Genomic DNA, 72,089 nt, shown 5'->3' with positions numbered 1-72,089 from the left:
TTGTTTGAAGCCGCTTCAAACTTTCAGTTGGTCAACGTATTTATCATTACTATTCTATGACTCTTTGCGGCTACTTAGTTGACTTGTAATTAACTTGAAAATCCATTAAGCGAATTGAGAGACGAATTGCAGATTATATTGCGTGAAATAAGAATTTGGTCAGCAATATAGGATTACATATTTTTTTACATATGTTTTAAGGAAGAGTGGGTACTGTGAGACCCAAAAATTCTTTTGTTATTTAAAAATTTAATTATTATTTTCTTTATAGTTTAATTCTTTTTAGTGATTTAAAACGCAGAAAGTAAATTCTTCCAAATGATACAGTATTTGTCACAGTAATTGGTACTATAAAAGTGGATCTAGAAAAAATACTAATTCACGAAACGGGGAAAAGAATAAAAACAAAATGTAATTTTGTCTCACTATTCCCCTAGTAAGTGGGAAAATGAGTCACATATTTTTTGAATTAGCAAACGCTGAACGAATCTAAAACTAATTGGAAAAATATGAATGATTGTTGTCTTTTGATTTTGGTGTGAGCTATTGTCTTCAGCAGAAAAAAAAAATTGTCTTGACATACAGCAGTGACATCTACCACGCTTTTGCTTGGGACTGAGATACAAGGTTTTAGATGAACCGGATTATATAGTAAATTGACTTAAAGTATCAGCTTGTGATGTAACATTTGATAAGGATTTAATACTTTCACAGTAGCTTTTGTCTAATGTTAGTACAGCAGCTTCTTTTCTATTTGTTTCAGAAAATCTCTAAATCATCTGATTTTTTCCCATTACTTTTCATTACACATGTTGCAGGCTCTACTTTTCTTCGTCCAATGTGAAGAGTTATTACTTTTGTGCTCAAATATACTACTCAAGATTCAAGCATGATAATAAGAACGTGGAAAAACACGGCTAAATTAAAAAAAAAACTACGCTTTTTTGGAAACTCTTTGCTGTTACGGTTGTCTCAGAAAATGTAGTTAGATCCATTATTATGCATACTCAATATTACGTCTATCTTACGAATTTATATCGGTTTTAACGCATATTTTCTTTCTTTCTGAGGAAGAAAACATCTACAACGGGTTAAAAAATTTTGCCGTTTTATAAAATCGTTACTGTTATTCACTTTTTAAATGTTTTCCCCCCAATCACACATTTCAAACTTGCTCACTACTTCATTATTTAACTGAAATCAAAGGTTATGGAACACACTTCTCCAGTTAACCATAACGTAAGATTAAAGGATTTGGAGAGAAAACCAGAATTTTCGTACCTTTAACTGATTTACATTTCCATTTTTTTTTCGAAACTTAACTTACACAGTTGCAAAACATACAGGGTGTCCGAAATGTCTTTGGCACATTTTAAAAATTAATAGAAAAGTAACAAATTGTTGTATGAGTATGCAGTTTGTGCCATTATACTTCACAGGCTCAAGGTATTTTTATGACATCGTAAAACGTAAAAGAACAAATAAAGGGAAAAAAGAAAAAGGTAATTATAAGTAATTGCTGTATCGTCACAGTTCGAAACTCAAACGTCATATGAGGCAGTGAGAAGCAAAGGGATGTAAGTGCCCAAACTAAAAATTTGCAGAAAACCAGTGCAACTGGTAGGTGAACCTCTCTTCTGTCTTGGGGCAAAAAATAGTTCTAGTACCCCTAGTAGATGCGGCTACACAGCATGATTTTGAAAAACAAAAATTCAATGAAAACCTAGGACTTTATCTTTACGCGTTTTGCTCAAAACTTGAAAATGTCCACTTACATCCCCTTGCTTATCACTGTCTCATATGAGGTTGTTTAACCATTTTATTAAAGAGAAAGCAATTCCTTTCATTACCAGAGTTCAATGAGTGTACCGTTTGTGGACATGGGATGAACTTAAGTCCCGTTTAGATGAGGTTCGAGCAACATATGGTGCACTCGTTGAACTCTAGTAATGAAAGGTATTACTTTCGGTATAATAACATGGTTAAACATCTCACATGACGTTTGTGTTTCGAACTGTGATGGTACAGCAATTACTTATAATTACACTTCTTTCTTCTTTTGAGCAATCACGAATTGCGTATTGTCCTTACTTGACTACAGTTGATGTCCTATTTTCCAGAGTTATTTATAAATCATTTACTTAAGAAGAGAGGAAATCCATTTTCTATATTGATGATGGAAATTTTGTCCAGTTACGCTTTGTATGCCAGCAGTGGCGCACACAAGGGAGGAGTCCAATGGTTCCGAACCCTTTCCATAGGTCTTAGTTTTTTTCCTGATTGATTACGATTCTATGTATTTTATACGTAGAATAATTTCAAACAAAGGCAACAATAATTTCAGTTCTAATAAGTGAAAAAATAAAATCCTCTTGTTAAAAGATTTTTAAAAATATTTTATATTTTTCCCACAACGAATTACTTTTAAGAAGCAGAATGCTGATTATAAATAAATACGTTGTAATAACAATGTTTTTAAATTTGTAATTTCAGATAAAAATGAGAATGAGTAAATATTTGAATTCTATTTTAATTATAATAGAAGTAAAAGCGTAAATTATTTTGCTTTCTAGTTATTTAATTAAGTATATTTCATTAAAAATGCTAATTATTTTTTCAATGGTTTATTTTTTTTATTGTTTTTCGTTCTTGGGAATCGATGAAATCAAGTCGATATGTTTGACGGCGCATTAAGATATGATATGAGAATGAAGCTTTTGACCTTGGACCCTTCCCTTTGAAAATTCCTGTGTGCGCCACTGTCTTGCAGTTACGCATTTTACCACCCTAAAATACCTAACTTTCTCAAATACCTGAACGATAATCCAGCCTACAACATCAAATATCCAGTATTCACCCCAAAACCTCCAGCCTCCAGAACACAACATGCAGCATCCAACACACGTCATCCAGCATCCAGCACACTTTCACACCATTCACTATCGATCCCCTGGCATTAATTTAACATGAGAAAATTGAAGTTATGTTTTTTGCAATTATTATTGCGATAGGTGCCATCCGTAGAAACAATAAACCCAATGCGTAAGGTCCAATCCCAATTTGTAACTGCGAAAAACATTTGATATTTTTACAATTTAAATTAATGTTAGTTTAAAAAAAAATTAATTATTTATTTATTTTTTTTAAATTATTTTTTACGACGTCATAAAAAATCATGAACCTGTAAAGTATTGTGGCGCAAATTGCATATTCATACGACAATTTAATTAATTTTCTATGAATTTTTAAAATATGTCCAGCAGTTTTCGGACAATCAGTAGAATCTTCGCAAATTTGCAATTTAAAGCCGAGAAAATGAACGATTCTCATTATTTAAACTTATTTCTGTTAAAAATGCTGTAGCAACACAATAACATTCTTATTCAGTATTTACTTTCTTAATTTCAGCTATGCATGCTGTCAGGGCCCGATTAAGATATCAAGGGGCCCCAGGCCAAATATTTTTTTGGGCCCCCTGTATTCAAACTTTTTAACTTCAGCCGTTGGCTGAAACAATTTTAGCCATAGACTAAAGAAATTTCAGTCATTTGGGGGCCCCTAAACATACGGGGCCCTAGGCCAGGGCCTAGTTGGCCTATTCAGTAATCAGGCCCTGCATGCTGTTTCAATGCACTAAAGGGGGTAAGTGAACAGGCTAATTATAATTTTCAGAACTCTATCGTATCTTTAACTCTGGTAGTTGCTTTTAGGAACATTTCACTGGTTTCACACTGAGACGGTAATTAAAAAAAAAAAAAATTCCAAACATGGTTTGATATGTGTCAGAATCGTAGGAAAGCAATTTATCACGGCCGTGGTTAGTAGGCAACTGATTTGGTGAAAAGCCCCTCAAGGCTCGCCTCGCCCCGTTTGTAAATAAGCGATTTCCTTTATTAAGGACCCACTGTTTGAACAACGGGCGGAATAAATAGAAGCCATTTGTGGGCTTTTTCCGTCGACGCATCCGTAATGATTCAACACGAATGTCTCTTGACAAAAAACAACTGAGTGTTTGATGGCCTGGGTATGAGTGAAAACTTTTCCCTTCAGTTTTGCAGGAGTGCGTAATTTGTGGGAATACACTTTGCGGATAATCAAAGGGTTGATTCTTTTGTTTACACATGAAGTTCGTTGAGTAGAGCCAACGCCGTTGTTTGTGTTTGGAGAGCATTTCAAATAAGACTGAAATCGGAGATATTTGGTCTAGGTAACAAAAAATTGTGTGCTGAAAATAATAATATTTAACTTGAATTTCTCACAACAGTTTTAATTCAACTGCTTTTCATAAACTTTTCATCTTGCATAGTTTTACTATCACCATTGATAAATATGAAATCATTAAAACTTCATAATATCAACATAGTCTTACCTATCCTATCAATCGTAGAATAATTAAAGTTGTAGATCTTGCGGCCTTAATGACGCATAAGCAGTTCATAACTTTTGTTTGTCCTTATAATAGAGTTAATACAAACACTAGAGTGCGTGCTTCCTTATTTGTAAGCCCGAAAAGATCTGTCAACGTGAGGAAAATAAAGTGATCAAATAAAAGGAAGTTGTTGTTCTATATTTTGCGTTTTTTTCGCCACTTCATGGTGATTTTAAATTGCTTACCGTTAAGCTTAGTTTACGCGCTTTGTTGTAAGTTAGAGCATTCCGCACGCCAAAGGGTAGTAGTCAAAAAAAGTTTTGTCCGTAAAGTCAAAAAAAAAAAAAACTAGCGATCTCTAATTCTATTGTTATTTTTCCGCACCAATATATATTTTCTTCAAGGACTACCTGAATCTATGTCTATAGTTCAGAGAATACTTCGCACCAATTGACGAGCCGTTTTGGTAGGTAATGGTACGTACTACACATTTACTACTTTCTATTAACTTACAGTATGCAGCTCGCCATCAGATGACATAGTGGCTAAATGTTAGCCTGTTTCGTGCAAAGGCGCAGACTCAAACCTTACTCCAGTCGGTGGATTTTCAAAGTGTAAGAAACTGTCAGCTTATATATCGTATTACTATGCTGCATCTAACAGATTCCTTGAGTATTCATTTGCCTATGAATATTTTTGTTAAAAATTAAATTTCTTGGACAGTTTCGCATCATAAGAGCTGAAATGTGTTTTTCGTTGGGGAAGCTGGGTGCCGAAATTTTCGAGGTAATGGCATTCACCGATAGAAGTACCACATGAAAAAATGAATTCCAGCCAATTGGAAAAGCACTAGGGGTGCAAAGGGTGAGAAGCCAATAAATAGCCCAATACAAACAACTACAAAAACAATTGTATGAAGCTTAAAAAATTTGTAATCACAGGAAAAAATTCTAAGTTATGTGATAATTTAGTATGTTGGATACTGTTATGATGAAACTAGACTCGTGCTCTTTGTTTAAATTATGCTCATTCTTTAATAAACGTGCGTTTAAATTTTGTGAAGTTTGCATGATTTTTTCTCTCTTTTTTTTAGTATTGCAAATACCATATTAAAAATTGATATTGTAAAAATTGATTGGAACTTGTTTTTTAGCTCGCAGAAGATGAAAAAAAGATTCCGAAATCTCAGACTTTTTCTAATCTTTTATAGAATAAAATATTATATAATATGTTATGTAAAAAATATCTATCATAAACATGATATAATATGTTATAAAATATTATATAATGAATTATGAAATATTATTTGAAACTATCTAATATTATATAACACTAGATTTTTTTAAAGTATCAAAATTAGTTGAAAGCTTTTTTAACCTTGCATTTAACTAAATTGTGTAGCTTTATTTTAAATTTTATTTTCCATGCTGGGTTTCTACTTAGATAAAACTTTATCCTGTTCTTAGTTATTTAATGCAAAAAAAAAAAAAAAAAAAAAAAAAGAGAGAGAGAGGAAAAAAAAAAAAATTTTGGCATAGAACATATTTTAGTTCTACTTTCATGAAGTATTTTACTAAGTTAATGGCTTAATTATCAAATTATCATAGATTATGTGTTGTGAAATTATAACAAAAAGAAAGTAAAATAAAAAAAAAAAAAAAAAGAAAAAATGCATCTGCTTGGAAAAGAAAAAGTCATTACGTAAATTGAATTTTTGTAACATTTATTGACAGTTTAAAAGAATTGCTATCATAATGGATTTGCAAGAAAAAATGTCTATGTATTTAATAAAAATTGGAATCAAGTCAGCTGAGAAATTGCTACATTCATTTTAAAAATAAATCATTAAGGGGGAAAAAGGTTAATTGAGATAATATTCGTGTTCATAAAAACGAATTCAAATCACGAAAGAGAATTCACAGTTCAACATGCTAATTATATTCAATATGGCTAAAGAAATCAAAGCTTTTAATAGCATGCTAAATTTATTTCACTTATACTGAAAAGTTCAGTTAATGATCTATAGTTTCCTAAAATTGTTTATTTAATTTCCAAATTTGTAATATTATACTCGCCATTTAGCCATTTACATTCTAATGATTGATTAAACAATGAAGGTTTTGCTTTACTTTATTTAATCAACGATAAGGAGTTATTTAAAGATAGTATTTTTTAAAGAGTTTATTTTAGGTTTTATTTTGTAATAATTATATTTATCGAGCTAATTTATACTTTATCTATATATACAGGGTGCCCTTTCTTTAGTTTCTAATGTAAACCATGGCTGGAAATCTGAGGGATATTTAGACAGGACGGGGCCTCTCTGCACTATTCTTTGGCGGTCCGTCCAGACTCTGGATCAAGCATTGCTGCATCATTGAGAGGGGAGACGGGGGAGCATTAAGTGGCTACAACTTCTGACAGCCCTGTCATTTATCTCTGCTTGATGTTTTCTGCAACTGTAAAATTCCGACGATGTTATTTAATGAACATAGAACGTTCAGCCTTTTTAAAATTAATTTTTTCCTCGTTTTGTAAATGTAAATAAAATTTAAAAGTGTAAATGTAAATAAAAGCTTACAATTGTTTTATCTGCAAAAGTGATTGTGAATTTAATAGCAGTGCTAAGATTTTTTCTGGTAACTTAAAAGCCTGATAGATCATATAAAATAGTGCAATGTGTTATCAACATTTATTTACTTATGTAGTACCTAACTTACTTCACATTTTTAAGTGCAATTAAACTCTATTAATAATGTAAAGTTTTTAGGGATGACTGGTTAAATGTTTTTAACCACATGCCTACTAATAACCATTAAAATTATAGAGGTGCTAATATTAGTCTTGTGTTATTTAATGAACGTACATAATTTTTTTTTCATTATTTTTATATCACTGTAAATTTAAATTAAACTTAAATGTGCAAATGTAAATAAAAGCTTTTGATTGCTTTATATGCATAAAATGATTGCGAATTTAAAAAGTGTTTGAGTTTTTTTTCTTATTTTTAAGTTAAAAGCCTGTTGAACCTTATAAAATAACTAATGTGCGTTAGCAATGCATTGAAACAAGAAAGTATTTAACTGCATTTGACATATGAGGCAGTGAGAAACAAAGGGATGTAAGTGGTGAAATTAAAAGTTTGGAGATAACACAAAAGGTAGGCGAACCTCTTCTCTGTCTTGGGTTAAGAAATAGTACTAGTAGCTCTGGTTGGTTCTGTTATACAGCATGATTTAGGAAAACTTTTCAATGAAAGCCTACCTAAGACCTTATCTTTTAACGCGTTTTACTCAAAACTGGAAAATGTCCATTTACATCTCTGCTTCTCACTGTCTGATATGTAGACATTAAACGGTTTCTTAACAGAATAGTGGGTTACCCATCATATTATTGTAGTCAAAATTGGCAAAACTGTTGCTTTGTTTAATGGGTATACACAGTAGAACGGATGACAGAAAAGCAGCTGATGAGTATACTTAAAAGAAAAAAAAAGTTTTTTTTTTGAACTTGTATATTATGAGACGCATAAAAAGGTAATAACCGATTGTAATGTTTTTATTATTTTAGAAATATCTCTAATATACGCATAGCTTTCACATTATTATCATTGAAATAAGATTAGCATGAAACCATGTCGGAAACACCATTTGTGTGTGATTGGTGAATGCTCTGCTTGTCCAGTTGATCCCACTTATATACAATGCAGCTGAAGTATGTTTATTCCTCAAAGTATAGGTATCATAATTTAATATTAACACTATTTAAAAACAATTGAAAATTTTTTTAGATACTATTTTCCTCGCTTAACGACTATTTTTCAAACTATATAACATTTAAGAGGCTACTAAAACGACTATTTCTTGGACCACAACTCAGTGGCAGCCCTGCCCTTACAAGCTGAACATTGCTTAAGAGTAAGAAGCTAGATTTTTGAAGCTAATTTGGTACTGACTAAAGAAGAAGAGGAAGAACAATTAAAGGTTTGTTGATTGCTAGTATGGCATCCTAAAATATACAAAAATGTTCAAAATAAATAAATAAATAAATAAATAAATAAATAAATAAAAAATCAATATTTAGCACTAAAATATTCAAATGTAGCAACCAGGACTGTAGAGTCGGAGTCGGGAGTCGAAGGTTTTAAAATTCCAAGAGCAGGAGTCAGAGTCGTTCATTTCCCCTCCGCGTCTGCTTTCTGCCATGACTTTGGAGTCGGAGTAGGAGAGATTTTGGGGTAAAGAAGTCGAAGTCTGTCCTTTTCCCTCAAACTCTACACCCTTGGTAACAACTAATTTGGGACATCCTGCAGGGAAAGCATAGGGTCTTGTGGGGGAAAGTGGTCAATGGAGTAAAGTGGTCATAATTCAAATAAATGGCTATAGCTTGGAAATTAATGTTCAAATGAATGTGAAAATTTTATTTTAGGGTAGTGCATTTAGAAACTATATTTTGAATACAAAATTTTACAACTGGCAAAATTTTATTTGGTAAAAAAAATATATATTTTGTGTAAATATGAAAATTCTTAAAATCTAAACACCTTTTTTAACTTCCTTGTTAAATTTTGTTTGTTAGAATTATGAACAGATTGACTGCACAGGAAGCTTCCTACATGTCTCAAGAACTCTTACTAATTAGCAGTTAGCTGAGTCTATTTTGAATAATTTGTTAGAACAATTTAAGTAAGATGGGGTAAAGTGGTCATAATATTAGGCTTAACGAATATTGTTCTTCTATAGTCACTTAATCTTAAGTATAAGACAGATATAAATTAAATATTAATTTCACTTAATATGTATTGTTTTTACTATAAACAGGGTTAAATATACGAGTATATGCGTATGCATACGCATACACTCGTGTAGGCACGTATATATACGTATTCACATAAATGCACCAATAAACACGTATTTGGATATTTGCAAGTATTTTTTTTTATCTATATAGATATACATTCGACTATACGCGTATACTCCCGCTTATGCTCGTATCTATACGAACAATTATATACTCAGGGAGACACGTATATACGCGTACGTACTCGAGTAGACACTTGCATACAAGCATATGATAGACAAGTATACAGGGTGAGTCTAAACTCTTGGACAAATTATTAAAAGGTGTTAGACGGGAGGATAAGAAGCAAGAATCGTAAGAAACATATGGAATCAAACTCAAGGCTGACGTGCTACATGCACGCAAAGCCAGAAACTGATGGATGCAAAACAGGTCACAAATTTATTACACAAAGACAATTTTACACAACATTTTAGGTTTTAAGAAAGTTTTAAAGTTATTTATGAAATTTGCGGTCGGCTGCTGTAATACATACATCACAATCACATTGTTGCAATTACGAGACTTTTGAAAAACTTTCATCAGTAACTGCGCCTTTGTTGCGATGCGTGTATTAGAGCTACTACAGGCCGTAACTTTTAACAACTTCTCTAAATATTTCTTAAAAACTAAAATGTCGGGTAAAATCACCTTTGTGTAACAAATTTGTGACCTGTTTTGCTAACATCAGTTTCTGACTTTTTGTGCTTGTAGCGCGTCAGCGACCATAAGTTTCTTATGATTCTTTGCTTCTTACCCTCCCCTTTCACACCACTTAGATTTTGCAAAAGATCTTGGATTCATTCTGTAAGCATACATGTATATTAGCGGATATACTCGTGGATATACGTGGATACATGTACTGGTGTATACACGTATATACACCACGTATATATGTACGTCTGACAGGTCCCCCATCCCTTGGGGGAAAGTGGTCATAAATACAAAGGGAAATGAAAGCGTTATAAAACTACAAAAATCAATATTTTTTTTCTTGAAATGCAATGTACCGTGTTCTTTAATAATGCAATGTAAAATAACAACAAAAAAAAGTTGAAGCGTTTAAAGAATTTATTGTATTTATTATCCACCTAAGTTGAAAACCTACGATTTTATGACCACTTTACCCCACCAGACCCTACCAGCTCCAGGAGGTAAATGTTTAATGTAAATTAAAAACAACAAATTACATTTGAAAGCTAACAAATACAAAATTGAATAAATTCGTTCCGTCTAGGAACTTTATAACGCAGTTTACACACTCAGTCCATCATTTGACTAAGTTTTTGTACCGAAGCAAACTGATAGCTTTTTAAAGCTGCTGCCAGACATGTATCTGGAAAAGTTCATTGCGCAAGCAGCGTTCTCGCATGTTGCCACAACCTAAACATAGGGAGGAAGTAGCAAAAATATAGCTTTTACTAGTTAATTTTTAGATGAACACATCGAAAATAATAACAACAAACAGATCAATTAGACTACGTCAGTAAATCATCGCCAGAAGCACAAATTGAGTATCTGAAAAGCCTGCGTTAATTGGGTCATAAACAAAGTACATTATGAATAATATTCAATAAGCGCATATAAAGCATCGGGCAAATAGTCGGACATTTTCTAAATGGACGACATTCTTCTGAAATATGCATTCGAAACACTTAAGAGCAATTCCACAATGCTTTTCCTAAATTCCATTTTTCTTTATATTCCTCCATGCAATGGAATATCTCGATTACAAATTACGTTTCCTTTTCTTAAATTACTAGATAAGCCCAATGTATGTTGGTTTTTAGGTTCTTAAATTACTTTTTACTGCTGCTTAGCTAAAACAATATTACAAGTCATTTTCGAAGAATGGGAATGCAATTTCTGCTTTCTTGCTCTTGATGTGAAATTTTTCTTATAGCGTTAATGCAAGCAATAAATGATGCCATTAAGAAAATAATTTTGTGCTTATTTAAGGAAAAGAAATGTTCATGATCAAGGAAGAAGTGAAAGGAAGTTCATGATCAAAAATTCTAGAAACATTGTTTAAAATCCGGTAAATATCTATTGATTTTTTAAATTTATTGCGCAGTGCTATTTTATGTTTTCTCAATTGTATAGAAGTTATGTGTCAGGTTCATATTAGAAAGACCCTCTCTGTTTGAAAAAAATAGATGCAATATTAAACCTATTTGTTTTCAACGTGTGTCAACAAAAAAGTCGAAGAGGTGTTCTTGTTTTCGATGTTCATTTTCACTATTTATTGTAACCGGTAGGATATTAATAATATGCACTCCGTAGTCAATGTCGTATTATAGATCTTTGAAATGATTTGTGAAGATCTCTAACGTAGCGAGAATTTACTTTCTGGAGACAGAAAAGTTAAGGGTGTCATATAAGTCCTTACCTACATATAAACTAGGGTAAGTGGTTATTTTAAAAATGTAATGGACTGTTCTTTAGGTCTTGTTTTAGAAACTCTTTTTATTTTCATAAAAGAGCTAGACTTCAGCTTTTAAATGTAGTATTAATACCTCTTTCGGCACTTCAAACTTTGACAGTATAAAAATAACTTTCTTAGAAAATGCTTCCTTGCAAAATCACTGCAAACAATGTGTTTTAATTTTCAATTTTCATTGAAAACTTTTTCAAAAATTTATGATGAACTGGAATTTCTTACTGAATCATTTATTATTACTCGTTCCTTAGCAACCAAAAGCGTGGTATTGCAATCACGCATTCTTTTTAATTAAACAGATAACACAGCTTTCTTTAAATATATTGAAATGTTTCCATGAAAATTTATTATTTTCATCAGCTGACATCTTTAATAATTAGCTTTCAAGTAAAATGTTTATTTTATTTACCATCCTTTTTTACTATTGTGAATTTTTTATGCATCAAAACATATTTAAGCATTATGTTATGATATGGGTACTGATAGTTTTGCTACATTTAGCAAATCGTCCAAAATTGTAGAAAATAAATGTTTAGGATACAATATTAGTGAAATATGAATAAAATATTAATGCAATGGGTAGGCTTGCTTTTGAGTGCTAATTCCCCCAAACCGTAGTGTCATTGAAAATACATCAATTTTCTTAATTTTTCCGAAGTTGCTTAAATTCGAATGCCTTAGTGATGACGTTTTGCTTAGTCTTATTTTCCTACATCGTTGAGGTTTTTTCTTCAAAAGTTTTGAAAAACTACATGCCCTCATACATTAACCCCCTCTCTCCCTAGGCAGGCGGGTCCCGAAATTTATAAACACCTGTTCTAGTGTATGAACATTCTTTTGCTTCTCACTCCTTGCTCATAAAAATGAAACACAAACTGCAAATTGGAGGGTTTAAGTCTAGACAGAAATAAAACTCAATCAATTAGTAAATGATGGTTATTTTTTTAAATTAAGAAAAGAAATAAATAATGACCCCCACGCATTAGCGCTCAATGAAGACGTATTGAAATGGTTTTTAGAAAAGCATATTTTCTTTACAAGATGTTCCCGTTAGACTAAGCTCATCAGGATGATACACTTTTAGTAAAGCAACATTATATATAATTTAAAATTAGTACAAAGGCACTAGAAACGTGTTATAAAGCTATTAAGCAGATTAGTCTCTTTGTATCATTAAATAGATCGCTTGGCTTAGAAGCTCATTTTAATCTCGAAATGTGTTAGTCTAAAGGCAGGATATTACATTAGCATTTAGATATTTGTAATAGATAATGTCTTTAGTATCAGTGACACAGTCAGCATGAGAATAATTTCAATATTAAGTTTAATGATATCACTATTTAACATTAAGAATAGGGACTAGTCAATATTGATATAGTCGATGTGGTTAGGGCTGCTGTTTTCCCCAAAGCTTTCTAGGGATTAGAGAAAAATGTACTTTCAAAATTTTAGCGAATCTTAACATACATTTGGATTAGCTTGTAGAGATATTAAAAGGAAGAAGAGTTTAAGTAATATAGTGTAGAATTATTTTTGTTGCGTTACATTGAATCATTATAATGAAATTTCAGGCGAATTAATAAAAATTAAAAGTTTATTGAGACATGATTATAAATCGTCGCACTGATTTTTTTATATTTTATTTTGTAAAACTTTGCTGTAAAAAATCGGTAAGTTTATTGATATGGGGGGTTCTTTATAACAAGTGTAGGTTAGGTACCTGGGGGACAAAATATGTTTAAATGATCTTCATTCATTCAAAAAAAAAAAAAAAAAAATGTGTTGAAAACATTTTTATACAAAATGAAAAGTTAATTTTGACTTTTTATCTTTTTTTGCAACAAAGCCTAGTGGTTGATTATTACCACTGTAAATAGTTATGCCTTATCTCAAACACCTTTTGAAACATGTCAAAACATCAATTATTTCCTGAAGAAACTGTCATGTCTACTCTACTGACCTATTAAAATTTTAACTCTGCGCTTTTAACTGTCACAAGGTTCCCTATAGGTGCTTTGAGACAAAGTAAAGTATCACTAGCTGTATTTTTCTCTATCATAGATAGGCAAACGCTAAAGGAAATTTTGGCAATAATTGGCAGTTATCAAAAATTTTGAAAAAAAAAAAAAAAGTAAAGAAACACAATTGCTCCAACTTAAGCTTCTCTTCCCTAGTTCGATTGTTACATCTACTATGGTCGTAAAATCTAAAAAATATAATTACTTTGGAGATATACGGAGAATGATCGTTATATATTGCAAATCAAAGTATTTACAAGACAATTAAAATAATATAAATAAATAGTAGTAACTAGTGATGTGCCGGATCGTTAAAAAAGTAGATTCTCAGATACGGATCCGGATCCGGATCATTAATGTCAAGATCCGCGGATACGGATACGGACCTTAAAATTTTTTTTTTCCCCAAATCAACTACCCAAGTGTAAAATTTGCTAAGGAAGGTATCCCGTCAAGGTAATGACACTGTTTCTTCAAAACATGTCCTCTACGGTGAAAATAAAATCAAGACTATGATTTGCTCTTTAAAGAAATCTCCGTTAAAATCGAGGGAGAGTTGGAAGGAATGAGTCAGATTTGCATTAATGCTTAGATAGAATGTGAAAAATTATTTTTAGCTTGCTCGTTAGATACAGGAACAAGAGCGTAAAGCTGCTTCTGAACATGCTAGAAATATTTTTTTCGCATTTTATTTCAGTATAAATGCAGCGGTGACCCATTGCAACCAACTTACTCGGATCGACGAAATAACATAGCCGGGAACACCTTTACAATCAGTAAATAGAGAATTTAGTATCACTTTTTTTGAAGGATGCCGAGAAAAACCAAAATGAAGAATAACACAAACCCCATTTACATAACAAAAACCAATATTAAATTAAAAAAAAAAAAACATTCCCAGAGGGTCGACCTCATATGAAGATGAATTTCGCGGGTCAGAAAATACATTGTCAACAAATATGAACTGACAGCAGATGGAAATTTTAAATCATTGAGCTTTTTCGTCTTGTTTTCCGACTATGAAATTGCTGCTAATCACGCGTATAAAGGCTTAGAATTTCATTTAGAACTTACTTAACAAGATTATAGCTCCTGCTGTATATGATTTGGAAGTTCCAAATAAATATGAAACGCAGAAAACTTCGTTCTTAAAATTAGCTCCAATATTTTTAACGTACGGGTAAGCCTTTACAATCATAATTGTGAAAAAACGTTAAGTCGGTTTTTAATTAATATCTCCGGCACTCCGGTAATTAAAGTTCTACAAAAACGAGGCTAATCTAAGCACAGTTTCTTTCAAGTAAGCTTTTTAACGAAAAAAAGAACTATCAAAATCGGTTTATCTGTTTAGAAGCTACGATGCCACAAATAGACGCACATATACACATTTTTAAAACTTATTATACCTTCCTTTTTGCGATGGGGGGTACAAATTGGCCTCGGAAATGATATCTTATAATTTGAATAGGGAATAAAACCTAATTGAAACGAAATTTAATTGTTTTCTATTCAAATATTTAAGAATTTTTAGAATAGAAAAGATCCGTTTAAGATCCGTCAAAAAAGTAACGGATCCCAATACAGATCTTTATTTTCACCCGGATATCCACGGATACGGATACGGATATCCGGAACATCACTAGTAGTAACATAAAAATTATGCTTGTGGTTGAATTATCTTCATATTCTATCAATTTTTATCACGTTATATGGAGTTATTGTTATGACTAATCTTTTTCACAAAATTTTTATGAATTGAAATGCACTTTAAAATATTGCTTTAAAAACGGCATCATATTGGACACTATGCTCGTACATGATAAAACGATATCTATTGTGAAAACTGAAGGATGTTAAAAGATATTTTTAGTTTTTTCCCAGAGGGCATCAAATATATAAAGGTTGATTTTACAGGGGGATCTTTTATCGAAACATTAATCAACTACTCTTGAGGTAAATAATACAGTGAAACCCCGTTATAGCGAATACCATTACAACCAAATATCCTCTTCAGAGATATAAATTTTCAGCCCAGTTTAATTGCCATTACGCTGCTTGAATTAAATTACAACACAATTCTCGTTTCAACGAATAAAATATTTTGTCCCTTGAAGTTCGTTGCATTGGGATTTCACCGTATACGCTTTTTAAAAATATCTGTACATAGTGTATGTTCTCGTACACAGTTATCTTGTGCATGAAACGAACCTTTGATTCAAACTTCAAATTTATTTACAAAGAACTGCATGAAATACCTCGAAATCAGCTACCAAATCTTTAGCCCACCCTCTATTTCACTTCACCTAGCTCCTTTGAAAATCATTACGATTGTAAAGAGCGAGAATATCCAACTGGTAAGACCCCATTTACTCTATCCAATGCTTGAACAATGGGTTGTTAATTAAAGAAATCGCTTGTTTACCCAAGGGATGAGGTTTCTCTCGAATAGCTTTTGTCAAATTAGTTTTTTTCAAAGCGACACTGTGACAAATTGCTTTCTCTGTCTCAGCGTTGCTCTAAGTTCTGTTACTTTGTTCTTTTTCGGGGGAGATCCGTAAAAGAAACCGTGGAAGTACTTTAAATGAACAACCGTACATTTAAAAGCAAGGCTGATGCCTCGTAAGATGTGGAATTAAGTTAAGCGTGTTTGTTTGAAGTTTTTTTTTTGTTGACTTTATTTTTATTTCTTAACTTCCGACAAAATCCATAATTTGCGTATTAGTCATGGGTTAATTTCTTGTTGCTATTTTTTTTGGAAAATAACCTTTAATGCTTTTGCGTTGAATTTTAATGAAAGCTGATCAATAAATATTTATTTAAAGATACAGACAGGTCATATTTGTTAAAAAAGTGGAGATAAAAATGATGAGGATATGGATGAATAGGATTTGCAATATCTGTCTTTATTTCAAGTTTAGATAGAAAAAATGTATAAAGGGTTGCACTGATTTTTTTTGTATTGTAAGTGCACTTTAAATATACACGAAAATATTAAGACAAAGATAACGCTTACTGAAATACAGAATTAACCTTGGCGGTGTTTATTAGGAATTGTTTTTGATTTTCATTTAATAATAACTCATAAATGAAAGTTAGTGAACGAAAAGTTAGTAGACATTTTCTACATTATTAAAATTAGAAAATCACCGTTTTTTCAAAAACATGTCTGTTTCATTTTCATTTGTTTCAATTCTATTTGATTCAATTTTTTCCTTCAAATGCTTTGCTTTTTTTAATTCACGCAATTTATATAACTGATAATTGGGTCGGCTTTATTCAAACTTAAGAATTTTTTTCCTTTTTTGCATTATCAATTCGATCTTTTCATTTTTTGTTCCGATACTCTGTTTATTATTCATATACATTCATTTTTCTAATGAGGCAGTGAGAAACAAAGGGATGCAAGTGGCAAAATTAAAAATTTGGAGATAACGAGTACAAATGGCAGTTGAACCTTTCCTCTGTCTTGGGGCAAGAGATGGTACTAGTAGCCCTGGTAGGTGCTGCTGTAAAGCATGATTTAGAAAAAAAAATTCAATGAAAGCCTTTCTAGGATCTGATCTTTAAATGCGTTTTACTCGAAACTAAAAATAATCCACTTGCATCCCTTTGCATCTCACTGCCTCATATATGGGTCTGCTTCTTTTTTAAAGCCGAAATAATCTTTGATAACAGTTCAAAATCAATATATTGAACTGTAGTTCGTTTATGCATGCATGCTTGAAATACTTGATGCTTAAAGATTCACTCATTGTTCATGTTAGTAGACAAGAGCTACAAGGCGTGAGGAAATAATTCATTAACGTTCCGGGGACATTTTATACAATCAGATATATGCGTTATTTAAAGCAAATATAGCAGCAGAAATGTCATGAGTATTGCTGAAAGCAGAACTTAATTTTGGTTTAAGGCTATTTTATGCAAAAACAGACATTTTGGAAAATACGTGACAGCTCCGTATTTTATTTTGCCAGTATTATTTAAAAAAATTTAATAAGTGGAAATATTTTGCCTCACAAACATGTGTAATTTCGTAGACCAAAACATTTTGTTTATTGAACGTATTAAATACTAGTATTGAAACGGAATAGAGAGTTGTCACCGCACGACAAAATTGTTTTTGCGTGAAATGACCCTATAGTTTATAAGTGCTTGCTTTTTATGTTTTCATTAGTATTCTCTTTGGCACAAGGTGGGTGCGCCAAATAAGGCCACGTAGACCAATAAGGCCAACTTCCCATTTTCTGTGTAGGATAGTTCAACAATAATCCAAAATTAAAAAAAAAAAAAAGAAAAAGAAACCCCTTTATCATGCCTATAACAAGTTATTTAAGATATGTAGGTAGTAAACGCTTTTGTATTTCAAAAGGAATATACATACAGCGTGTCCTAGCTTAACTTGCAAGATCTCTCTTTTGCATTCGTCAGTCCCATATGCATACTGCCAAATGCAAAAATTTTCAAAATAAGGTGCAGAGTTAAGGCACTGAAAGCTTGAAGTGAAAAAGGAAAATAAATTAAAAAAGCGAAATCTAACTTTTTATATACGGAACGTAGGTCCCCTAAATAATATATAGGGCGACTATCTCTATAATTGACGTCTTGCAGGTTAAACGGGGGTTTGCTGTTTAGGAAAAATACTTATAAGCTGACCCATTTCCGCACAGCAATTGGCAGTTCCCCCGAAATTCGCTCTTGATTGGCATGACATTTTTTAATGCCTTTTTAATTAATATTTTTGCTAATTACAGTCCTCGCGGGATCAATGAGTTCCTCAGAAAATTCTGATTTTTTTATACCTTCCCTGGCTCAATACTTTCGGAGATAGCACATAACCATAGATGCGTTTTGTTACTTTAAGTATGTTTTTGAAAGATAAATTAAATTTTACCTCCAGTTGATGAAGAAACATAAAGCAATCCCTGATTGTCCCCTAACCCCCCCCCCCCCCAAAAAAAAGAAGAAGAAGAAGAAGAAAGAAAAATTAGACTTGGTCTCTTTTTGTTTGAGACGTAGTTGTGCATCGTTTTAACGTAACTCATACTCAGGTTATTAATTTTCAAAGTGTTTCCTTATTTTTGAGTCACCCTATGTACGAGGAGGGACCCAAAAGAGACCGGACTGATGGCACGCTGCCGATCCTCGATGTAGTGGAGTATAGCCAGCTAGATGGCTCAAGTAGAGACCTTCACATAACAGCTATAACATCTGATCGTAGTTTTGGTTTCCTCAAGTGTTATTGGTTTCCACCTGCGAACTAATTATGGCGGATTTAAAAGAACAAAAAGTAAGCTTGAAATTTTGCTTCCTGCTTGAAAATTCGGCAACGGAATAGCTTACTATATGCTTCAACAAGCTTACAAGAACTACACTATGAGCCGTACAAAAGTTTTCGAGTGGTTTTGGGCACTTTAAACGTGGTGAGATGAGTGTTGAAGATTATGCTGGTTCTGGGCGCACTTTAACATCTCGAAACGATGAAAACGTTGGAAAAATCAGCCAAAAAAAAAAAAAAGAATCGTCGTTTTACGATGGACGAAATTTCAGAAGAAACAGGAGTAGTTGGAGCTCGTGAAGGCAATCAGGTGATTCCCTCACGAGCTTCCTTCACCATAATAACGCTCCCGCACACGCAGTCTTCACTATTAATCACTGCTTATCCTCTCAGGGGTGGCTAGTCATTCACCTGGCCCCCGTATTTGCCAGACCAGGCCTAGCCCCTGTGATTTTATTCTGTTCCCGCGGATGAAAAAAATCAAAAGGGAAGCGTTTTGATGATGTAGACGATATCAAAACTGCTTCGCAAAGGGCACTAGACGTGATCAAAGTTGAAGAGTTCCAGAGGAGCTTCGAACAATGAAAAAAAAAGGAATTGACAAGTGTATTTTAATGGCGAATACATTGAAGGAGACTAAAGAAACTTTGTAAATAAATTGATAAACATATGTATTTTAGAACAAAAATCCGGTATTTTCGCCCCCCCCCTCGTATATGTAATTTAATAATACGCAAAATAACTTAAGAGATAAATGTCTTAATCAACAGAAACGAAAATGTAGGTCTGAAGAGTATGTTATAATATTTCTCTGGGGAATCTGTTAAAATTAGAGCCTAAATAAAACTTCCCACAGAAATTAGAACAATCCAAAAGTGAACCACCTAAAATTTACCCAAAAGAAGAAATGAACAAATATTTAAAACTGAAGCGTAGTACACATTGCTCATATTTACGACAGCTTATTTACCGTGTATACTTTTATATCTATGATATGCGTCGAACACAAATCATAGTTGTTCAATACAAATAATTAATCGTGGCAAAAATGCTTTGAAAGCGAAAATTCGAAACAAAAAGTACGTTCCTGAACAAGACTTTTTAAAATGCTCCAAAACATGTAACTTTTAACCGGAAAACTTTCCGTCCGCATCTCCGGAAATCTTTCTTAATGTCCACTAATGGATAACTGGGGCGTACATAACACGCAACATTTCTAGAAACATATTACTGCAAAATATTCCGTCGCCCATTTCTGTCTACTTAAGCCTGTGACTCTTAATTGTCTCTCTGTCAGCAAAATCCCTGCTACCAAAAAGTAACTGACAGCTGACAACGTTTCGTGCCTATTCCACATTGCCCAATCCCATATAATGCTCCACAAAGCTCTTTTAAGGAACAACTTTTGACCTTATCCTTCTCCGTTGCTGCCAGTGCGTGAGGATAGCTTTCAGCCTTACTCCTTTTGTGCGTGAGGCACTAAGTGAAGATATTGGTCTCTTTGCCCAAAGATGACTTTTAGTCACACGTAATTTGAATTTTTGGTATCTGATGGATAGACAGAAAGAAAAGGGCTTTCGTGCATGTCGTGCATGAAGTATTGAAGTTAAGAAAACTACGTTATCTCGTGATGACATTAGCGTTATTCGGCTGTTATGCTGGTCTTATTTTCATGGTGGAGAAACATATTTATTTTGAATGTATTTATAATTTAGTTGTTGGGAACTTTGTTAAAACACATTTTTTTACAAATATCTTTTGATGAATTAATTCTTAATTTTTACTTCAAAGTAGGAGAAATAATCACATAAAGTTAAAATCTAAAAATGAAGCAGAGTGTGAACGTATTTATTGCATGTACGTGTTATGTGCATGTCCTTCTTCGTAATACAATTTCTGTTGTTTGTGTTGGATCCTTGCCATGAAGATTCTTTGGTAAGCAAAGAACGAGGTAAGAGATTTTAAAAAGAAAGTGTCAACCTGTTTTGGTTCAAGAACCAAACCATTGATTACCACCCATTACCAAACCATCTCATTATTGAACCATTTGGTTCAATAGTTTTAAATTGTTGTTTTATATGCAAACGAATTCCGTATAATTTTAGATTTTACATCTCTAATATCAGTAACACTGGTTCAGATGAAGTTTGCTAGAAGTCTGTCCGGTAATTTAAATGATTCGAACAGTTTTTCTATCCAAAAATAATGCCAAAATAAGCCTACTGCTAGGAAAGCTTCACCCAGTCGATGAAAAACTGTTAGGAGGAAAAAGAAAATCATCATGGATAAATGAATTTGAATCTCATAATAAATAAAATTTCGTACGACATTGTTCTCACAATTTTTCATAAATATGGGCCACATTTTTCTATAAAACGAACTTTCTATCTTTCATACCAGCTTCAATTCTCTAACGCAAGCTAAATTTATCCTCAGTTGAATCTCGCTACAATTTTTTTCAAATATACCTAAATAAAAATATTAAAGATTCCTATAAACAAGTCTGTTCTATGAACAGACTTGTTTATAGGAATCTTTAATATTTTTATTTATTCTTTAATATCTTTATTTATTCTTTAATATTTTTATTATTATTCTATGAAAAAGAAAACTATTATGTAGTAAATAAATAAATAAGTCAAAAAAAAAAAAAAAAAAAAAAAAAAAAAAAAAAAAAAAAAAAAAAAAAAAAACGAAATAAAATTTATTACTTCAAAGTCTTAGACATTACATGTCATTAACTCCGAACTCCTTTTGGTTCGTAGGTAATGAGATACTGAGAAAAAAACAAATAAAGCGCAATTTATTTTCCGAATATTCAATAAATCAAGAGTTATGTACGGAAGCCCTCTTGTTCATGTTTCATCAAAATGAACGAATAAAAAGTGCAGCTTCCAAAAGTGTAATGTTTCCAAAGCTATTTAGAAGTTCCTCGAAACAAGCTTCTAGAAATTCTTAGCAAGTAGGAAACTATCACAAGGGACACTTTGCAAAAATTCAGGGCCGGACTGAGCCGCTAAAACGGCCCGGGCGATTTCCCAAAATCGGCCCTTAGCTCAGGTGTAAATCTATCACGGAAATGCCGCGTAAATCAAAACCGCATAAATTGAGACCTAGTACTAGTGTTAAAATAGGGGTTTGGTTCCGTAGATGATAAAATACTTCATTCTATTGATGACTAATTGTATAATAAGTTTAACGTGTACTTATATCGACTTTTATGCACAACATGCATAAAGAAAACATAAATTAATTTCGTGTTCTGTTAAAAAGAGGAGCTGACTCTGATAGTCCATTGGCAGTCATTAAGAATTTTTCTCTGTAATTCTTTTGCAGAGCATTAACGCATCCATGATCACTTGCGTCATTTCCATGATCGAATCTTCCTTCACTAACAAATCAGAAACATGATTTCTACTGTCTAGAAATGGCTCAAAATTTTCAATGTGAACGTTTTTGGTTGTGCGTCACCGACGCACGGTATCCTCGTTGGTTTTGGCTTCCTTTGTCACTCCTAAAAGCTCTTCTTCCAGTGAGTTCTGAACTGTGTGAGTAACGTTACATCTAGAAAGAACTCTGGAACCAATCGCATAAAATGTCTCCAGTGGGCCTAGTTCGATTATTAGCACGCCAAAATGTTGTTGATTACGCGTAATCTGCAATCTTTATGAGTTTGGATTTTGAAAGAGGAGAAAATGTTATCTGTTTACATTGCCGCATCCGCGTAAAACCGAAATTCATCCGCGCAAAATTAAATAAAGGTGTCAAATCTTAAACCGCGTATAATCCAAACCACGTAAAATAAATCCAAGTAAAACGAGGGTCTACTGTATTCTCTGGAGAGTTCAGGGGTTTTACCCTCGGAAATTTTTTCAAAATTTTAGTTTTATAAACGTCGTTTTAGACAATCTTTAGTAGTGTTAGTGGGGAGGGGGTGGGAGGCGTTCGAGGGCCTTCGCCCGGAAGTTTTTCGAAGGTGAAACTAAAAACACGCGTGCAGATTGTCTTCGAATAGTGGAGAAGGGTCGGGGATCTCCATCGGGAAAATTTCGAAATTGTAGTTGTAAAAATGCAGTTTCAGACGAACTTGGTGGTGTTGATAGACAGGAGATTTGGAGGCCCACCTCCGGAAATGTTTCGAAATCGAATTCTTAAAGGATCTCGAAATTGAACTTAGAAGTTTTCTGAGAGTCTCTTCCGGAATTTGGCCGAAATTTTAGTTTTAAAAGCGCAATTTTAGACTGGTTTTTGGATTGTTCGTGAGTGGAAAGGTTTGGGGACCGGACAGTTTCTCGAACCTGAAATTTCAGAAACGCAGTTGTAGATGATCTCCAATGATGTTATGAGAAGAGGAGATTCAAGATCTCTCAACCAGAAATTGTTTACATAATGCTGTTTTGTGATAATTTTGTCAGACGATCTTTAATGATCGGAAGAAGTGTTTTTAAGGGGTACGGGGGTGTGCTCTCCTGGAAGTTTTTCGAATTAAAGTCCTAAATTCGCAATGGTAGGTTGTAATTCCTGGGGTTCGGAAACTTCCTTGGAATTCTGTCTTAGTCAAAATTTCAAATAATGATAGGGAGATGGAGTTTCTAGTCTTCCTTATCGAAATTGAATTTCATAGTTGTCTTCATAGTTGTCGGTTGCAATTGTGGGTTTTTGAGACTTTCCCCCGAAATGCTTCCAAAGTCAAAGTTTCAAAAACACATTTCTAGGATATCTTTGGTGACATAATATGAAGGAATAAGGTTCGAGGAACCCCTTCTTGGCTATCCTCTCTTACTTTTTCTAACTGCGGTTAAAACTGTTGTGGAAAACCCATCATCAGTTTTTCTTCTCCAAAACCATTAAACTGCTTTGGTTGGTTTGTACAGCCTATAGTATTTTTTATAAATTTGAATACAAAGCCGTCTGAGACGTACGGTCCCAATAAAAAGAAATTTTAATATTTTGAACTGATGTGGTGTACTTTGCAGTGATACCTGTGGTCTTTTTTACACTTTTTTCTATTCTAAATATCATGCCTCCTGAATCTTTTGATTTAGATTTTTTTATATTTTTTATTTATTTATTTATTATTATTATTATTATTATTAAATACAAACACTTAGAACTACTGTTGTGCACATTTATTACAGTATTTAAAAAATTCACAATATTTTTTTCTTTCTATTCAAAACATATTTCAGTGGCTCCGGTGTTTTTCGCCATTTTGCTGTGAATTTCGTGATAATACTTTATATAAGCAATTAAAGATGTAAATATGTCGGTGGTCCTTAAGGAAACTAGCAATTTTATTTAACTATTACATTTTTTATTAGCTGATGCCTGCCACGAGTTTACAGTATGGTACTTTTTTTTTTTGAAAAAAGTGTGAAACGTACATTTGGTCACCTGTAATAAGATAATCTTAATAATACAGAATTTTGGATGATTCTATTTTAAAATTACACTATCTTTTAAACTTTTGAAAAATAAATACTTTTTGTTACCTTTTTATTCAATTTGTTCATTTATTATTACTGTTTTAATTTTGTAAGGCTGCGAAGGCCTTCTTTTTTTGTGTATCGCTAAAATATAATTGGAACGGAATTCTGAAAATGGGCGTGGGGGGGGGGGTAACACTCTCTATATACCTTTGAAGACGGCCCTTAACTACCCTCAAGGACGACAAGAGGTCATGTCAAACTAGTCGCAAACTTGGGACCCACCTCAGAATCACAGTCGTATAAGTTTTAATGAGGATAGAGGTCTCGAAAACCTACAGACAGAGGGGAGCTTTCTAACTCTCGGCGGTCCTGAATACACTCAAAAAATGTCTCTTGGGCACTCCTGCTATTAAGCCTATATCGAGTGCCTGATTGCCTCCCTAGCCTCTATTTAACATTGGCCTGGTGCAGCCGGCACAAATTTGACGATCCTTCAAACTTGTATCGTGTTACGAGTAGGAAAAAAAAAGGAGTTTAACCACAAATTGCAACCGGCCTTTCGGACGATCGCCTGGCCGCCCGATTGCCCATGTTAAATCTAAACATATTTAACTTGTTGCAAGTACGGGACATTTGATTCAATGTCCTGAATTCTTACTTCATCATTATTTTACTGAATTTAAAGTCGAGAGACAGCACTAGTCTTCAACAAAACTACTTATTAAAAACAAATTAAAACATGGTTAGTTTACACACGCGTGAAGAAAAATGAAAAACAAGTCCTGACTTCCACAACACCGGCAGTTTTATACATTAGACAACACACTGTTGTCACACCAAAAGTAAAGGTATTAGGAAACTAGAACAAGGTTAATTTGCATAATTATTTAACAACGTTAGTAATTAAACATGAACACAAAACATTGAGAATATTCTATTTAACTTCTCTATTTTCAGTTTCAACAGCCCAGTCCGGCCCTGCAAAGATTCATTCCAGCATTCAAAGCGAAAGCAGTAATTCACCAAACTACTTACACTTCCAAATGCTACGAATATCTCTATATCATAGCTAAATAGCCATCACCTTAAAAACTAAGCTTGAAACTGCCAGTTTCTAGCCTTAGATAATTCTGGAGCCATGAAAGAGTCTGCTTGAATAGTTAGAAATAGTCGAGAACTGGTTAGACTATGCGACGGATTTAGTGACATCTTGGCAAATTTAGCGCTGAAAGGGACGTTTTAAACAACAGTGCCAGCTTGGTGAAAACATCGAAGGTTCTCAGAGAACCTTATGCAAAACCATTAGGGACTTGAGTTTTTGGCAATATCTGTAAAACTGTTTCCTGTCCAAGTTCTAAGTGTCACTGGAGGTTGTTTCAGAGACATTTACCCTCGACAATTCTTTTATTATATCTTTTAATAAACATAGTTGTTAGGAACTTTAACATGCAGCAGAGAAGTAGACTTAATGCAATAAATCTCACCGTGCGCGATATATACGGGTAGTTATAGAACTTATTAGCAGTGCTCACACTTCACAATTACTATTAAGGAGGGAATGAAAGGACAGAATACAAGAAAACTATCTAACTTAGCTTCATTTTTTTTAATGCTCCAAATTCGTCTTTTACTCTAAGTTATGTTTATTCAGTTCAGCAGGGTTGTCTTACAACTGCCAAAGTCTTACAGGTAAGAAGCATGTCTAGTGTGATTTACTTTATTCACAACCACATCTGCTGCACAAAATAAATAAATAAGTAAATTAAAAAAATAATAAAAAAAGAAATTAGTAAAAATAAAAGTAAAATAATAAAAATAATTTTAAAAAAGTATGAAAATTAATTTATGAAAAAAAATGAATAAAAGCACGAGTAAAAAACTAAATAGATAAATAAATAAATGGTTATTTACTCCTTTACAACTAAAGCAGTAGGCGTTTAATCAGATATTTAAAAAACCTTTTTTTTTAAATATGTGATACACAGTATTTTTAATTTGCAAAATAATCCCATAGAAAATTAAAAACAAACAGATAACTAACTTGGATTAGCAATGGAATTTCAATTTTTATTATTTGAGACTTTTGATTTTTTTTACTACAGGCCTTCTTTTTCCTGTATTCCTTTTAGTCTATTTCTGACATTTGTGTAATAATGATAATCTTTTTCAGCAGTGTATTTAGTTTCAAAACATGTTGTTTAAAAATAAAACCCCATACAAGGCATAACAAAGAGCATATGATAATTTTAAAAGTTTATTCACTATTGTCGAAAAATAATTTTTTACAAAAATCATTCAAATATATTTTGCTACATGGCGTTCATGGAATAGTGTTAGATGATTAAATGTATTTATATAGTTAGATCAGCTTAATGTTGTCAAAGAAATGGAACTTACTTCTTAAAGTGTTTCGAAAATTTATTTAATGATCCGAACATAATTAGCAAACGGAGAAGAAATTCTTTATCATACTTTAAAACACATTCCCAAAAACCATTGTTGCTTTTACCTTTCCGGCTGAAATCATGGGTAACGTCATTTCTTTGAAAAGCAATCTTTAGAATAACAAAAACACCGTCGCAGTTTTTTTTTTTTTTTTTGCATCTCATAATGATACGGCTTTTAAAATAATTAAGGACAGTAATCTTGTTTGCTAAATGGTAATGCAAGTTGGAAACTAATAATGGTAAAGTGCACTGTAATCATTATGCACCTTCTCAGAAGCTTTCAGCAAATTTTCGAGATGCTTAAAATGCTTATAGATTACAGTAGGAAGCTCATTAGCCGTATCTTTATGACTGTTTACTATTGCCGAGCAGTTGAACCACGCACTTACATGATTTGCATAATTGTCCTCATTCACTGAGTTTTTTTAATCAGCATTTGAATTTTAGTCAGAAATTTTTAGAGCATGTTGAAGTGTTGGTGACTGTGTTTTACACAGAAAAACACTTTTTTTTTGTTTTGTTTCAAGTCGTGATATTGTTGATAGGTTGCGAACGAAGGAGATTAAAAATTGCTCAAAAGAATGAAATATAGGGGAAGGTTTCCGTCAATGAACCACATAACAGTTTTTGTTTTTTTAGAAAGGAAATTTCACTCAATTTTCACGTTAATTATAGGAATAATTTCTCAGTACATTTTTCTTTTAATAATAATATTCACTTTCCTGATAAATATACACAATAAAGAATGAAAATAAAAAATAAACATTTTAGCATGTCCATTCATTGCTACCGGTTGCTATGGATGGACCATCGAGTTTCCATCGATGGATCACATTCTCAAATTAAAAAATCAATGTGTAACTTACAAATATTTATAACATGTGATCAATAAACACTATAAATAATAATAAGTTATAGAAAAATAGATTTATTTTCTAAAATATTTTATTTTCGGATAAGAGGAACATAAAAGAACCCCATCACTCACACAACACGCAGCTGTTGTCATCACACCTCGTTCACCACTTGATATTTTCACAACCTGTGCAACACTGTTCTTAGCTAATATCTTTTCAATCTCGCTTGAACTGTTGAGAATTTTGTTAAATCGATTTTGAAAATTTTCGTTTGACGCAAGATTGTACTCGATCTCTAAAATGTCAGAGAACATTTTTGACCATTTTATTACTGAAACCAGAAACTTAAGTCTCAAACTACCAGAGGCTATAGTATTAACAGACTTTTTGTCTCAATTAAATCTGTGGGACATGTTATTTTTCGCCTCTTGAAAGGCCATTTCCTCAATTTTTCAGAAGTAATTCAAAAACTTCTTCTCTAGTTTCAAAATATGATTCACAAATTATATTCCTGTTTCGGAGAGCTTATTTCCTAAATTTTTAATAAGTGACAAAGGTAACAACAAACCGGTTTTTATCTTCCATGCGACTGTTTAAAGTTGCTTTCAGGACTCCATATTGTCGGCAGACGTCGTTAAGGTCCATACCACCATTTCTGTAAGCTACTGTAGCACGTTGCAAGCTCTCACTTGTCCACTGGCCATATTTTACTAATTTTTGATTTTTTTTTTTATTTTGGAAAAGCAAAAGTATTTGAAACTGTATTATTGTGTTCTAAATTTTTAAACAATTTTATAAAAAAAAAGCCTTGAAATTATAACAAAGTATAAGAATTTTCATGAATTACTAAGATTATTTTTTTCACGTTCATATTTATTTAAAAACAATTGAGCAATTTTCAAAGGTAACTGAGCTGAAGTTACAGCAATCTTTGATATTTTCCATGAATGGGACACTTTGTCAGGTGATCCAATAATGGAAATACCTAGTGGTCCAATGATAGCAACTGCGTCATTTTGAATATTCTGATAGGTGTTACTGCTGTGACGAATTATGATGAAGCATGAAGTATGGGGAATGGTACTTGAAAAGGCATTCTTTTAAGTCAGTGTTCACGTTTAGATGATCAGTGATATTCAAAGCATATTATAACTAAATGAAAATTTCAATAACTAGTAAGATAATGGTAGAAATCTTTTCTGACCGAATAACAATATGATTAAATAATTTTAGCTACTTGACGACTCTGCAGTAGACTGTTTTCAGACAAAGGAAGGTACTAAAACTGATTACACGTCTGCACAAACACTGGTACGAGAAATTTCTTCACGGTCTAGTCATGGAACCGGTTCATTGACGGCAACCTTCCCCTATTAGGTTCATATCTTCTGCTCCCGCTTTTACTCTACAGGATTTCAAATCTTGCAAAATTTCCCATTTTTACAATATTTTTTATCATTTTTAATTAGTTCTTTTTCATAATGTATTTTTCCAAATTCTTATGTATCTCTAATATATAAAAATCTTCTCTTACGGTGTTAGTGTTTGAACACCTCTGAAACGGCTCGACCGATTTTTATGAAATCTTTTATGTGTATTTGTCAGGTATGAGAATAGGTCTTGAAGTATATTTCATACAACTAGGTAATCAGGGTGTCCCTATCCAAATAAAAAAAAATCATTGTGAAAACCATTGTTGAAATTCATTGCCAAAACCATTGTTGAAAATCATTGTAAAAACTATTGTTGAAAATCGTTGTAAACACCTTTCTGAAAATAATTACAAACATTTCATCGACAAACAGAAGGTGGCATCAAATTTTTTTAAACCATTGAGAGTTTTCCGATGTTTTGCCAGAGCATTTCGTCATTATGACACTTTATTATGACATTTTATTTCTGCATTCAAAGATCTCATCCCCACAAACTTACAATACATTCGTTATTTTGTAATTAACAACCAAAATATTCACAGGAAATATTTATATGGCAGAACAACGTTCTGCCATATAAATATTTTAATGTCTAGCTAGTTACAACTATAAATATCAAGTAACACACTCAAATAATGTCAGCTAGTTAAAATTATAAAAATCAAGTTTTATTTCAGTAAATCAACATCTTCTGATTGCACTTCAAGATTCGCCGAAGTATTTGAAAAATTAATATTTGCGATATATTTTATCAGAATATTGAAATATAATGCGTAATAGCTCTAATCAACTGTTACCTTAACCGATATTGAACTAGGGGGAAAAAGGCACCCTGCTTGGGGTTTTTTGCTTGTCCATCAATTGTAAAATCTAACAAATTCTTACGCTGTCATAACTCACCATGGAGCTTCGGCCATCTATAGTGTGGCTCTGATAAGTTAAAGATTAACCTTCATAATGTTTACTTCTTTTTGGGGTAAAAAGTTTTGTCACTTTTGCAGTAGTTTCGTGAAAGTATTCCAACTCATATCTGCACCAATAACTCTTCCCTTTCTCACTATTTCCCTAAAAAAATAAACATTTTCAAGGTAAAATTTCAACTTATAGGAGCCACAACATATCACTTTCACCTTCACTCTACGGCCTTAATTCTGCCAGTGAGTGATGATGAGTGTTTCGCTCTCTTTTCCAGTTATTATTTTGATGGCTGCACATAAGAAAATAATCCTTGACAAGTGTTTCATTGCTCTCTATTCGGTTTACTTAAAGTTTTTCACCAAATTATCTTCCTTCTGGTGATTATGTTGGCTCATCGCTTAGATTTTTTTCCAAAAGGGTGTATACGCGATGTAAACTTAATTTTAAAACAGCTGATCTCGCTCACTTATATGAAAAAACATTAACTTTTCAAAGCCGTGGAAGGGAGTTCAGAGCTTCCCTCTGACCCACCTAAATGATGGACCAGTGAGGATGTAATTCTATTTTGCATGCACAAGAGGCAGCACTAAAAGACAATTTTCCAAATTTCCGGTACGGTTACTAAAAGAATTGCGGCAATTAATTTCGAATGAGATGAGTTATGCAGAATGGTATTTAACATAAACTCGAACAAATGACGTAAAGTTGAACATAACCTCTAAGAAACAATATCATCTGTTTGATATAAGCACCCAAGCGAAGGTAAGCCCAAACGATCTGTGCAGACGTAACGTTAGACAGGATTCACGTTAGGGAGGCGAAAGCAGAAACCTAACTAAAGACTTCTTTGTGTTCCCCCCTAAGGTCATGACATTGTGTTATGCATCCAGTCCTAGTATGGTAACATAAATACGTAAAACAAATTTTATAAACCATCTCCCTCCCCCCAAAAGTTCTAGTTCTGCCAATGAGGGAAGAAAGGTTATTGATTTGTTCAAACAGGCAAGCTTCTCTTCCCTCTTCTTACACCCTTTCAGTATTCCTCACAACTACACTAAAAGGAGGACTGTCAGCTCCGTACACAGTACACCCTAACAAATTGGTTCATGTGCATCATAAAAAAAAGGAAAATGGGAATTATCTCGTAAGCTCTACTAGAGTCAAATGCATGCTGCGTTAGAATATGATCAAGGACAATTTCATTTTAATACATGCATCAACTGTTGCACAGAAATCCCTAAGAAGCTTTGAAATATGCTAGATTCTTGTTTCATTGCACGAACTCTTTGAAAAACATAGATTACTTCTATATATTGCAATTAAATCTTGATGATGCTTGACATAGCGTTTTGGCTCTGTGACAGACGTACCTTACGAGATACGTCCATTAATGAGGGAAAGATTGTTTCTAAAACTCTTTAAAAAATATTTACACACTAATAAAAGTAACAGTCCATATTCTTCATCAAGTTCAGGCATTAAAACAAGAATCTAACAAATTGGGCGTCTTTCTAATGTGTTTCGTGCAGCAGTTGATACGTCTGCTATCGTGTAATTGCCCTAAAGTACATATGATGTCATATTTTCCTACAGACATGCTGTGTATTTCATCCCAAAAAAAGTTTTTATATTCATTGGCCTTGTAAGCTTTATTTTGGAGATTATTTTCTTTTTGTTTAGTCAATGTTCTGTTACAATCAAGAAATATTATTTTCCGTAATACTTTTTTTTTTTTTTTTTAAATCTGCAAAAGAGCTTTCTTTGATTTGAAGACTACAGTCCATATTCTTCCTGTGGGTTAGATTTTACGAACTCGAAGACTGATTCATCGAGGAGAAAACAAAAATGCTGAAAAAGAAGGAATAAAACTCTTTACCACTAAAGCCTTATCTCTCTTCTAAGAGTAATTCTAGAAGAAAGCTAAAAGGTTATTCTACCACCTTGCAAAAGTGGTTCCTCTTATCCGCGTAAAAGGGATTGGCGTCTGAAATATTCCCCTTTTCGAAGTTTTCACGATTGAAGAAACATGGGTTTTTAAGGACCTGGAAATCCTGAAAATCCTAAGCAGAAATACGAAGCGGTGGAGATGAAATGTAACTTTATCACTGAAACTTTAAAAAGAATTTTATAACTGGTAAAGCATAAAATTTTTCTAGGACCATTATTTGGGATAATAGGAAATAATTTCTGCTACAGTGATCTTAATATTGTGAAATAAATCATGATTGAAAACAATTTTATATAAAAGAAGAATGGGTACGTATACTTATGCCAATCTGTAAGAAGTTCTACCGAGTTTTTAAATGAGTTTTTGGCATACCTTAAATTACTCAACACTTCTGATTGACAAAAAGCAAAATGTAACTCTGTCTTTTCGAAAGATGAACAGGGAAATCCTTGCAACAACAATCCTGCAACAAATTAAACATGCAATAACAAATTAATAGCAATAATAAAAATTATAGATTTTAAAAAGAGTAAATTGATCATTTTCAAAAAGATTTATTGAAGATGCATGATATTATTGCATGTATAGTTTGTAAAAAGTAGGATGTTATGAGCTCGTTACTTATTTGAGGGTCTGTTAGTTCCACCTCTCACCAAAACATGTGAGGAAATTCATCATAAATCCAAACTTTTTTTAAAAATTCAGTTACTGCATTCACTGTTTATACATGCCGTTACAAAATACGCATTTTATAACTTTCTTCCCAAATCATTACCTTTTTTATTCAATTAAAGTGTTATTAAAACATGTTTTTTTTAAATGTACACTTGAAGCAATATTAAATTTTTTCATTTGATTTTTCTGTTTTACATTAATATACTCCTCTTACAATGTCGCACACTTCTCATGCGTCTTCCAAATCCTACCTTTAGCATAGTGTTTTAAGTTTGCTTTATAATGGGGTTGTTTCCTTCAGTCAAAAGTAGGACTTTTTTTCACTGAAATTGATAGAATAAGCAAAAAAAAAAAAAAAAAAAAAAAAAAAAAAAAAAAAACACGGACTCAAAAAATACTTTCATTTTTCCAACAGTTATTTTTTGATTAATTTTTTAAAATGTCAGATTTTGAAAACAAGGCATGGTCTTTATGACGTCACAAATGATGCAATTTGGCATATCTTTCTACCGCATTTCCATGTTATGATAGTCAAGAAGCGAATTAAAATTGCGCTCTGCGCTTGCTATCAACCATATCGTTGCCAATACACGTGAGTAAGAATGCGAATTAAATATTTTCCTCCGTGAATGGCAACACTGAATGGCATTTCATCATTTGTGATGTCACACGACAGAAACGTAAACAATGAAAGCGCACCGATTTAAGTAATTTTTTAAAAATATTAAACTTGAAAAATTATTAAAAAAATGGTCAGATCCTATATTTTTAAGCATGCGCTTTCAGAAAAAAATCCTTTTAAAATTTTGCAATCGACCCCATTTTCGTAAAGGTAAGAAAGAGGCTTACACTAAATGGCTACTATAGTAAAAAAAATCGATGCTCAACTAAAACTAAAAGTGCGTATAGACAACGGTCTACTAACAAACTATTTGAAAGTTAATTATAGTTAACAATAAAATATATAATTTTATTAACAATAAAAGGAAAATTGTTATACAGAATTTGAAGAAACTTTTGAAAATTTATTTGAAAAACTATGAAAATAGAGAAAATTATCTCTTCGCCCACAGGAATAAATATCCAGGCCTCAAACTCATTATGGAAAGCTGAAATTTTAATTGAAAAATCTCCCGAATAAGCAGTATCGGTCGATTATCTTTTGTTGATTAATCTGTAATTAGTAATAGGCCAGTTTGCTTATTGGTCCATTCTTAGTAAGAAGCCTGTTTTGCTTCACAAACTGTAGATCCTGTGACACGCTGAAACGGTCAGAAAAAAAAAAAAAAAAAAAAAAAAAAATGAGGTATAATTTCAACAATGTTCTTACTTGGATGACCGATCTTGGCTCTTTGAAGTGCTCAAAATAATGGCGATAAAAAGACAACCACGCCTAGCTATGAATAAAATGATTCATGCAGCAAGTTGTTAATTTTGATGGGTGGTGACAGAAATGTTTCGTTACTAGGATGCAAGCTTGATGTGTTTCCTGCAGATAATTTTGTATAGAATTATCTATTGCATTTTTTGCTCACTTTTTCGCAAATCTGAGTTACGTGGTAGCTTTACGCATAGGAAATATTCAGCTTTGCAAAGTTTTGTTGTTTTGTTTTGATACGGAACTCGTAATTACAAGCTGTTTCTTCATAAAATTTCTTAGCATTCATATAGTTCTTACAGTTCATATAACGGTGCTTTCATTAAAAAAAAAAAGCTTTTTAGATTTTTTGAATGCAACAGAAATATGTGAAGGAATTTTCAATAAATGTCACTTTTTTGATATCTAAGAGTAATGAGTTCTGCAAAAGTAAGCTGGAAGAAAGAAGATGAAGAAGAATAAAAAAATGATTGTAGAATGTTAAAAGAGAGAGAGAGAGAGAGAGAGAGAGAGAGAGAAACAGGTTGTTATTTATTCACAATCATTGTTATGTGTGAAGGTAATGGCGCATGCGCAAACATATTGCATATCATTTAAAGTAAAATAGCAAAATGGCTATGATCATAATTGATAATAACCCTAAAATGTAAACATTTTTATTCTAGTTACTTAATTTCATGTGTCCTTTTAAATTCAATCTATGAAGGATACCCCACAAACTCCCATTAATTACTTACATCTGCAAATTAAGTAATTAGTTGAATTGATATGTTAAAATGATAAAAGTTATATGTAGATACATTTCCGCATTTGCTGTTGGATTTAAAATGGTTGCTTGGATTGATTTCTGCATACAAAATACCACTTAAGTGCTAAGAATTACAAATGACAAAAGTGCGTCCCTATGTGGTCGTCATAGCAACGGAAATTTTAATACCCACAGCGAACCGGAAAAACAATTTCCTTCGGTCGGTTTGCCATTAATTATCATCAACAAGGTTGCTGGAACCCTTGACAGCCTTTTAAATTGCATGCCTTTATTATAAACGCTTGCATTAACGCACATACACACAAAAAGAAAGAACTGAACTACGTAAAAAGCGTAATAAAAATGATGGAAAGCCCCAACTACAGTGTTGCCATTCCTTGTCGAGTTAAAAAAAAAGTTAATTATTTTTCCATTTTTACGAGCTGAAAGTAGAAGTTTTTTTTCTTCTTATCTCTTGATGTTCATAAAAAAGGAAGAAATTTGCGCCGCGAATTATGTTTTTAAGTTTCCTTAAAGTGTACATAAATGATATTTATTTATTTTTTTCTGTCTAAACAAAAAGAACTCGCGGAAGAATACCTTTAAAAATGTTATGAAGAAGGAGAAGAAAGAAATGGATTTATGACGAATGCATTGCGTTATTAAATCGGTATAATCATTTTTTACAAAGGATATTTGGGAAAGAATTCGTAAATTAGTAAGGAAGCTACTTTTAATCACTTCTAGTTGAAAACGATAATCAATTTAATTGCTGACCTTCTTTTCTTTCTAAAAAAGAAGAAGAAATACCGATTATTTTGTGTAATTATCTTTGAAGATATTCAATCTATGCTAGTAAGCAAAATTCTAATAACAAATTACTTATTGAACAATTAAAAAAATACTGTTAACTCTACACAAAAGCGAATTATTTTACAATATATTATATTTTTTAGTAATTTAAGCTAAAACAGAGATTCAAAGGCTGAAAAATAATATATTTCAATCATAAATGATATCATTTATTAGAAAAAAATATCCGCTTATTTTTTTTTTAATATTGTGTGTAGAAAAATGATCTCTTTCGTTAAAACTATGACTATACGATTTCATTTTCGTTGAAAACACAAATATCCAATTACGAAATAGAGAGAAATAAACTAAATTTTACAATAAGTTGCAAAAAAAAAAAAAGTTCGAAAGTAACTTTTCTAAACTTGATATTGTGTATACTTTCTTAATTATGTCAAATAAAGAAATTACTTTAGTTTTCTGGATTATTTTTTAGTTGATTGAAATAAGCTTTGAATTTTCAAAAGATGAAATACGATTATAATTACGGCCTGTTGTTTTTAATTGACATTCTTTCCATGCATTAAATTTGACGCATTAAACTTTCTATGTATTAACTTTCACCAATTCATCATATCTCTGAATAACCGAACAACAAAGAAATTTAAAATTACAATTTGAATAAATTAAAAAAAATTCAAATTAAACACATATATTTACAATGTGAGCCTAAACTCATTCTCGACGTTGGTACTCGAGTGTGCTGCAAAACTCCCGTGAGGTGCAAAAATAATGCCACCTTATGTGGATTATTGAATGCATCAATGCAACCTTTTATGTACTTAATTTCATCTGTTCACCATCTCTTGGAATCACAAATTAACAAATAAATTTTAAATACAAATTTTAACACATTAAAATTTTTAAATTAAGCACCTGTTTTTGCAATGTGTTCTAAATGTATTCTTGACGTTGGGACATTATTTTTCTCCAGTGTGGTGCAAAAAAGAGTGCTACTTTTGAACTGACATAGTAAGCTTTTAGTTGATCAATAAAGCAAAAAGAAAAAGAAGGAAAACTGGAAAACAGTGATTTATATCGAAGTTGCGAAATGCACGTAGGTGTTCCTGACAAATATTGAATTTGAACTGTATACATGTATTTGAAATTGACGAAAAAGTACGAATAGCACATTTTGGAATCTTAACAGATTAGTCAAACAAACTGAGCTTTGAATGTCTATTGCTAGAACAGGAGTGCCTATACCCCCAAAAGCGATAACTCCCCCTCCTCTCAAATGCAACGTAACACCCCAAAAAAAGATATATACTATAAATGTCCTTCAAACTCTCCTTAATATATTTCAATGTATTAGCCAGCACAATTCCCTCCCTCTTGGAAGGTCCCTCCAAAAGTTAAAACAATTTTTGAAATTCTAAACGTTTTCAGAACTTCGTAGAAATTATATCTATAGATTCTAAGAAAATTCCGAAACGACAAAGATTATTTCCGGGCAACGTTCCAGTATTTTTCGGGTTTCCACCAGTTCCTGTGACAGGAAAAGGACATTTGCGAAAAGTTTCCCGAATCGACACAAGTCTCATGAATGCACACTTTTTACTGTTCTGAAAAACTTTTTATAGCTACCAGCGTGGAGATACAGGGTGTCAATGATAAATAAGCGCAAAACGTTTTAGAATTATGTCTTACTTACAGATAAAAATGAATTTAACATTTTTAATTAAATTGTTGTATAATTGAAGTAGAAGAAAAAATAATTAACTTAATCTTAAAAACTTAATTGGATCAGTTAATCAGGACGGTGGAGGTGTTCTAGTGTGAGGGTGCATATCAGCATCAGGATTTTTAAGTTTGGAATTTTTTGATGAAATAATGAATCATGCTGTTCTCTTAAATATTTTAAAAACAATTTTGAACTCTTAGCCAAAAATTCGGTTATTGGAAACAACTTTGTTTTTTATCAAGATAACGATAAGAAGCAGAAGGTTCTCAACGTTTGCGTCTAGTGCCTCAAAAATTGTCCTAAAGTTTAGAAAATACCCCCTCAATCTCCAGATTTGGGTTTAATGTAACATATTTAGAGTTATTAGGAGGCTAGATTGCGAAAATACGGCTTTCAAACAAAAATAGAGCTAGAAACAGTAAGACTCGAAGTAGTGTAGTTGAACATTACTCAAAAATTACGCAAAAAAAAAGAAAGAAAGAAAAAAGAATGAAATCTATTCCCAGACGTTTAAAAGGTGTTATTGATACTGCATGATATTCTACTAAATAATAACTTTTATTATTCAATAATATAAAGACATTTTTTAAAGTATACGAAAACTTTTGTGAGATGAAATTTCCGTCACTTTTTGGTTTTTTATTTTTAAAAAATTAAGTTTTAATATTTTTTAAAAAACTTTTCAGTAGTTTTGTAAAAACTTTGTCATAGATCTTATAATTAAATACCCATTTCGAAATATTAATTCTAACCAATGGCTAAGGGCCTATTTCGTTGAAAGGCGTAGATGTACGAAGACTTTTGGGGTGCCTCTGTATATAGGGAGTTTCGTTTTAACCTGCAAGATCTTTTTTTTGCAACCGTTAGTCCTAGATGCATACTTCCAGTTGCAAAAATGTTCAAAATCAGATGCAGAGTTAAGATATTGAAAGTTTGAAGCAAAAATAAAAATGAGTCGAAAAATACGAAATTTATTTTTTTATACGGGCCTTTAACTTACATTTAGAGAAATAATCTCCATTAAAAAATAATTCCAACACAAAAAGTTTGAAATTAGTACGACCCATATTTACCGAGATATGAAACGTAGCGTTTTGTGACTTATACCACTTTTCTCTCGCCATCAATAACACCTTTTGGGGGAAAATATAGCAGTTAACTAGTATTTAAAATTATATTTGTGCACAGAGTGTGGTTTTTCAAATTATTCGAGGCTTTAGAGTGTGTTTTTGAGTATCACGGCATAACATTTGCATTTATTTTTGAATAGCAATGAAAAATATAAATACAGACGACTCCCGCTACATTTATTATCAAACATTATATACACTTGAAAAACCCACTTTGCCCTTCCAGGAGGCCCAAAGCGGGTTAGCTTAACTACACTAAAGAAATTCCGAAACGTTACTGAGTATTTCCGAGTTACGTTTCGGGATTTTAATGGTTTTTACCCACTTCGTGGAAAAATCAAGTATCCATATCAAAAAGTTTCCTGAATTGCTACACGTCGCACGAATGCAGACTTTTCACTGTTGTCAAAAATATTTTTAGCTCCCAGTTTAAAGAACGTTCATTAATGAACGTATCATTACTGTACGTTCATTACTGAACGTATTTATAAAGTGCATCGGCTTCAGTTCAATTACGGTCCGTCCATGCTAATTAAGCTTCTAAAGGGAGCGAATAAGTGTGGACTACTTTGCTTTGCAAGAATTGCTGGCGGGTAAAATTGTCGTCATTTACTTGCAAAGGAAGGTTACTGAACTTTTGCAGAAAACGTTCCTTGCTTTTGCAATTTCTGTTACTGGCAGAAATTGGGCACATCAGCTGCCCATTATTTTCCAGGAACGTTTCTGAATTGTTTTTACAGTGTAATTGTGATTTGGTACATTTGCCAATCAAATATGAAGTTATAAATGATTAAATTAATTGACTAGCTACTTGTTATTATGAAAAAATATGCATACAAAAGTTATACTTATCCAATTTAAAGTCAGCACACTTGTTTGTAAAACATAAAGAAATAACTGATGAAATTAATAGACTAATTAATTGCCATCATAAAATATAACTTTTTAAATTTATACTTATCCTATTGAAATAGAAGTCAGCACAAGTGTAATTAAATAAAAAATAAATTTATGGTCATTCTCCAGAAAATGTAACTTTTGAACTAATATTTTTCAATTTCGAAACCTTTTTTTTTTCATTCTTACATGAAAGTGCTACCTACTAGAAGTAACCATAAACAATGTCCCAGCTAAGCTTCAATGATTTTACTCTTAAAAATAAAAAAATAAAAAAAATGCCTTGTTCACGGAAATAAAAAAAAAAAGAAAAACACTTTTATTGTTTAAAAATCGAGGCCAATTTAATGTCAAAGTAGTAATTTTGTTAGTTGTGCAAACAATGAGCTAGTTTAATAATTAGTAGGAATCTAATATTAAGTTCTCTTAAGTAAAGTACGATCCTTTTAGTTCAAATGTGTGTTAAAACTAGTATTTAGTAAATTTGAGAACGTACTGGCAATTCATAATTTTTGTAGAATGTCTAAGATTGATGTATTTCCCCTACATTATTTATTTTCACTTCAGAAATAATGACAATGATAAGGTCTGTCACGGAGGTGATGAATTTTCCATTAATATAGTCCTAATGGGTACATTTTCCACGGAAGTATTTTTTTCTTCGTTACATACAAGTTTTGCATGTTAAGCATATGAAAACAAGTTCCCTTCTTTTCTTACATTAATTTACATCTTTGAAATTCAAGTTCATGGAGGTGAGAAGTCACAATAATCTCCCTTAGTTTTTAAAACACAATCTATGTTCCTGTTTTTCGACAAAAGTTTCACAACATCTTTATAGCTGAAAATAAACAAGGACGGTCCCTTGTATCACGGAAAGTAAAATTTGATGTCATTACAGTCACGTGTTGATGCGGAATGACATTTTGTGTTTAGGTAACGGAGAGGAGAATTTATTGTGTGACATCACTATTTATCTTACTAAAACAATCTAAAACACAACATTAAAAAATTAAACATACTTAAAAAATTAGTATTTGAGACACTTGTGAAGGGAATAATAAATCAGTAAGTTTATACTTTTAACTAAACAAGTTATGAAGCAACATAAACAGCCACACAAGGGGTGTGACATGCCACGGAGGTTCACATGTTGTGAACCAAAAATAAATTAAAATTAAAATTATTATTAAGAAAATGTTGGCAGGTTTCAATAGATATATTTTTGATGAAATTAAAAAGCATTGTTAAATGAATTGTTCTTTAGACGTTTTACTGTGAAAGGCGTGTGACAAAAAAATTACACTTTTTGAAGAATGAACCATATGATTAATGTCTTTACCCACTTTGCCCGATGGCACGTTTTTTATTTTAATAATTATAATCTTACATTTAAAAAAGAAACAAACGAAATGACCATCATGGTTTGTAGGTGGATGGTGTCAGAATAGCGTAATATTATTGATATTTAAAAAAATAAACTGATCCTCGACTAGTCACAAGTTACACACCTCCAGTTTTTTAAAAATATGCATTACTTTTCTGGTAACGTCATGCTGTTTCACTGTGACTGATTGAAACTTGGTAGCTCGGTAGTGTTCATGTAAGCACGACATGCACAGACATGTCAGCATGCACACCATACAAATGCCTACCCACTTTGAGCAACCTACCCGCTTGGGCTACCTTCCCCTATATCTATCCGTCTCTCCAGCTATCTGTCATTTTACGGAAATCCTCATCTTAATTTTTTTATGAAATATTTTTATAATAGTTTTATAAGTTTTATATATTTCTATTTAAATTTATAAACATGTTTCATAATTTTTTGTTGCTAATGCTTGATTATTTTTTTTTTTTGAAGTAATAATATATTTAGTTTCTTGTTTCTCTTTGTATGTAATTCAAGATAAACACTTAAAATATTCTGACATCAGGGAGTCAGTACATCCTTTTTTTTCCAACGAAACAATGCTATTTTGAAATAATAACCATTAAGTGGTCTCAAACTGACTTGTTAGAAGCCTAATTAAGACAAGAAAATTACGCTCATTATACCTTCAGTGCAGTACTTCTCTTCCGCTATTTCCATGTCAAAATATGAAACACTGATTGGTCGTTACAGTTTCATGACGTCAAGAAGGAACAAAAGAAAGAGGAGTAAGATAGCGGACGTCGTATCATCCCAGTTTTTAATAACTTGTTCTGGTATAAAGCCCTTTAATTGTGTGCGAGTGCTCTGCTCGTATGAAATTCTCTTAATTATAACTTTAACTTAGAATATACTTCAATGACGGAAAGAAATTCATTTCATGACCATTAATTGAATTTCTGACAGATAATTAGTTAAAAATTAATGTCGGTATGTTATCTTTGCTTTACATTTACATATAAATAGGGAGATATGATGTCTAAGATTCAAAAAATTAGATTTAAATGGAAAACATGATCTGTAGGAAATACGTGAACTCACGTAATATGTATACAATATATACACACACACACACACACACACACACACACACACACACACACACACACATATATATATATATATATATATATATATATATATATATATATATAAGGCCCCCTATATATGCGAGCTAGCGCATCATCTTAAGATCAGCCTTTTTGGATCAGAGCGCGTGTTTGAGTGGTTGTTTTTCCTGGTGAGTTATCGCGTTTGTTGATTGTTCACTGTGAGCAATTATAAGCGGCACGTGAATTGTTTATCGGAAAAAATATTGTTTTCGGAAAATGTGGCGAAATCTGAAAATTTGTTGTGATAACCCTAGCAGTGCAACAATGAGAAATCCGATCCAAAATGGTTAAACTTAAGCTGATGCGTCGGCCTATCTATATAGCGGTTCTCTCTCTCTCTCTCTCTCTCTCTCTCTCTCTCTCTATATATATATATATATATATATATATATATATATATATATATATATATATATATATATATATATATATATATATATATATATATATATATATATATATATATATATATATATATATATATATATATATATATATATAGAGAGAGAGAGAGAGAGAGAGAGAGAGAGAGAGGGAGGGAGAAGTCGAAAAATATGCCAATTTATCTGAGAGGTGTTTATTCTACTCCCCATTTACTTAAGTAAGCGCTTTCGACAGAGGTTATAAGCAACTTTCAAGGCAACACAGAATGCTTAAGGTTAAGTCGCAGATTTTTTCAAAATCCAAAATAAATGGCTTTCTTTCAGTAAATTTAAAAGCTTACATCCAGTAGAAATTACTGATTTAAAAACTAAATTGCCTTTTTTTTTCCCATACACATTTTGGAAACTGTAAAACAACTAGAAAGTCGCCCATCAAGGTATGACGGGTGAAAATTGCTTCTACATTTGAACGAAGCCATTACCTGTTTGGTGATATTTTGATACTTGAAATGGTACCCCTAACTCCAGTGGATTTACCTTAAACTCCAGTAGATAATAGCATGGCCCACTTAATTCTTATAGGCCGTGGCATTGCTGAAACCCATGGCAATAAAGAGGGAGCTACAGGGCACCCGTGTTTTAATTACATAGCCATTGATTGGTGGATGCAGGAGTTCCCTGTGGCGCCTCTTGCGGTCAAAATGGGCGACGTCCAATCAAAAATAAACAAACTTTGAAACATTGAAATTTATGGATGCATGAGCTGCATTGAAACTTTGACATTGATTGGTGGATGCATGAGCTGCATCGATTTAACACAGAAAAGTCAAAAATTGTCAAGGCCCGTAAGCGTAAGCGGAAATTTAGTATGGCTATGGTAATAGCGTTCATTGTTGACCATTTTTTCGTTTCTTCATTCCCCTGAAATGAGTCTTACCAGTAAAACAGTTAAGTGTCCGAATCAAGTTTAGCCCTGTCACAATAAAGCGTTTCCCTGCATGTTAAACATTACCAAAACATATTATCAAATGATTATGCCGTGGCATGAGTTGTATTGTTGAAGCACGCGGGTTACTTGATAATTGGCTATTATTTATATGAAGATTAAACACTTTTCTGCCATGCGCAGTTGCTTCTGAGTTTCAAAATGATGGAATTGTATTAATCCTTGGCAAACATACTACTAGTGAAAACTTGCTAAATTGAAAAACCAACGGCACACACACACACAACACAAACACTTTTATTCACAATTGATAAAACTGGCCATATAATTTTAAAAGACAATGCTTTAACCCATTATTACACTCAAAATACGTGCGATTATTTTATTTGAAAATATCTTTGTTGAAAGGATTTTATCTCTTTAAGTAGTTAATTCTGAATGAAAGTATTTAAAAACTAAAAGTAATGAATAAACACTGAATAGCAACATTTAGTCAACGAGTCTTACAGTTTTGAAACAAAAAACTTAAATTGAATGTTGTAGTTTAAAGAAGTACGATTATTTAATGAGAAATTATTTTTTTTAGATAGTTTTTAACCTCTTATACATCTGAAACTAAAAGCAATAAATATACGTACAATAGTAATATTTATAGTTCATAATCTCAAAACATAATCATGTAATTCGTTTAAATGAAACTGTGCTTTTATTTTAAGGGATTTAGTGATTAGCGAGTACAAGTGTCACAATTAAAAAAAAAAGGAAATAATGATAAGCGCATTAAAGCGAAAATTTTTAAATATATATCAGAATCAGTTTATTAATAATTCAATTAAACAAATTAATGTTGCATAAATGCTCTTTTTTTCCAAAAATCAGGTGGTAAAAAATAAAAACTATCTTATTAAACTTTTTCTTGCCTTCCTTATTTCAGCATTTTTAAGAGAAAGACAAAATTAATTAATTTTTTATGATGATTATCCTTGATTCTTCGTAAGAGAAAGTAATATTCCATTTGTAAACGGAATTTTAAAATCCATGCTGTGTTCCTTTGTTGCATGAAAGAATAATACGAAAAAGGATTTGGTTTATGAAAAAAAAAACAGTTTAGTTTTTCTTATTTATTTTTAAACCAGTTTTTTCCCTTCTGAATTTAACATTACTTAAACTTTCGGATGACAAACTTAAATGAAGTTTTTAGTAAAAAATTGTAAAAAATAAATTTATTTACAAGGATGTTTTTTTTAAATTTAAATGAGTTTAATATCTTAAGTTTTTAAAATTTTCTTCTTAGCAATTTAATAAAAGAAGGCAAAACAAGGTCAAGTTTTATGGTGTAACAATTTGAGCAGTTAAATCATCCTACATGCAACATACCGACAGCTAGGTTATTCCAGTCAGAGATGGGGGCCTGCCCCCTCCCACCCTTCTCAGAACCTTCAGCTCGGTTATTCCGCACTCCAGGCTGAGTCTCTGGATGATTTAATAACCAGACTGCGGGTACATTGCTTGTAGTTCTGCCCTAGTTTAAGGGTGGTAACTTACTGCTTAAACTATACTACTTTCATGCGATGTCGCAACTACTTCAAGGGAGGATGGGGATTCCCCATTATTTCCTTACATAATGCAAAATTATTTTCGCCACGACGCACATTGTTTTCCCTTCTGAGCATTACCGTACTAACAAGGCCGGTTAATGTTGAGAACCAGTCTTACCTAACCTATGGCCCGTTAACCGTATGTGGCCAGCGAAGATGATCATTGTGGTCCCTTGTTATGATCAATGTTATAAATCGAAACCCTATGTTCTGTGAAGAACCGACTTACTCGATCATTCATCTTTACTCGATATTAAGACTGGTTGTTGCAGTTTGCAAACCAAATAGTAAGAAATTGCCTTCTAAAAGCAGGTGAAACTTTGTCTCAATAAGTTAAGCTTCTAATGATACATAAAACAGTACTTGGTTTGTAATTTTCTTTTTACATAGTTTTTCATGTTATCTAGAATGTTTTAAAATGTATTCAAACTTAATACGTGTTTAGGCCTGCGAAATTCGTCCTAATATGAGGTGTGATCATCGGGCAAAAAAAAAAAAAAAAAAAAGGTTGAGCATCACTAATGTATATACTTCGTCCCTCATAGTATTTAACACATGATTTGAAAATTAAATTTATTAATATGAAGCACTTTTTGTGCTCAACTGACTTTCTGGGAGACTTGTAAGGGATCAACAGATGTGTAGCTGGTTCACTTTTTGCAAAAAAGAATAAAAAAGCGCACGCATCGTTTTAACGTTTCATAAGCGTTTACAAACGGTAGTTACAACTTCGACAACCGTTTTATAACGTTTATGAAATGATGTGTGCGCGTAGGAATATAACCATTGCATTAAATCCATTTCAAAAGTTAATAGGTGTTTAGGGCGGTCATTAGCACTAACAGAACTAGATGTGATGATGCTCATCATCGGCAACTCCACTTCTGTACAGCCTGGTGTCACGTTGTCATTTGACACCACTCTGCTAGCTCCTCCGAACAACCACTTCACGGGGTTTAGCTGGTTCAATGACCCTTGAAAACAGCTCAATTTTTTGATCCAGACCAGGAATCTAGCACCCTCGTTAGTATTCATTTAGAATGGGAACTTGGCAGACTTTATGAACAAGACAGATTTTTACGTTCACCGGTCATCATTATCGTACAAGGCGTATCGTCGGTCGACAGGCATTGAATCTGCGAATCTCCTACCACGACTCCAATGCCTAACTGATTAGGCCACTACGGCCATTTCGTCAATTGTGAGAAAGTGGTAGACATGAGAGGAGAGATGACAGTGGAGAAAAAACTAAACATAGTCATAAAAACTCCGTCTTTTCTCAGAGGAAGAAAAAAATCAAGATTAAAAGCTGGGTTGAAAGGAAAAGTCTCTAGATATTCAGTAAAAATGAAACTTGTTTTTTACTTTAAATTTCGTATTTTGAAGACATAAGATTTTTTAAAAAACTTTTACTTACAGTTTCAGTTTGTTCTAACAATCAACAAAACAAAAAAAAAAAAAAAAAAAAAAATATCCCTTTCTATTACCTTCTGCTTCGTAAGCTTCTCTCTTATTTATTTGTGCATTATTTTATTGAAGTATTTTTCTGATCCATTACTTCTCTCGAAAACATAAGAAGGGGATAGAGAAATACGGAAGAAACTTTTCGAAGGATTTAAGAGAAATCGAAATACGATACTTTCGATCGCGCGATTTAGCTTTGAAAGAGATAAAAAAGCTCATGTTTATTTCAAAGTTACCGCTGATAATTGTGAAAAGGAGGAAATAAACGCCAAAAAAAAAAAAACTGTATTTATTAAAAAAAATTTCAGCATGAAATAAATAAATAAGGAAAGAAAGACAGAAATATAACATATATAATGCTCAATTCATTTGCATGAGTGTGTGTTGCGGTTGTGACCGTAAAGTCACACCCGCAACACGTATAAATCATTCTTTTTAAGTACAAAACTTTTTTTTAAGTTTACAATTTTTTTGATGCTTAAAATAGTTTCTTATATTGAAATATATAATAGTTAAAAGTCAAATTTCATAATTTTGCGAATAAAGTGTAAATATACAGGGTGTTCTGTTTTAACTTGCAAGACCTTTATTTTTGCAACCGTTAGTCCTTGATGTATACTTCCAATTGCAAAAATGTTCAAAATCAGATGCAGAGTTAAGATATTGAAAGTTTGAATTAAAAATAAAAATAAGTCAAAAAATATAAAATTTAACTTTTTATACGGGCCCCAAGTCCTCTAACTTATGTTTTGGGAAATATTCTCCATTTAAAAACAATTCCAACACAAACAATTTGAGATTAATACGACCAATATTCACCGAGATATGAAACGCAGTAGTCAGAGTGCCATTTCGAAAAGTTTGTTCCGAGGTATGAATAAAATGTTTTGACTGTTTTTGATAGCTTATGTTATGTACATTTCAGATCCGATTGATGCCACTTTGCCAGAGTTGAGCATTTTGAGTAATTCAAGATGGCATCCAAGATGGCGCCCAAAACATTGCAAATTTTGTTATGAAGCAACATTAACTTTTAATGTATTATTATACGGTCGAACCCGCTATAGTGGACCGTCTGCGTACCCAAGGTTGTCCTAAAAAATGATTGTAAATGGGCGAATATTCTTCGACCCCCCTCCCCCCGCCGAACACTTTTTTACATTTTTACGGAGTTAGATGAGCATTTAAAGGCCTTCTTTTTAAACCCCGAAAATCACGTCAACAAGCTGTTTAGGGCTTGTAATCGTGTGATAGAAAAGTATCGAACGTTATCATAATTTAATTTTTAAACATAGTTGAACAACTAATCTTAAATGTATGTCTATCTTACGAAAGCAAATCTAATGTTTCAGCAATTAAAAATTACTTTTTAATAAAAAAAAATATTTTAGAAACTAAATTACAATGCATCAAAAATTTAGTTTACGACCTCTTTTCATATTTTAATGCCCAGGGGCATCGCCCCGCTCGCCCATCTCTTCCGACGGCCGTGTGTGCACCCTGACGGCCGTAAGTCCACTAAAAAACAGATGGTTTACCATAACCAAATCAGTATTTCCTTGCACAGTTTTCGACTGACTGCTGCCATCGTCAATATTTGATAATTCTAACCTTAACCTATCCTCCTTTCACTATTCCTTTCACTATTCCTGCTGGTTCTAATGCAAAATGACCTCCTAAATCCAAATATGACCTCCGTTTAACCACATTAACCCCATCACCTACCACGTTTTGGAAATGGCGCCCACCCCTATTTTTTCAGCTTTCGACAATTTCATTGCCATTATTTTGATTTGAAGGGGAGGGGGGGGGGGACAGATCATTAAACTAGCCGTTAACATCTCTCTGAAGAGTTAAAGAGATGAAAAGTTTAAAAACATTAACATTTGCAGCGAGAAGAGATACTAGGGGCCGAGGGGGATTTTTTCGCAATATTTTCATTTATTTTTTGGTGCAAAACCATTGCATCGGCCTCACTCGCATGAGCTCTAAATCAGAATATATATTTATGGTGTAACACATTTAAAAGAAAAAAAAAGAGAAATCTTAGAGTGTTAACCTTTGCATACGCATTGTAACGCAGATCTTCGTTAAGAAATTCACATTCACAGATGTAATTAAAATTGATAATAAAATTAATTGAGTTTATACTATAGCACCAATATGTACAGTCGAGCCTCCATATATCGAAGTTCCACATATCGAAATTTTCTATATATCGAAATCCCAGCAAATTTCAATGTTTATTACATAGAAAAATTGTTTCTATTATATATCGAAAAAATCTCTATATATCGAAATAGTTTTCGAGACATTCGTAGATTTTTTTCCCACTTTAGACTGTTTGTCTTATGAAAAATGAAGGTTACGGAAGAAAATTATGTTTACTAAAGGTAGCTAAGAAACTCATAAGAAATCTGGGTTTGAAGGGTGTGTAGATAGGTCGTTGTTCCGTTCTGGAGTTCTTAAATTCCCTCGAGTTTATTTCAAATCTTAGTTGTAACCACTAACACTGTAAAATCAGTTTCAAGTTATCCTTTTTGTCTGTTGATTATCATTCCTAGTCTTTTTAGCTTCAGTAAAAATCATTCAAGTTATTGTTTTTTTTTTTTACTTTTCTCTCGATTACATTGTCAAAACGAAAATACCTTTAATGTTGCGGATCAAGTTGAACTGCCGAAGAGTAAAGATGTATGAAGGCGCAAAAATGTAATTTCTATTAATTTTTCAATTATTAACTTTCGTTTAAGCCAATGCTCGTATAAATTAGAAATTGGGTTTCATGCACAAAAATAAACTTTAATTTTTAGGAGATTTTTATGATAAACTAAGACTGTTTCTATATATCGAAATTTCTATATATCGAATTTTTTCCCGACAATTTGCTACTTCGATATATGGAGGTCCGACTGTATTTATATTTCTGGTTATTGTGTGTAGTTTTCATGTTTAATTCTCGAAATAATATGCTGCTAGGTTCACATTGTCCTCTCTAGAGAACTATGCTTTATTTTTAGACAAATTTCTTTTTTTGATACCTGTGCTTGCCTTTTTTTTTATTTTAAGTTTTTTCTGAAAATTTTAACTCTTGGTGGTTTTGCCTTAAACAAAAAGCTTTCTTATTTTGCAATTTCCCTTGGTTTATATATATTTTTATAACTATTAGCTCTTTTCATTGTTCTATGTTAAAATTAAAAAAAGAGAATCTATCCCTATGATCCAAAGTGACCCAGATTCCAAAAATATGTGGCTCTTGTGGAGTATCATGACTTGATCCGACTGATATAGTGATTGAAGACATGGAAGAGCCCTTTTTGTATGATCCATGCTTCAGTGATGCACTTAGAGACTACAGCAATGGGTGATCATTTGCCCCCTTTAGTTTCCTGGTATCAACTTGTTCCTCTTATATTCGTAAGGCATACTAAAGAAAATATTTTCTAAAATTATCCTAAAAACATCATTGAGTTTAATACTGCCATTCAGGTGATCATAGCTAGCATAAAGATCTTGACACTTCTGCAAGTTTTAAACAGTTTTGCTATTTGTCTGAACCTCACCACAACTGTTGATGGCTAGCGTATCAAGAATGTCACAACTTAAATTCAAGTATCCGGGAGTATCTTTCTTATTCAAACACTTAGTACTGACCAAGATCTTTTCGAACTGCCAAGTTGGTATTTATCAGTGACTATACCAATAACTTTTCGGCAGGTTACAAGATTTTCCCTTATTGCCACTTGTGTGCGGCCACCATGACCTTCCATATATTACATTGCTTCGACTTCACTACAGATGAAGTCCTCCGGAATCACACTACAGTTTCTGGACTTTTTTTCTGAAAATCAATTTTTTTCTCATTGCTGAATAATTGTCAACCTGTGTATATTCTTTATTGTTTTTAACTCTATACGAATGCAAAATTCCCTACTTATTTGAATGATTTGGTACCACGTGTTTTACTGATTTGACAAACTCATTACACCAAGGGAAAATAATGGTTTTTTTTTATTTATAAGAAAATAAATTTTAAATAAATTTGTCAGTGAATTTATTTGATTATATTCCTTTGTGCACTCTTCAGTACTTATGCTTAAAGCATTAAATTAAGTTGAAAAACTTTTACAAAAACTGAATAGAAAATTTTAAGAATCCGAGAATTATTTATTACAATGTCTTTTTCTATCAAGTAACTGTAATATTTTACGTAAAATTATACAAAAAAAAAAAAAAAAGTTGTGACGAAAGAAATAAAACCAGATATTTTCATTGTTTCCATTTTCCCTTTTATTTACAGTAAAAATGTTCCTTAGAAAATAATAAATACCATTAAAACATAACAATGAGCAACAGTTGTTTATTTAGTTTCGCCGACTTACGTTTTCCAATATTTAGCCAATTGAATTTTCTTCTTCTCCTATTCTTTACTCGTTTTTAAAGGTTTTCGGCAAATATCTAAGGTTTTTCTTTCTTTCTCCACTCCTTAAACAATTTTTACTCCGTAAACTATCCATTCTTGTTTTTGACCATCCATTTAATTTCGTGGCGAAGTAGTTACAAATCGATGAGTTTCTCTGAAGAAACTGCGATCATCGAAGAGATAAAAGTGTGAGGGGAGATGGCAAGGATGCATTGAAGTTGCGCATAATTCAATGTTTGTGAGTTTAACTTGAGGGACATTTTAAGCAATCTGTGAAACATAGCTTATTACTTACTCGTCTTATTTTCCGGTATCTCGCTATTTTTCGTAAATCATTGTAAGCACTTTAAGATCATCAGACATATGCGTAATTTATAGGTTCAAAATTTATTTTATAATTTTTTTTATAAATTATTGAATAATAATAATTTATAAACCACATTTTGAGTCATCAGAATCTTAATCTTAACAAAAAATAAAAATAAACAATTGTTTTAAAAAAATGTGCCGTTTTGTGGCAATCAAGTACATTTTCGTTTATACTTCCATATTTATACTTATAGTTAATATTTCTTTGAAATTGAACATTAACTGTAGGTAGTGTTACTAACTGCCGAAAAATTTCTACGTCAATTAACTAATAAAATTTGAAAAAAAGAAAAAAAATGAAGATTTGCATTAGTAATGAACCAAGTAAACACACGTGTCCCATCAATTTACAGAAAATTTACTGATCCAATTTTCATAAAATTTCATTTCACGGTATTTTTGACATTTATGTAGAGTCCGTAACGTAACTTTTTTTGCAATAACTTTTTAGTTTACTGTTTGATTTGCAAATTACTTTAATTTGAGTTGGTGTGTTAGTAGGAAAAGCTCAAAATAAAATAATATACTAATCAAACAGTAAATTAAAAAGTTATGGTAAAAAAAAGTCATGTTACGGACTCTACATAAATGTCAAAAATACCGTGAAATGACCCGTTTACTTTGTCATTTGATAATTTCATGTAAGGTGTTCTGGGATAATAATGCCATGTAAAGGTTCTACGATTTTTTACAGCTTAGCTTTAAACTTAGTTTACCCGAAACAAATCTAAAAATCTAAAAAGCAACTAATAGACTATGTGTAAAAAAAGAAAGAAATTTTTAGCAGATACATATTCATAAAACTTAGTGCCGTGACTTTTCGATCATTACTTTTTGGCGTTATTATCCACTCATGCGGGTAGTAACGCCATGTAATGAAACTGGATGGAATAATGACAAGTTAATTGTCCAAATCTAAAAATTCAAACTTTACTTCAGTAGAAATAGACTAATTGCTTTTAGTTACCATTAATTGCATTTACAAGATGCATTATAATCATTTAATATTTTATTCCTCTGATATTTAAAAATTAGCATCATTTAGGATATAGGAATTTCTCCTGCTTCTTTTTGGTTAAACTAACACATTTCATGAACATATATCCCGCACATTCTGCATCTATTTATATCCATCATATTTATCTTCGCAGCCTACAGGTAATTACGCTACTCAGTGGCGTTATTACCCTGGTATACTTATTTCGCAGTATATTTTAAACTACAAGCGACAGCGCAAATACATTCAAAACCCCTCAACAGATTTTAAAAGGACATGAAATACACTACAAATTTATGTATTACATAAAGTATATCCTATAAAATTTTTGTATTGCTCTTTAAACCAAAAAACTTATCTCGCAATGCTTAGATCGAGTGCTGATTATATTTATTGCATCGATTGCATCTGCAAATTCAAATGCAAATGGAAAAAAAAATAAAAAAAGTAAATAAAATAAAAATAGATAAAATAAAAAAAAATGAATAAAAAAGGAAAAAAAAAAGACTTATAGTGGTTAAGATAAATTAATATCTTTGTGCTGAACAGTAGAGTAAGAAATAAAAAACGTCAGAAAAGCAAAAAATCATAGATAACTGCAGACACTTGTTTCGGCGTTGCAGGGAAAGCCTTTTTCAATGCAAAAAATAATGAGCTTATTGATGAAAAGACATTCAAAAAGGCGTTCCCTGCAACGCCGAAACAAGTGTTTGCAGTTATCTGCGAATTTGTGCTCTTCTGAAGTTGTTTATTTCTTACTCTACTTATAGTGGTTATTTATGCTTTAGTTGATTTAAAAGCCTTCTGCACATAAATAGTAACGTTATTTCCTGATATTTTTCATAATTATGAGGAATATTAGCACACGACGTTGTATATGGCGCAGAATATCAGCACTAATATTGCCATTTCTTTTTTAGGCACATTAAAAAAATAAATAAATAAATAAATAAGTAAATAATAAATGAAATAAAAAACCCCACCCAAATAAATAACAATTACAAAAGCAATTTTAAATGAATTATGAATACGGTTGAATGTCTGATTCATAATGTTATTTAATTTATTTTAATAAAGGTAGTTAAAATTTGAACCAAAAAAATTAAAACTAATAATAACACTAACTGTTTCAAAACCTCTTATTTATTTCAAAGCGCCTCACAAGATTTCTATAACATTAAACTCTGCATAGAATGTTGCATTGTTGGATGAGACATTTCAACAGTTTCAAATCAGAATTCAAGAGTAGCTTCTAAACAAGAAGTTCTGAATTATTAGAGGTATTTTTGTTTTTGGGGGTGTTACGTAACATTTGCAACATGTGCCAGTGCCCATAGAAGGTTGAATGCCTAGCGTAAAGCTGTGTAATGAATGAAACTTAGAGCTACTATGTATATTACTTGTATAATAATTGTACTTTTAGTAAGAAGTGTCTATTTAATTCTTTCTTATTATTCTTCTCTTGTATCAGACTTCAACTTATCATTAATCGGTATATAGTTACTTTACTCAAACATTATTACATATTAATGTTTAGAATTTTTTTTCAGGTTTATTATAACTTAAAAATTAAAAATAATTTTTCATTATTATGTATTCATAATTGCACATTTATAATTCATGCACTCATGAATGAATTACAAATTTAGTGCATGAACTACAAATTTTGCAACTTTTTAATTTGAAAAACTTTTAACAGTTGATTAATTTCTTATTTTAAGCATTATGATTACGAGTACAATAAGAAAGTTATTATTTCAGTAGGGGAGACCGGAGTTAGTTGGCATAAGGGGTTAGTTGGCATTGTAATTTTAAATAACTCCACGGTTGATTCAGAGCGCCACTGAGCATATCACGTGATCATCATGGATACGTCTATCTTGCATTAGAACGCCAGGTGGATTCAGCCATTGCTTTGAGTGGAAGGATTGAAAACGTGATTTTCATATCAGTAAGTAAAATTTTGATTATTCAGTATTTGTCGTTTTGTATAGTAACGTATTCACACAGAGGTAACGTTCAGAAGCTTTTAGTATCTTTGGACATTTAGCTAAGAGGTTATAAATCTATTTCTGCTGTAGTTGATGAACATTTGTTTTGGTCGCCATGTTTATTTTACTTGCCGTGTTGAGGTTAGTTGGCATATGTACTCGGGGGCTAGTTAACATAAGCTGACTAGGTATGAAAACCGGGCCCAGCTCTTGGAGTAGGCAACCTAGGCGGCAGATTTTAGGGGCGGCAAATTTCAAAATTGATTTTTTTTAAGTATCAATATATGTTTTAGCGTCATAAGATTGACTGCTTTATTGCTAAAAAAGAAAATAATTTTGAGTGTGTGTCAGTGCTTCGATAGGCAAAACATAGTTCGGAATTTAACTGGAGTTCATTTTAATTTTGATGCGGCAAAGTGCGTGATTTAAAAGTGTTTTGAAAATATTAATATCTGTTTCAGTGTCATAAGATGCACTACTTTAGTGTTAAGGAAGATAATTTAAAGTGTGTACCATAGTGTTTGAATATGCAAAGCCCAGTTTTGAATTGAACGAGAAACTCACTTTAATTTTAAGCACTTTACAACTATTTTTATTTTATTAACATAGTATTGTTTTATATTATTATTATTAATATTAATATTGAAGGGGCGGCAGATGTCAATATCGCAATAGGCGGCATAACTGCTAGAGTCGACCCTGATGCCAGCTAACCCCGCAACAACGGATAAGTTAAGGTATGCCAACATTTAAAGACAATGAAAATGAAATGTATACTTAGCTCCACAGATGAAGAGGAGGATTTAGAAAATAATTATGTAGAGAGTAAGAAAATTTTAGGTGGACTTGGATTGAGTATGGGCAGTGACAATGATGAAGAAGATGGAATTTTGCCTTTGCAAAGTGAGGTTTCTGTGAAAAATTCAAACGAGAAAAAGGTTGTAGAGACTCAAAGTCATAAGATTGATGTTGGGGGTCTCATTGTGGGTACTATGTAGCTGTGAAATACATTTCCAGGGTTATACCCTGGAAATATTACGGAAATGGGAATGGCGAATTTAAAGTGTCTACTATGAAGAAATAGAAGGAAAACTTGCGTTGGCCTGAAAACATGGACATAATCTGGTACAAATCTAATAAAATTGAACCATCCATTATGATAAGCAGTGACACCGCACTTTATTCGGCTGACATGTGACTTAACTGGATGATTTGGTTTTGACTTCTTATGATTTGTACATTTTTGTCAATATACTTTTTGTGTAATTAAAAATGTGTTTTTTTTTTCTTTTTTGACGGATACAATGTTCAATTTCAAGCAACTAACCCCGACTTAGGGGTTTGTTACCACTGTTGAGGCGTCTTTGGAATGAGTTTCCCAGTGGTCTGGAAACGAGTTTCCCGTGAATTTTAGATGATTCTCCCAGTGTTTTTTTGTAGCCAAGATGTTACCCTATCATAGGCATAAATCGCTTTTACCGTAAATGCTACAGAAAAAAATAGAAAAATCAAAAAGTGAAAACTGTGTCAACTAGCACCGGCCTCCCCTAAAGCATACCATATCTTTAAAAAACTCTGTTTCTATAATATTTTAAATGATATTTTGCTTAATTACCACAAGTGTAAACAAATAAATTAATTAAAGTAAAATCTTTATTACATACATTCTAAAGTAAGGACACTTCAATACAGTTTTAGAGTCGATGTACCCTAAAATGCTACATTAAATTTCAATAGTCAATTCAAGTTAAATTAGAAGTCATGTTATTAATTTACGAATTTTCAATTTAATTCTTTTTAATGAGTAAACTTGTAATATTAAGAAAGAAATGTCTTCTGTATACTATGTGCAATTCTATATCTGTGTAAAGCTTCAGTATATAATAATGAAAAGTGAAAGTAATCAATGTGATTACGGTATTTTTAATTTTAATATTTCATTATAGTAAATATTTATTTATGTTTTAGTTTTAATTAAAGTTTTTAGCAGAAAAACTATTGTTCTGATTTTTTTTACGCAAAAAAAAAAAAAAAAAAAAGAGCTGAGCGAATAGATTTTTTTTTCGGGTTAAACATGTTTTAGTCACGGGAAGTAGATAACACAAGGATAAGTAATAAAGATGAATTATTCAAAGTAAAAACTATCTTTGTGATTATAACAACCAAAGAGGAATAAAAACAAGAATGAATTTTAATAGGAGCAACATTTTTCCTCCCCGAGGAAACCAACCAAGAAAAAACTGTAAGATAAAAAATAAGACGCAAATATCTTTTACTTCGCATTTTCAAATAGCATTTTTCTTCTCACAAAGAAAAGTAATAGGTTTTTTTTCTTGTTAATAAATAACCTAAATTAAAAATTGCGAATGAGTTGTTTTTTTTTAAGAATAACTTTGGCACGGTAAACATCTAAAATTGTAGTTTGTTTTTAGCAATTTTCCTGCTTCATTAGAAATTATTAAAATAATTATTCATCGTTTTACCTGTTTAATGAAAGTATTTTTCTTAATTAAATTGCTTTATAGTTTACACGAATGTTGAGATTAAAGATTTTTTTTTTTTTTTTTTCATAAATGATTCTGTTCAGATTTCTTTTTTGATATTAGTATCATTTTAAAATTGCTACATGTTTTGTGTTTTCAAACGTTTGGAAGTATGACGTTTATCTTTGTAATTTTAATATAGTGTAATTTAGAGAAACTGAGTTTTTCAAAAATGGAAATTTGGAATGTGAACAGACCTGTGCTCCTCATCAATGACTTTTTAGCAGTAGACTTCGAACATGAAAGTTTCATAAAAAGATCCGAAAATATTACATACTGTCCCGCATTGAAATCTTTATCACAAGTATGAAGTTAAAAACATGATCGAGTGCATGAAATGTCATCAGTGAGTACATCAATTATGTGCCAAAAGAGGGCCAAAGCAAAAAGAGATATCACTTCCGAATCCTGTAAAAAAAACTATGGAGTTAAATTATAACGTATTCTGACAGTTCCTGTGTCGGTCCAGTTTAAGAAGCACGTGGTTCATTTTAGGGACACATATTCCTTTTTGGAACTTCTGAAACTTTGGGAAAAATACTTTATATAAAAAGATATTTCATATTTAGAGCAATTTTGTCTACATGAGCCTGTTCTTAATAAATTTGGCTTATGACGTCCTATTTTTACTTCCTTTCACAAAAAAGGAAGTATTGTATTCGCAAAAAAATTTCACTCAAAATTCGGCTTTAATTTCCATTTTGCTCACCCCCGTATCAATGATGAGTGTTTTTTTTCAACGCGATCACACGCGGATAAGTGCCTAAGAACGTATAAACACTCGAAATATCCATTTTGACATTCCCCGAGTTGATTAAAACGACTTTTCTCGTGACGTCCGTATGTACGTATTTATGTATGTGCGGATGTGCGATGTGTGTCGCATAACTCAAGAACGGTATGTCCTGGAAAGTTGAAATTTGGTACGTAGACTCCTAGTGGGGTCTAATTGTGCACCTTCCTTTTTGGTTTCATTCTAATGTTCCAAAGGGGGTCTTTTACACCTTTTTTGGGGGGAAATCAATGTTAATTTCAATGCAAACTCAAGTGCTGTTATAATTTATGCAAATACTTGGCAATATATCGCCAAGCTTTTGGTTGGCAAGTTTTGTCGCCAACCATCAATGTTAATTTCAATGCAAACTCAAGTGCTGTTATAATTTATGCAAATACTTGGCAATATATCGCCAAGCTTTTGGTTGGCAAGTTTTGTCGCCAACCATCAATGTTAATTTCAATGCAAACTCAAGTGCTGTTATAATTTATGCAAATACTTGGCAATATATCGCCAAGCTTTTGGTTGGCAAATTTTGTCGCCAACTTGGCGACAAATCTGGCGATTTTTTTTTAAATTTAAAAATCTGGTTTCAACTTGGTCATTTTTGGTGATATTTAGAGAGTTAACTATATTGAATCACATTAAAATTGCCAATAATGGGGAAATAACTTTGAATTGATGTAAAAGGAAGTCATGTGATGCACACATCAGATCGTTTTATTTTTATTTTGTTTCACATATAGCGACACAGATCTCTTGTTCTTAAGGGGTCCAATATAGGCAGTCTTCCCTAAAACAAACAATTGTTTACTCAATTTTGTGGTCACATTTGAATTTTAAATAAGAATGTGAGTGAAAGTGACTTTTAACGTCAACCTCACTCAGATTCTAGATTAAAAATATTTGTATAGATTTCTATGTTTCTTGGAATTCATATGTTCCAACTACGATATGATTTTTACTTAATAGCTAGCTTCAGTTATTGTGACCAGCTTCGTTTTCCTGTTGTATTGCTTTTATTTACTACATCTGATGGGTGAGGGGGGAATTGGACTTGACGTCACATCAATGTTTGAAGGGAACATACAGCCTAAAAGGTTGAGAGCCCCAGGTAAACCCTATTATTCTATTCCTTTTTTTTCCTCAAAATTTAGGGGAAGACCGCCTATATTGGACCCCCTAAGAACAAGAATCCCGTGTCGTTAAATATGAAGCAAAACAAAAATAAAAAATAGGGCATCTGAAGCCAAATTTAATTGGAAACCGCCATAGGTATTTATATTTTCTGTAAATATGACGATAACTTTTTAGAAAATTATTTTCGACGAAGTTGCAAAAGTCCAATTTAGCAATATGTGCGCCTATATAGAACCATGCTCTTTCTAAATTGGACCGTAACAGTAAATGATATAATAACTTGCATTTGAACAGTACACTCTTTTTACTGGATTTGCAATATAATTTCCTTTGCTTTGGGCTAACTTGGCGCAATGTTGATGAACTCACTGATGGCATTTCATACACTTAATCATGCTTTGCACTTCATCCCTATAGCAAATATTACAACACCAATTGTTTTGTGCGGTTTTTTGCTCCTTCTTTTGCGACCTGTGTCCTTTTCTGTATCGATGAAATTAGTAAGTTTGCCGAAGTAGGCTTCCTTCTTCTCTGTCTTCCATTTTTATGCAATGGTAATATGTGTGCCACCTTAACAAACTCATCAATAGAACCGCCGATCACAACTTGATGAGAACTAACCGCTGATTCCTCGGAACTTGCGTTAATTTTATCCGTACACTTATCCTGTACATCTTGAACAGCTGACACCGAGCATATAGCATGTTTACTTTGGTAGTCTCATCTGTACTACATACTTCTGACTCAGTAACTGCAAAGTCGCTGTCATTTAACACAATTATACTAATAGGTCAAACTCCTGTTCTAGAGAATCCTTTCACAAAATATGAGCCAAGCTTACAGTTTGTTCATAAGAGTCACCTAACAGTTCTCTTATTTTTTTTATTGGGTAATGGACGTCATTGGATGTTCTCGCATCCACGTATCACACGTTCGATTGACATATAGTACGGTGCAAATAGACCGAAAAAAGGCCTAACCCCAACATCCAAAGTAAAAGTTTCCCGTCAACTCCAAATTGTTGTATACTGTCCACATACTGTTTGGTAAAAAGTTACACCGTTTTCAGCGTCGGGTTTTGGGGGGAGGGGGAAAGATGTTGGTAAATTAGTAGTTTTTATCAGTTTTTCCGAAATATTTAGAAAACTATGGTGTTTAGCGCGAAAAGTACAATGTACAAAATAATCTGCACTAAATTTCGAACTAAATGGTCCTAAACATTATTTTGTTAAGTGAACGGTTACAGAGTTACGACAGGTGAAAAATAGAAAACTTTCGTATTTTTTTAGATTTTTCGGAAAAAAAATTCATTATCACTCAGGAAACTAATTTTTTGTATGAAGAGTGTTTTGTAAAAGCAAATTGCAATTTATGGGGTCGGTGGTATGTTTGTGATCAGCCCTTGAAGGAACGACAACCTCATCACCTACTCAAGGGGCTCTACTTTTAAGGGAAAAGAAGCATTCATGGACCGTGGTTATATAAATCTGCGGCACGGATAAACCCAAACTTTCTCTAGACAATACCGCAATAAGAATTAATGTATTTTAAACATAGATAATTTTAAATTATAAAAATTCATAACAATTATGATTTATAGTTATATCATTTTTAATAATAACATTTTTATAAGTGCAGCTTTTGAAGTTTTTCCTTTAGAAAATAGGCATATTTGCAAGTATATTGCAACCATATTTTATCAAACTTTTTGACGTTCGTAAACTCAGTTCAATACTAATATTTAATAAAAATGTAGAACATTGAATGCGACATATTGTGATGTAAAGTATTCATCAGTATTCAGTCCTCTTCAAGCATACCACCGTCCTCTTCTAGATCTTCGTCCATGATATTAGTGCCCGTGTTATTACTTCCTAGACCTGAGCAATTACTGCACATGCTTGAGCAGTTTAGACCACTACTTCTGCACTCGCAGTTATGGGCGCATTCGGCTTTTTAAACGCGCACTATGAAGGAAAGTAATTCCTAGGGAGTTGCAGAAGGAATTGTTGTAATTGGTCTCAGGTATGCACCAATCTTCTTCCACCCCCACTGGAGGTAAATTCTTTTTCTCATCCAGCCGCTGCTGAACCTGGTGGTAGGTTCTATATGAATGCTGGCTGGTAGCTGTTGAAGTGAGGGTAAGCCAACTTGAACAATGAATGTATGGTCTGCTTTGCAATAGCCTGCAAGTAACACTGGTAGCGAAAGCTATCTAGATCTTCAGTATTCTTTGCTCCAAACATCGCAAGAACGAAATACTTTCCTGCGTCAGCCACTGCTCTGGGAGTCAATTTTGGAATCGTTAAAGACTTAGAAGCTTCGTACGAAAAGAGCGTTGTTGGCTTACACTTTCCTATACGGTGAAATGTTTCCCTTTCTTGTAGAAAGATGGTACATTGTCCCATCCTGTGAAGGGGTAGATTGCAAAGAGTACACCCTTCATATCTCGAATGCTTCGCTGAATGTCCGAAACAGTGCACATCTTCTCCTACTGATTGCCTTTCTTTGGTACTACCATTTTCAATTTGTTTTCTGATGGTGTGTGAAAATTCAGCAAGACTAGTAAGTCCATGTCATCTCCGATCACACAAGCTTCAACTCCATTCTTAGCTTTATCAATCGCTGTTAAAACTATTAATAAGTCATCGTCACCCGATGCTTGATAAACTGTGCAACCGCCTCTTTGCAAGTACATTGTCAGGAGAGAAATAAGATCCATTTTGTTCTTAGTGTTAACTAGAAATTCACTTAGGTTGATAGTTACATCGATAGAGTCTTCAACTTTGACTTCAATGTTAGTGGTAGAACGTGAAGTAGTTGCTCTTCATCTTTTGTGGTTCCTTGCTCGTATTCATCAAAAACAAGTTGCTGGCCTATAATGAGCAATTACGTAATTTATGTATTGCTCGCAAATCTGTCTGAAGGTGGCTGGGAAACGTCAGAAAACACGATGAAGAAGGTGATTTTCATCAATGATGTAGGACATTTTTTCTAAATAAGGGGTGACCGACGATTCATTTAAATCTGGAACCAAAACAGACACCATTGGAGATTTGCTCCCCTTCCTTATCAAGCCAGATTCGTCGAACAAGGGTGGAGATGAACATAATTCAAATGAAAATACAGTCGAGCCCGCTTATTAGAATATCGGTTAAAAGAATATCCCGCTTAATATAATACATTTTCAATGTACCAAACCAATGTAATGTGTTATTTTTATCCCGGTTTTTGGAATATCTCGCTTATTGAAATATTTTTTCGTGGCAAAATGGCTATTCACTTAAGCGGGTTCGACAGTATTTCTTAAAGTCTCTCATATTTTCTTACAGTGCACACCATCCGATGTGAGAGAGTATTAGGCAGGGGTGCACGTGAACTCAAGTAAAATTTTCTGAAGGCAGTGTGAAATTTTCTGAAACTATTAAGAAGCTCGACCCTTCACCATCCCCAGTAAAAACTCTTCAAATATGCATACAAAAATCATATAAATCATTGATGAAAATTATTTTTGAAGTTTTTTTTTATTATTTTTTAAAATGATTTTTCAGTTTTAGAATGTGTTGTCAACCCAAAATGTTCTGAAATTTCGGATCACAAACACCCCTGGCTTTAGGGTTCACACATACAGTGGTGTTGTTAATTGTCATAGACTTGGCAAGAGAATAGGAGTAGAGGTAATAGAGGCTAGAGACTGTACAGCTAACTTTCTTTTCAAGTGTATCTCTGAATGTTTTGTTCTCAATCTTTTTTGAAGCTAGTAGTCTAACTTCAAGTGCTTTATCACAATTCACACAAATTGCAGAAAACCGGTTCTCGTTCCCAGTATTTCTACGTTTCTAACCCCATGCGGTGCCTCTTAGTTTCTTTTAGACTAGAATACGATTGTACAATATTACTTTTTAATAAAATTGTTTAGTTATTTCTGTTAACGTAGTACTTAGAATTGCATTTTCCAAAAAATCTTAAAAATGCGAAAATTTTCTACTTTTACATCCGCTGTTACTCTGGAACCGTTCACTTAGAGCCCCTTGAGTAGGTGATGATGTTGTCGTTCCTTCAAGGACTGATCACAAACATACCACCGACCCCATTAATCGCAATTTGCTTTTACAAAACACTCTTCATACAAAAAATTAGTTTCCTGAGTGATAATGAATTTTTTTTCCGAAAAATCTAAAAAAATACGAAAATTTTCTATTTTTCATTTGTCGTAACTCTGTAACCGTTCACTTAACAAAATAATGTTTAGGACCATTTTGTTCAAAATTTAGTGCAGATTATTTTGTACATTGAACTTTTCGCGCTAAACACCATAGTTTTCTAAATATTTTGGAAAAACTGATAAAAACTACTAATTTACCAACATCTTCCCCCCCTCCCCCCAAAACCCGACGCTGAAAACGGTGTAACTTTTTACCAAACAATATGTGGACAGTATACAACAATTTGGTGTTGACGGGAAACTTTTACTTTGGATGTTGAGGTTCATGTCTAATTGCACTGTACTAATATGTGGACAGAGGCTTGAGAAAGGTCACGTCTAAGGACTGTGAACGATGATTAGTGTGTTCTGAAAGAGGAAGCATTATTAAACCGTTATCGTTAGCCAAATTTATAGCATAACCCCATATCATCATGCCTACAAACAGATAAAGCTCTTTCCATTATTTTTCCCGCCTATGAACAACATTTTCCTTTTATATAGCTTTTAAAATCAAGAATGATAGATATTAACGTAACTTGTAATTAACAAATAAATCAGCTTAAAAAAAAAGGTTAACGAGCACAAATTTTTGTCAAATTAAAAAAAAAAGGAATTTTATTTAACAAAACTGAAATTAAAGCTTCTGGCTAAAAAGAAAAGAAGAAATAAAAATCTGTTTTATGAGGTTGAAACTTCTAAGCAAGTTACTTAAAAAAATAATATAAACCAGCTTGAATGCTTTAATAAGCTTTATAATTTATATTTTAAGTAATCCTAAATGCGCATTTAAATGTCTCCACTAAATTATTTTCTATAAAAAAGATTTAAAGTTTGTTTGAATTTCATGTTTTCAAACTGGTCTACCGGTCTTTGTAATTAATAAAATAACCATTCAACAAATAACGTGAACAAGCACAAATTTCAGTCAAATTGAAAAAAATATATTTAACAAAACTGAAATTGTATCTTATTGTATAAAAACCTAGTTTTATAGATGGCAGCTTCTAGAAAGTGTGCTTGAAAAAAACAAAAAGTCAAAATGAATTTCCTTAATTAGTGTTAAAATATGCTCAAAATAATCCTAACTACGTTATGAAGTTACACTAATCAGTTATTTTAAAACGTGATAAGTAAAAAGGTTTGCTTAATAACATATATATTCTTAAATTGGACCACTGCACCGTGGGGCGAAAACGCCAAAAAGCGCATATAAATGTTTTTTTTTTCCTATATTAAACCAATTTAACATTATATATTTGCACATGGCTACTTTTTAGGCAATCAGAACTGGAATTTTAGAGCCCTTCGTCCACTACAAAGCTGAAGAAAGCCTTTAGAAAGTTGAAGAACCATGAGCGCGGGAATTTACAAAAATTGCTTTTAAGCAATCTATTTTTTTTATTATTAAAGACGGGTATATTTAATTTCTCTCATGTCCAACGATAGTAATAGGACGAAAAAATGAGTGATCGAATTCTCAAACCAAAAATCGGTTTTGATCAGTACCGAAAACTTGGGAATTCAAGATTATTTTTTTCAAAACACTCTACAAAAAATGTCCTGTTATGTCCTCTTAGAAATTAACCCATTCGATGACCAGCCCGAAAACCCTTAACACGCATGCCGCAGATAACGAAACGGAGTTGCTTTTTGCTACGTTGTAATAACACTTTTCTCCCCATTTTGCTATCGGTATTTTAATGTTGTTTTTGCTGTTCAGCTTGCATTCGAAAATCGCTTCGCTTTATTTGTTTTTAAGCACTGAATTAAATAGTGCAATAAAATACAAGGTTGCTAATATGTGCTGAAATATTCATACATTTACGCAGTACATAACAGGAAAATAAGAAACAATAGAGGATTGGACGAAAAGAAATTATTTTCATAACACTAATTATTTTATTAATTTATTTTTCTTTTTGCTTTTATCTCAGTATATCTTTTTTTTTTTTTTCTTTTACTGTTAAAAGTAAGATGATCTATCTTTCAAAAGGCCTCAACAAAACATTCTTCAAACAATTGACTGATCGATCCAACGTGTGAGCAAGCGGACAAAACGCTGAATGGACAAAAACGCTTTAAGTGTGGGAATGATATTCTAAGAGGATAAAAAGTATTCTTCGGTGCCTTTTGATATATTGTGACACTTCAAAACGACCAATAAACACAGAACCCTTTGATGGCAGGACTATGGTCGACTTTTTTCGTAATTCAGGTGACTTTTAAATCCCTTCTGAATGCCCAGATATCAGTTGCTCAAGCGTGGGAAGTATTTTAAAGATAAATGATTACAAAAGATCAAAACTTGCGGCTAATCCCCCATTTCCCTAAAGGATACTTTTGTGCATGCAACTAAAAGCCCCCAGCTGAGAGAGGAATAACTAGACCGACTGGGAGGTCTGTATTCTCCAAGGACCCTCTTTGCAAACATCCGAGCAAGTTAGTTCCATTCAAAAAATGGTCAGAAGGTTTTAATGTTTTGTGGTCAACCCTTCCACATTATTTTCTTACAACAAAACAGTTTAGCTCAGAAAGGAATTTCAAAGCAAGCTTTTATGCTTATATTACGGAACATGTCTTCAGAAGGAAAAAAAGGAGATCTTGCTTGAAATCGAGTCGGATTTTAAATATTTTTTTTTAAACATACTTGGATAAATTTTAGTTAGTTTCATAGGATTATTTACTAATTATGGCAATTTGATTATTGAAAAGAAACCAAATATTTAATTTATATTTTTAAAATCTCATAAAAGAAGGTACCATTAAAACATTGGAGCTATTTTAAGACAATAAATAAAATCTGAAAAAGAATGGGAGAAAAGGAATGTTTTGTTTCTTATGAGTAAAGCGTACAAAAAAAGAACTCAAGATATTATCATTTTATTCGTACTGTCGTATCTGTTTTATGTTTTACATAGTCAATTTTTACGTATAGTCAATGCGGTCGTCTTTTTTTTTTTCGTGAAATAAAAAATATTCAAAACCGTATCACTAAAAATCCATCAAAGGGTGCCGCGAATATAAAAAGATATAATTTACGTTTCAAAATATCATGATTTAAAAATAAATAAGCACTAAAAAATAATAATAGTATACAAATAAATAAAAAGCGTAGTAAACACATTATAATAATTAAAAAAAAACGTACTCGTACAAAATTAAGATACGTAAGATAATTTTTAAAAAAATATTGCGTAAAATAAATTATAAAATTTGAGGATTATGAACAATTTAGTGAAGGATACTTGCGTAAGAAGGTGGATTTTTGATAACAAGAAAAACATATTTCTGTTTATTTGCTTTATTCAGGCATAGAAATATTGATAAATATGTAAGGAAATATTTTCACACTTGTTCATCAGGAGTTCAAATGCCAGAATGCTAAGAAACAAAGCTTCCACGAAAAGATAAAAATATAATGCCTGATTATTTGAAGCATTATACGTGTTCCATCAAAGAGTACTTGAAAAGTTAATGTCTTAGTAAAATAAAATAAATTACAACAAGTTCTGTGAAATACTATAAGTTACATCCCTTTTGTCTAAGAAAAGAGCTTGATTACCGCTCCCCTAAAAGCTCCAGAACCCAACAGAGAAGCGCAATAACAGGGTTCTGCTCCTGGAAGGATCGCCGACACACATTCGGCCGAAGCAAAAACTGCTAGAAACGCCGTGACGACACAGGATCGTCGAGGGCAGTTAGGAACCATTTTCTTGCGACGAGCCTGAATCGGCCGGGGCAGTATTAACACAAACTGCGCGGCCGATCCTGTATCGGCCGGGGCAAGGAATGGGTTAATATTAGTTAGTCATAAATGGTCTGTAGAAAGACCCTGAAGAGAAATCAGCTTCATAAACCTGCAAACTTTGGACCCTGAGCCCAAATAAATCGAAAAAAACTCCATAATAACATGCCTGTGTAAACAAACAAGCAAAAGAGGTTTAAAAACATTTTTAAGCGCTTTTCGGCGTTTTCGTCCCCCCCTGTGCATCGGTCCGATATAGGAAAATCTTTTCGCTCCAATAAAGGAAAAGACGCCATTTTTTATTCTTTTATTTATTAAAGTGTTTAAAAATGTTCAAAACCTTCTCAATTTTATTTACAAGCACAAATCTTTATTTTTCCTATATTTTATTACAGGTATTGTTATTTTTGTTTTCCTCTTGAACTCTTACTTTAATGAAATTCAAAAAAAAAAAAAAAAAAGTTTTTCACCAATTTATTCAAGCCAACAATTTATTGATTATGACCATATTACCAATTGTGACATTCTACTGATCTCATGACTTTGTTACTGCACCAGTATATTTTTAATCATTCTTATCTTTAATTTAGACTTTTTTTGAAAAATATGCTGTTTCTAAAATGTTAAATAACTTTTAATCATTTTTTAATTAATTCTCCTTATCATTTTTATTTTTGAAAGTAACATCATTTTCTTTTCAAAATTGTACTTAAAAAATCATTTACATGTTTTTCTTCAAATTGTAATCAACCTTAATTATGTACACAAAATGATGATTTTGATGGTGTTACTGTATTTTGTCGAATTTTCAATCAAGTCAGCTGTTGTTCCGGGTTTCTTAGTTGGATGGCGTTGGAAAGTCACTCCACATTTCCCACCAAACCGAGAAGGTCTTATTACCATTCCGGGGAGAAGTAGAGGAGTTGTCTTCAGTTGTCTTTTATTTATCCCTTGTCAACAAGTTTCCCAGTCGTGCATGTCAATACATTGCTGTAATCCCCATTAAATATTATTTATAATATTATAAAAGCAATTTTCTCAGTTCACAAATTTTAGTATCATTCTAGATACAAGTTCTCAAAATAAGATCGAACTCGTTTTCAACACACATCACATCGTAACTCAGGCTATGCAGATCGAAATGTGACGAAACTTCATCCTAAAAGGTTTCAGACACAAATTTTTGTATTTCCACTGGTAGAGTGTAGCACAGAACTCTACGCTAGATTTTAAGCCCCCGGTCCAATTTAAGCAGTGGTCCAATATAAGCGGTCTTCCCCTACATGTTCATATTTGTTCTACTGCAAGCTATTGAAAAGTCATCATTCAGCCGACGAATTTGTTTTTACTGAATAATATTTCTTTGAGAGAAACTGGTTGACACAGTGCACTATACGGCAGGTGGCCAAATTATTAGGGACACTTCTCAAATTCTCGTATTTTCAAATTGAGACTCACTTTTTGAAGAAATAAACCACGAGCCGAAACTTTTTTTTTACTCTGCATTGCTACGACATTGCTTTATTAATAAGTGTTACTTAAGCATTAATTATAACAGACACCAAAACTTTCGGAGAAATATTTCTAGAATGCTTAATATAACCTCACGACAGCAGCTGTTTTTACCCATTCGAGACTAAAACAGGAATAACCTCACATATTTGTAAAATGACGCAAACTGGTAGTGTTGCCACTTCTAAAAAACAATAATATTGATACCAGCAGCAATGCAGAGTAAAAAAACATTGTGGTTCATATTTCGTTTCTTCAAAAAGTGGCCCTAAACTAGAAAATACAAGAATTTGAGAAGTGTCCCTAATAGTTTGCTACCCATTGTAATTTCCTGGCTTGAAAAGAAATAGAGCATGTTTAAATATGAAAAATAGTTCTATAAGTAATGAAATTCTTGCAAAATAGCAGTCGATATTTATCTCAAAGTAATTACCGTATTTAACAGCAATTCTTATGGTGTTCAGATATTTCAACCTGGTATGTATGCAGAAGCATGTTATTAATAGATCGCGATTATATTTATGCAGATATTTTTGCATCCTAAAATTATAATAATATTAGTGTAATCCTGAACTAATTACACAATTTAGCCGGAACATGAAAACGTGTTTCCGTTTCCCTGTCTGTATGTGGGAACTAGAGAATAAATAAACTCACGAGCGATCGAGTCTTACCTTCACGAAAGCAAATTGGGAGTAATTAATATTTATGAGCGATTTATACTTGCAATTAGGATTTATTTATGCAGGGAAAAGTGATCTAAGTTGTGGATATTTGCTTTTAATGGTGAATGCTGTTGCTTATGTATATGTTTTGTTTAGGAATAGAAGAAATAATTAAGAGTAACTGGATTAGCAGCGTGTTTTGCCGAATGAATAAGGAAATTAATATTGAGAACAATACAAATTTGTCGTTCCCGTTTTTCTTTAGTCGCATGAGAATAGTTTTTTCAAAGCAGACAGAAAAAGTTATAAAATCTGAATTTGTTTTAGATTTTGTGGGAGTTTCCTAATTTTATTACTACGGTCATTCCACAAGAATTCAGTTAAACATTTGAGTCGTCGCAATTCCAAAACTATCAATTCTGTTAGTTAATAAAAAAAGATTAAAATTCAGAATTTCCATGAGACTACATCTTTTCTTCTAACATACTTTCAAATTTGTCACTTAGAAAATCGATACACAAAATGCCATTTCAAAAATGAAAACAAATTTAATATTACTTTTGTTTACTAATATGAGCATTTTTATCCATCAGGGTTATCCAAGGACTGATTTTATTTGTCGTCTAAAATAATGCAAACATCTACTCGAAAAAAAAACCTGCACTATTAATGTCCTAATAACTGTATTAGATAATGATATTGATGCGAGTATTGCAGACATTGCGCACAGAATTTTTATGATTTCCATTTGAAATCATTAACTTCAATCAGTACCTGCGTATTAAATTAAACACACGGAATTTTTCAGTGTAAATGTAAATTGAAGTATCGGAAGCACTAACTGTACAGGGTGAATTTGACATATTTTGCCAAACAAAATGGGGTAATAGAAGAGCCAAAGTGGAGCAAAGTACCAACCATTATCATGTTCAAGCCGTAACCGTGATCAAGTTACAGTACATAAAAGTAAAACGAGCCAAAAAAAAAAAAAAAATTGAGAAAACAAAACCGCTTTCTGAAAATTCTGGAAAATCTACACACAAAATGCTGTCCAACCACGAATTGTATGGGATTTTCAAACGTCCAGATAAGACGAATCTCTCTGAATGAGGGGAAAAAGTAAAAATTTGATGCCGATATTCTGCTCATTTGAATGAGACTCTGCTTCTGCAAAGCTGGCATCGCTAAAAAATAATAAATTCGTCCATTTCCGGCTGTAAAACGGATGTTTGTCTTTCCATACAGTCCGTGGTCAGACAGTAGGTACATATTTCGAAAGCGCAGAAAAGATCCTGCAAAATGGCTTTCAGCGAGCTATAAGCTTTGAAACAATCGAAGTACTCAAAGTTGAATTGGCGCCAAAGTCTGAAAACGGAGTTTTCAAAAACAATCTTTTGATCTACAACCGGTCAAGTTAACTAAAAAACTAGTTCACCCTTCTAACTTTTAAATTATATCACAGCAATTAATATTGGGGCTCAAGTTTGGCAGAAATTAAGTCTTTTGTTTGAAAGATAACAATCAGCGTTTGTCGAAAAAGGGGACTAGTAAGCATGTCACACCCGTTTAAGTTCAAGATCTCTCTGCAATTTTCTAACTCCAGATGTTTTTTGAACAAAACACAATTTTTATACATAATTATGATAAGATGTATATGGACGGACGTAGGGGAAACTCGCGCCGCCATTTTGGTTTCTGGGTGCGGTTTTTATTATTTTTTTTTTCAGTTTTCGTTTCAAATGCTAAAAACTATTTACTTGTGGGTAAAACTATTCATTGATTAATTAAAGAGGATAAAATTATTTTTAAATATAATGCCATTGGAGCAGTGAGCAACGAATTAATGGTGTCTCACAGTTCCTTCATTGCAAAATTCAAACTCAATAGCTGCCATTCTCAGACAAAGAAGAATAGCAACATCATTCTACCACCGAAAAGAACGTTAATTAAGAAGGTTAGTGTAAGATTACTAACACCAGTCTGTAAAGTATATCTAATAGTATAAACAGTGCAACATATGACGGAGATATTTTATTTTGGTGGGTTCAAACCATGATGACATACTGATTTTTCTTACATGACACTTACTTAAAAGCAACCTTTTTATGTATTATTGATCACAGTATGTTGACTTGACTTTTCAAAAGTTTCCCCAGGCTGTAAATATCCTAAGACAAAATGAACTGCCGTTGCTTCACTGTTCTCCCTGTGTCACTGTACCCACTTTTTCCCTACATTATCATCACACTTCATGGCCCCCGGTACCTACCAATAAATGTAGTTGGAAAGGGGCTCTGAAGACATCTGCTTTTTTGATCCCGACTAGAAGTCGAGCAATCCCTGACCCCAAAAGGTATTGATTGAAATGGAAGGTTTTGTAACTACGACCTACCTAACGTTACCCAGCCAGGATCTTCGACCGGCTGGCATAGAGCCCGATACGCTTCTGTTGCTAGTCCGACGCTGTACCTCTCAGACTAACATGGTCCTAACTTTACTTAACTGACGCTACTAACTTAACGTGTATGTAACTGACGGCCTTTTGCGGAAAAATAGTAAACTGAGTTTAATAATGTTGTGAGATCCCAGGTTGTTGTGCCGTGGTCTGAGTGTTGTTTTCCCAAACGTTCGACCACATCGGCGGCGGTCATCTTCAGTGTTTACGTGGTCGAAGCTTCCAGGGAAGCGATTTCCTAGTAACTGATGCAGATTTCGAAGTGTTGTCGCTTTTTATTTGGAAAGAGCTAGCACTCAAACCACGGCACAACAGACCGGAATTTCATAACATTATTGACACTGGCCGTGAAAGCCTTCATTCTTAATTAAATTGAGTTTAGTTCCCAGCTAAACATTTCTAGATAACCGATTTTTCTCGTTATGGAGACCTTGCTCCACTTTTGTCCCGAGAGACATCGTGTAATAAAAGGCAGATTCAAGATTGCTTAATGTATTGTCTCGCGCGTGGAAGATAATAACAGATCAGCACATGGTCATGTACACAAATTATACAAATCACGCAAACACGATGGGATCGGCTTGGGAATGCACGATGGCTGTTACGTGACCGATTTATTTGTTCCAATCGTATACACCTTTGGAACTTTGATTTAATTTGTTGCAGGTCAGTCGTTAACTCGAAACGTGAGAGGAAAAATGGTGTGATTCAGGTCCGTTTAAGTTCAATTTACTCGTGGCTCAGGTTCAGATGAAAGGACGGACAACTCTTCTTTCTCTTTTTCACTTCGTGACCGTTTACGCAATAGACAAGACCTATTAGCAGGGAGAACGATTCTAACAAAATATTTAAATTAAGGTTTCCTTTCTTAACGAAATTAGCTTCTCATTAGTCAGCGTAGGCATAGGTCATGGAAGCTGCTCTTTGGCGCGTCGGTCTTTTCAATCAAAAACTTAATAATAGTAATAATAATAATGATGATGCTCTATTAATCCTCA

This window comes from Uloborus diversus, chromosome 1 (genome assembly GCF_026930045.1).
Source record: "Uloborus diversus isolate 005 chromosome 1, Udiv.v.3.1, whole genome shotgun sequence".
In the NCBI taxonomy this organism is placed as follows: domain Eukaryota; kingdom Metazoa; phylum Arthropoda; class Arachnida; order Araneae; family Uloboridae; genus Uloborus; species Uloborus diversus.
This window is presented reverse-complemented; position numbering follows the sequence as displayed.